This window comes from Anas platyrhynchos, chromosome 3 (genome assembly GCF_047663525.1).
Source record: "Anas platyrhynchos isolate ZD024472 breed Pekin duck chromosome 3, IASCAAS_PekinDuck_T2T, whole genome shotgun sequence".
Lineage (NCBI taxonomy): Eukaryota > Metazoa > Chordata > Aves > Anseriformes > Anatidae > Anas > Anas platyrhynchos.
The window spans coordinates 120,093,310-120,164,025 of NC_092589.1; the positions used below are offsets into that span (position 1 = coordinate 120,093,310).

Below are 70,716 nucleotides of genomic sequence, written 5' to 3' on the forward strand. Positions count from 1 at the left end.
ACTAAGAGCACTAAGAGTTCTATGTCTTCCTGTGCCCTTTGCTGCAGAGACTGGAGCAAGGAAGAAACAGACTGGCTTACAGTGAAGGTGGCTTTGATCTTTGCCTCATGAATGGCAGATACAGAAGTTGCCGGTGCGTAGGTGACTTCCATGATGTACTCCTTCATTTGTAGCAGTGTCGTATTGAGATCATCAAGACTGGAAATACTGGGAGTTTGGGGAAGTGTCTGATCCTTGTGGAAGACCCATTGCATAATGAAGGAAGTCTTGGGGAAGTCCCTGACAGAATAGATGTGAGGATCCAGCAGGCTCTGCAGCAGAGATTTGATGTAGGTGGTGTTTTCTGGAGAAGACTTCTGGCAAAAAGAAACAGTGTTCACCAGGAACTCCTGCAATGCTTTGTCTGACAGACATATGTTGATCCAGACACTGTGATTTTTTGTTCTCTTATTCAGGCCCTGTTTAAAATCTAGCAACATGAGCAGTTTCTTTTCATCCACCCTCCCGTCCCAGGTCTTCACTTGCTCCAGGAAAGCTCTGGCCTCTTCTACAGCACTGGCCAGTTCCTCTCCAAAGCTTATGCCAGAGCTGTGATTCGTTAGCGCTTCATAGACAGTCCTGAGGCTGCTGCTCATTTGATGGGAGGATTTAAAATCGCTGCTGTGGTTGGACAGGATTATGTCCCACACTGGGATCAGCTGAGAGCCCCGGTCGATCACACACCAGGTTGTGTTATTGGCCACAAGCCCGCATTTCCACTCGGGAAGGGAATCTGTCTCTGCTGGGCCCCCTGTTTTTGTCACATAGAGCTGAACTGCTCTGTGGGTGCTGCTTCTGTCTCTTCCCTGAAATGATGCCTGTGAGCTGGACTTTGAAGCATCCCCCTTCACTCCCCACCTTGTACCAAAGACGCTGAATCTAGCTCCGACATAGCTGTTCAGTGCGTCAGATGTTTGTTGCTTCATCTCATCCCATTGCTCTGCCCTGAAACCTTCGGCACATGCTTTCCACCAGAATATTCCCCCAAAGTGGAGGGGTCCCTGGTTCACGTGGGACCCAAACCTGCTGAAGAAGCTGGCGCACCTGCTCTTCAGTAGGTGGAGCCTTTCTGCCTCCTGGGTGATGCTCAGAAGCTGTTCGATGTCTTGCAGCTCTCGCAGGGCTGCATCTGAGAGGCGAAGCTGGTCCTTTTGGAAGTAGTAGGAGGCCAGAGGGATGTATTGGTACTTGGTGATGCAAATGTACGCCTGCTCCGAGCATGACCGACGGGAGTCCTCTGACTGTGAGGACTCGCTGGAATCTACACCTCTTTCAACAATGGGACCTGAGAACCTGTCACTGGCAGAAGCGCTGATGCTGAACCCCAGCTGCTCCATGCACTTGGTGAAAGTGGCTTCTGCTGCAGAGGAGGAGAACTCCTTCCTCTCAAGCAGCGACCCTTGCACTGGACCAGTGAACATGAAGCCATCAGGGACCCTGATGAGTTGCTCTCGCTTTGCCAGCACATCCTCCAGGCTCTTGGTTTGGTAAATCCCCTGCAGAGCCAGGCCTCCCGATGCCCGCCTCAGGACCTCCTCGTCAGAGACGTTCTCCCTCTTCCCCATGGACTTCTCCTGCTGCTCCAGTTGCTTCCGGATGCTCACCAGCTCATCCAGCAATGCCTTCTCTGGAGGTGCCCAGTACTCCTTGGGAATGTCCATGGCTTGCTGTGGGGCCTCCTCTTTCTGTCTTATCATTTCCTTGCTGTGGCTGCGGCTCTTCTGCATTTCTTCCAGCTCCCGCTGGATTGACTTGGCTTCTTCTTGTCTCTGCTTCATCACATCCAAGTGCTGTTTCTGCAGCTCATCAACAGCTGTTTCATTGCCTGTGATTCCCAGGAGCTTTTGGAGTGCCTTGGTCTCCCAGTTATGCCGTCCTTCACGTGCCAGTTTAAGGTAGTCTTCATATTGCAGATGTTTCAAAGCATTTATTGACTTAACACCCAGTATCTCTGACAGTTTGGGGAGCCAGTATTCTTCATCAAGTCCTTCCTTCTCTAATGCTTCTGCCAGCAATTTCTTAGCAATTCGTGCCTTATCCCCATCATCTGCTCTCTCCTCCTGTGACTCCATGGCTGTGGAAGGGGAAAAGAGACTTTTGTTACATCAGGTTAGAGGAGGCCACCACCCCTTAGAAGAGGCCTCACCATAGTTCCTGGCTCAGGGATTTCTTCTGCCTTGCTGCTGGAACCCAGCCTCGGGCACCCCCGAGACAGGCAGACACAGACAGACAGACACACACAACCACTGGCACTGCTGCACAAATAGCCATGGACAAGGCGCTGCCTTCAACAGCACCCATGTATAAGCTGTCAGGACTGGTCTCACCCGTCACTGGCTCCTCGTCCTTAGAGCACTCGCCCACACGAGGTAGAGAAAGGGATTGTCTGGAGAGAGGCAATCTCTGGCCTATCAAGTAGCAACTGTAGACTGGATGACCTTAATGAAGCCAACACTCTCGCCATCCACATACCCTTACACTTTTCTCATGCAAAACTACTAACTAAGGGAACAACGATGGTAAATTTTCTAGAGGGGAAGACATATGAGGAGCGGCTGAAGTCACTTGGATTGTTCAGCCTGGAGAAGAGGAGACTGAGGGGAGACCTCATGGTGGCCTCCAACTTCCTCACGAGGGGAGCGGAGGGGCAGGTGCTGCTCTCTGGTGACCAGCAATAGGACCCGAGGGAATGGCATGGAGCTGGGACAGGGGAGGGTCAGGCTGGATATCAGGAAAAGGTTCTTCACCAAGAGGGTGGTTGGGCACCAGAGGCCCAGGGGGAAAAGGGGCTCCCTGTGTGGCCCCTGCCCTGCCCAGCGCAAGTCAGCGGGGACCTACCTGCCCTCCCTGGTGCTCTGCAGCTTCTGCACCGCCTCAGCCCAGCTCCGGCAGCCTCTCAGCCCAGCTGCTGCACTGCCTCAGCCCAGCTCTTGCACTGCCAAAGTCCAGCTCTTACCCCACCCCTTACAGAGCCCCAAGCCTCTGCACTGGTTGAAGCTTCCTGGTTACACAGCAGGGAGAGGCTTTCTTCTTTCTTGGAAGTCAGGCCATTAGATGATACGGCACCTGAAAGTGAAATTTGGCAGCTGCTGGTTGTGCTCGGGCTGAGCCAGGCTGCTGGGGCATCTGCATCCCAAGCCCCAGCCAGGGGAGTATGGTGGTTTTACTTTGCTGGGCAGGTGAACTCCACCACAATGTGCTCTCACTCCCCCTCCTTTGAAGAAGATGTGGAGAAGAAAGTATGCTTAAAAGAAAACAAAAAACAAAAAACTCATGGACTGAGATAGTGAACTTAATTTAATTTAATTTAATCTAATTTAATTAAATTTAATTTAATCTAATTTAATTAATGGGGAAAGGAAGAGGAAAAAGAAAAGAAGGAAAAAACAAAACAAGCAGAAAAAAATAAACAGAAGTGAAGGCTCTGCGGAAGCACAGGGAGAGAGAAAAGAAATTCCTGTCTACTTCCCATCAATGAATGACGTTCAGCTAAATCCCAGGATGCAGGGCCTCAATGCATATAGCGGTTGTTTGGGAGGACAGAAGTGTTCATAATGAGAGCCCCCCTCTCTTTCCCCTCTTCTCCCTTTTTTATTTTTCCTTTTTTATTTCCTATTTTATTCGCCCCTCTTTTTTTTTATTACTGTGTGACATCATTTGGTATGGAATATAAGGAAGAATGGATGTGGTAATCGACATGCCAAGGGGAATAGGGCCGAGTTGGCAAAAGGAGAGGAATGGTATTGTGTGAAGGTATGCTGTGCTCATCGTAATGTCATTGTAATGCTCAAAAACACACCCACAGCTTGGGATGACCCTAGCCCAGGTGAAGACCCTTCCCCTGAGCACGCCAAGGTCAGTGAAGAAGGAGAGGGAGAGGTGCTCCAGGTGCCAGAGCAGAAGTCCCCTGCGGCCCGTGGTGAGGACCATGGTGCAGCAGGATGTCCCCTTGCAGCCCATGGAGCACCACGGTGGAGCAGGGTTCCACGCTGCAGCCCGTGGAGGGGACTATAGTGCCAGAGACTGACCACAACTCCCATTCCTCCATTACCCTGCGCTGCTTGGGGGAAAGAGGTGGAAGAGGATGGATGGGGGGAAGGTGCTTTTGGGTTCTCTCCTTTGTTTCTCACTTCCTTAGCTTGTTAGTAATTAGCAATAAATCTTACTATCTCCCTATGCCGAGTCTGTTTTGCCTGTCACAATAATTACTGTGTGATACCCTTGTCCTTATCTCAACCTTTGAGCCCTTTTCATCGTATTTTCTCCCTGCTCCCCTCTGAGGAGGGGGAGTGAGAGAGTGGCTGTGGTGGAGCTCGGCCGCCCACCCAAGTAAAACCACCACAGAAGTAGACTCAACAAACTCCCTGGGTAAAAGGGAGTTTGTAAGTTTAAAATTCTACTCTGTAGAATTTTATAAAAATCAACAGGGAAAGTCCAGAGTTGGGCCAGCTTTGTGGAAAAAATAAAATTGACAAAAACCACTTGGATTTGTGAAATGCTGTAAAAACCAATATCACGACCTATTGTGTGTATCTCGAGTATTGCACACTGGGTAAGAAATGTGAACACTTCATCAGACAGCTCTTTGACCTTGGCTCCCCTCAGATCCTCATAGACAAGCAGACGGCGTTTGGGCTGGATGTGCAGCATGAGGTGCATCAAAAACTGGTTGAAAGGCCATGGACTGGTTTAGTTGGAGACCAGTAACCAGAAGAGTATCAAAAACTCAGAATAGGGCAGACAGAGGTTCTCTGAAGAGTCATCCCACCAAGACCCCTTGATAAATTTGGAGGTGGGGCCTAATAAGGAGTCTGTATTCTTAGCAGATAGAATTTGGGGCAGCCAAATCATCCTTAGCTTATAAGATACCAGGACTTAATTTGACTAGTAATACCTTCAGAGTAACAGGGGTAGACAGGTCTGGAATGTTGGTGTCACTTTTTGAGTCTACTGAATTAAGCTGGGAGACTAAAAGGGTCACCTGGCAATTGTTACATGTACCTGAAGCAGGAACAAATTAATTCGTGGGAGATCGAATAGTCAAATTAGGATTGCAGTTGCAGTTGTAGTCATATTAGATTGCAGTTGAAGACCTGTGAAAAAAGAATAACAGTTTATTCACAGAGAATGATGAAAAAGAAATAAATCCCAATGGATGGGTGTGTGTTAGAACTAAACAGTTAGCTTGGTCCAATGTGAAACAAGGATTGCTGTGAAAGTAGCAAGGCAGAACTCTAACCTTTGATAGTACATATTGCTTGTTCAGCACTATGGCACCAGGCTGCAAGTCACCTGGATTGAAAAAATACTGCCATCAGCACAGCACGCCCTGGGCACGTAGCTGTGCGTTATCACAGTAGCCTGTCAAGGATTGCCAAATGCTCTGTGAGGCCAGGGCCACCAATTGTGCGCTGCCCTGACTTTGGGATTATGCACAGAATCACAGAATCATAGAATATCCTGATTTGGAAGGGACCTGCAAGGATCATCAAGTCCAACTCCTGGCACCACAGAGGTCTACCCAAAATTTTAGACCATGTGACTAAGCGCAGAGTCGAAATGCTTCTTAAATTCCAACAGGCTTGGTGCAGTGACAACTTCCCTGGGGAGCCTGTTCCAGTGTGTGACCACCCTCTCAGTAAGGAACCTCTTCCTGATGTTTAGCCTAAACCTCCCCTGCCTCAGCTTGACAAAATTCCCACAGGTGCTATCACTGGTGATTGCGGAGGACAGATTGGCACCTGCTCCTCCACTCCCCCTAGTGAGGAAGCTGTTCTATGATGAGGTCCCCCCTCAGCCTCCTCTTTCGAGGCTGAACACGCCCAGTGCCATCAGCCGCTCCTCATACGTCTTCCCCTCTAGGCCCTTGAACATCTTCGTTGCCCTCCCCTAGACACTCTCCAGCAGTTTAATGTCCTTGTACTGTGGTACATACAAACTAATTGTCAGTAGAAAACATAATACGGTGCGTATTAGCAGAACAATAACAGGGTGTAGCATCTTGTTGAAGATTCCCTTGGCAGCTGGCGACCATCCAAACAAAATGTCCCACCAACGGTGTCTCTCATCTCTCTTCACTCTTTCCATCACTCAAGGCATCATGGTGGATAGTAATCAGAGTCTTTTGTCCATTTTCTCGGACTTGTGTCATCAGCTGCTTCAGGTCCTCATGTACCAGCAGTTTCTTCACCAAGGTAAGGTTCATTCCAATAGGAGTAGGCAACAGTTCATGAAGCAGAATATAATTAGATGAAATAAGTTGATAAGAAGTGACAGGAGCTGAGTGTTTAAAATCACATCCTAGAATTTTGGTAAAATTGCAAACACAAACATTAGAGTGATTACTGGTATCTACCACTGTATCATCTATGACTATAGAATCACAATGAGTTCTCATACAAACACGACCTTTCCCAATATATACAAGTACAGTTTCAAGGGTTTCTTTAGGATGTATCTCAAAGTGGCAAATATTTTGCTCAGTGTCAAGACAAATGTCTTGAGATTCCAGCGTGTTACTTTCACAGATGAAACCTTTTTGTTCACGCACAATGCATGCATTTACATCAATTGTTTGCCACTTTCCTCCCTTTTGATGGGCCCATACTTTATGCTCTTTAGGATAAAGTGTAGTTCCATTATGATTGAGTCCTAATGCAATGATTGGATATACATTATATACGGTGGCATTACTTACAGTAAGTATAAAGGCAACAATTTAATCATTTTAATGGGTAAAGTTGACTAATTGCCACCAAGCTTGAAATTCTTTTTCAAATTCTGAAGCATTATCCCAAATCAATTTTTGAATTTCAGTGGGCAAAGTTCCTCCTTCTCCCTCTCTAATAATAGCTGCTGCTACAGATTGTATCCATAACTGCGCTTGGATACAGCTCAAGGCAAGGGAGGTATTGCCTTGGGCTTTTCCAAGGGCATTTATAATTAATTGATGATCATTTTCCTCAATTTGTTCCCAATGGGGCAAAACATCTGATAGAAGCCATTGATTTGCTCCTAAAGCCAATAAGGATGATTTTATTGGTGGTTCCAGTTTCCTTAGGTCATCTGTAGTAGCAGTTACTCTACTCATTAAAACCTCAGCATCAATGCTATTTAATATACCTAATCCTGTCCCTAATAACCTGTGCATCCTGTGGCCCTTTTTTAGGAACCAACTAGGGTCAAAGAGAATTTGTTTTTGTCCCACATTTTTAATTATGTAAGGACCTGTGTTGAAGATGGAAGGAGTTAGACCAATGGGAGGCTGAGTCAGTTCGTTTTCAAATATCTGCAGGGGCAGAGGCTTCATATCCTTTGACCATGAATTCAAATAGTAATTCTGTGCCTCTGTAACCTCAGAGACAGTACAAAATTATAGGTTTGGTGAAAGTAACACTGTCTTATTTTCAGTCAGCTGATTATAAGTGGATTGGTTAGTTATTCGGCAACCAATTTGTATTGTCTGTCCAGACGTGGCTTGAAGTTCAGCCATTCTTAGAGAATTGTTCCAACTCCATTCATCTTTTGAAAATATTTTGTTTCCATGTAGAACTAAAGTAGAGAGATTTGGGTCCTTTCTGTTTTGAGATGTTCCAGTGACTGTGCTATACTGTGACAATACATGGTTAAATGCCATGGTGAAACATCTCAGCTCCATGCACAGCCACAGTAGCTAAGTTTCCTTTAAGGTCTGTAATTGCATCAAGGTCAGGGTAAAGCATAGCATCATTAATCCAAACTGTTGATTCGTCATCTTCCAGCTGTCCCTATACAGTTTGCTCAGGGTTCCTGTGAACACAAAAGAAAATAAAATATGCTCGGTTGTATTCAACCGGCAGGGTTAGAAAGAGGGTGAAATAGCAATCTTTGATTTCCCATGCATAGAAATATATGGGAGTAGTTAGCACTATTGCTACTGTTAGAAACACAGAGGGCTTTCACTATCTCTGCCATGTTTGGAACTGCGGCAGTCAAAGGTGTAGTGTTAGCGTTCAGCTGTCTGTAATCCACTGTAAAATGCCATTGCCTGGTTGGTTTCTTTACCGGCCACACCAGTGAATTGTAAGGTGAATGGGTCCTTTTAATAATGTCTCTTTTTTCCAATTCTGTTACCACCCCGTCAATCCCCATTAATGATTTTAAGCAGGGGATAGGGGTATGGATGTTTGCAACAGACTCAGTCTCATGGTGCCTGAAACCCTTTGATGTGTCGCGAAACTCCACACAGTTCCATCAGGGAGTTTCCACATACGATCATGCAGTATGTCAAATCCTAAAATATTAGTGTATGCAGCACCAACTAATACTTCTACCCTGGTTAATTTTTGTTCCTCTGGCAACCAGAGTGAAATTTTTGCAGTGGGGCATTGTTTTTCCACACCGTTGATTCCCGTGAATTTAACCCTGTGTTGACCAGGTGTTATGCTCAGGGTTTGTGCCGTCTCATGTGTAATTACTGACATTTGGGTCCTGGTATCAATAAGAAAATTTGCCAATATTTTTGGGGGTTCTACAGGAATGGTGATGATAGGGTCAGAGTGTTCATTAGAGAGCCATTGAATTGCTAATACCTGCCAAGCAGGGTGGCTCATTGCCCTCCCCGGGGATAAGAGTTCTTTTGCCGACACCACAACTCGCCTCGTTCCCTATTAGGTTTCAACCTCTCTTTGAATTTGGGGTATCTGGGATTTTTAGTGTGGATTTGGCGGACTCGCCGAGAGTGGTCTTGGGATTTAATACTGGATGAATTAATCCAGCCCATTCGGTGTCCGTACTTATATATGTTTTGTACCAATTCACTCCAGGTGGGAATAGGGGAGTTAGGATTTTGCCTACAACCACTATCATCATCCCTACAAGCAGCTAGTATGTGATCTTGGGTGTTTGCTACAAACATCTTAAGACAATCAGGGAGTCCACGGATGAGAGGGGTTAACCGAATTGGATCAATAGGAGCTAAAATCGGGGATTTCGTTAATTCATCTCTTTCATATATTGCCTGAATACAGGCTGCTTTCTGTACTGCTACAGCCAGGTCAGCTCCTGGTGTGGTGGTTAAAAATACTCCAGGTCTCCAAAAGCCTCCTACCTCTTCCTCACTCAACATCATTCGATCTCCTCCTTTAAGAGAAACTCGACACACATACTCAACTTCCGATTCCCCTGACCGCCTTGAGAACTTTTGTATTTTAACCAACTCTGCTGGTGGCAACGGAATCGTTCGCACAGTAGTGCGGATTTCATCATTATCATCAACAGTAGTCTCAGTCTTAACCAAAGGTCTCAAGGAAATGGATTGGGGTTCAGAATCAGAAATCTCTTCTACACCATCATCACTGTCAGACCAGAAATCACTGTCCCAGCTTTCAGGTTCTGCACTATGCAGCACTCCACGAATCTGCTTGACCGGAGCACAAGGCTGTACTTTATTTAACAGATGACTAACCCTCTCCAGCAATTGTTTAAGATGATTATTCTCATGCACAAGTTTATCATTTTCACTCACAAGTTTATCATTTTCAGTCACAAGTTTGAAATTCTCAATGGAAAGTTTATTATTTTCATCCAAAAGTTGATCCACTCTGATTCCTAATGTTTTTCCCGTCTCCCTTTCAAAGGCCAATGATGACTTCAACACATCAATCTCTGATTTCAAAGCTGTATGTTCCGCATCAGAGATCAGTTTGGGAGCAGGAATTTCCTTAGCTCCTTGCTGAGCACGAGACAAACAAGCTCCTAACACAGCACAAATCGCACCTTTACCCTTTCTTTGACCAATCTTTCGTGAAGCCTGACACTGCTCAATGCGCTCTACCACTTTCTCCTCATCTTTCCAAAACTTTTGGGAAAACTCCTTCCCTGCCTGGGAAGGGGCACATTTGTATTTTTGCAGTAGTTTATCCATAGCAATCCTGCCGACTACGCCAATTTTACTGTCGCGTTAAAGGGGTGTAGCTGATTAACCGTTACGGGCCCGGTTGGATTCAGAGTACTGAACCAGTCGGACATTCACCAAAAACACATTAACCGCCTGGGGGTCCAGTCAGACATTCACCAAAAACGCATTAACGGTCTGGGGGTCCGTTCGGACATTCACCAAAAACGTAATAACCGCCTGGGTGTCCGCTCAGACATTCACCAAAAACGTATTAACCACCTGGGGGTCCATTCAGACATTCACCAAAAATGCATTAACCATCTGGGGGTCTGGTTAGATTCAGAACACTGAACTATCATGGATAACCACCATCACCCTAGTTGCATTAATGAGAGCTATCACAATGCAATCAAGTATGGTTTATTACAGCAACAGATAATCAGGTTCTTTTGGATTGCCGGTGATAGTGACTGTCTGCAAAAGCAAGCTAGTATGCATGAAATACACAGGTGTTATAGGTGTTACAGATGTTATAGATGTTACAGGTATTACAGGTGCGCAGCCTAGAAATAAACGCGTTAAAGATTATAAGCAAGTCTTCAGATCTCAGCCAAAGGCGTCCCAATGGGGGGGGAAGAGAGGCTCAGCCCGTCAACTGATCCCAGGAGTCAGGAGGTCCTAAGGATGTTGTATTTCCTCAGGATGGTATCTCCCCTGACGATGGTATCTTCCCTAACATCTCCTCTCTCTTGGGCCAATTTATATTATTTTCTATCTTTTAGGTGGAGCTTGAGTGGCTCTAGTCAAGCATATCTTAGTTATGATTGGTGTAAAGTTTTCCCGTCTCCGTTTAAAGTAATAGGCTCCGAGAAATTCAGGGCGCATGCTCAGTGAGGGGTGGTCGCACCTTGCAGGCGGGTAGCTTTTGGGATGGAGGCGTGTTTTGGTATTATAATGATATTATAACGAGCAAAAAGTACACTAGGGTACAGCATTTGTCAAAACATGACAGGACTTTGGCTTAGGGTGGCAAAAAGTGCAGCTTTGTGCACAAGAACAATCGAGGCCCCACCTGATTACAGAGCCTAGCCGTGGTGTCTCCACTCCACTCCACGCTCCGTGGTATTCCTTAGAGCTAGCACACCAAGTTTCCCCAGCGCGATAGCATCTAAGTTTGGGAGCCTAGGGAACACTCAGGTAATGCAGTTATGCCCTACCATGAAAGTCTCTTCAAAGCTGTACCTTTTCCTTAAAAATGTGAATGTTAGTTGTATTTTCCTAGTTACTTCAGGCATTTACACCACACTGCCTTTGCTCTTCATCTGGCACTTGGTCTTGATCTTGGCGGTATGACTGCTTGCTACCGGAATATTTTTCTAGTTTGCTCTAAGACAAAGCTGAAGTAAATATTTATGGCAAGAAAGGAAGAGGACTTTGACTTTATCACACAGCAAGGGAATCGCTGAGCAGCGGCATGAGAAGCACTCCTTAGTTCACCCAAAGTTACAGCAATTACATTTAGTTTTATTGACATGGTAAAAGTCATAATCATTACAACAAGATTTTGTGGTTATCCTCGTATTACATTCTTCTAAAAGGCAAAGCACTTGCAGTTTTTCCTTCATACCAACCTAGCCTACCATTTCTCCAGTTCAGCGAGTGCATTCTGCTTTGTAACTGTCTTCCAGGAAGCAGGGATTTCTCCTTTGCCATGAAATTTCCCATTGTAGCGATGTTCTAGCTGTGTCCTGAAAGAAGACACAAACCATTTCCAGTATGCTTGCATGGATGGATCAGGAGGAATGCTCCAAGTGGAATAGGGATGTCCTGCATCCCGGTATTTCTTGTAGGGGATCCATCTGTCTTCACCAAGCCTGAATAAGTAGTCACTTGAAACAAGGCTAGAACAAATACCAATTTTAAAGTTGTCTGTTTTATGCCATTTAAATAGTCTCCTTTCATACCATCTGTGTCCTCTTAAAAATTGTGGACGATGGAAGACAACCCGGTGGTCTCCGTCATGGTTTGGCATAGTGTTAGTGCAAACAGCCCCACAAAATGGACATTGCTCCTGGCACCCTGCAAACTGCTCAGCCACTATTGTGTGAGGCTGCCTTTCAAAGGAGCTCATACAAGCTTCTTCAAACTCTTTCCTGAGATCATCAATAACGTGAGACAGTGCTTCTGTCATGGCATAATTCAGGAACTCTGTGTCTGTTATCTCCTGATGTTCAATGCCCTTCAGGTCGCTCCTGGACAAGTCTTGCACATCTCTGAGTACTCTGCAGAATTCATCCAGCCAAAGAGAGATTTTATCCTTTCTGTCTTTTCTGTCTTTGACAACCGTGTTTGATGCAAAAATGGCAGACCGAATGTTTTCATAGTAATGAAAGAGGGAGTCTCTTAAAGACATCTCTAGCCTTCTATTCTTATCTAAACGGTATGTCTCAACTTTTGTCTTAATGTAATTATTTAAAAAGTCTCCTGGGGCATTAAGATAATACATGAATTTTTCAAATTTTTCTTCTTCTGCTAGGTATTTCAGCATGAAATATTCCAGAGTGGATCTATTGCCTCCGAAATCTGGAATTTTATCCTTTACGTCTCGAGCTATGTCAAGAGCTGTCTTCTCATAGATGGCATGTCGAAGAGGTGGGGCAATCTTGCTGCACAGGAAATCAGCAAATGTTGTGATACTAGAGGCTCCTTGGCAGGAAATCTGGAAACATTTGAAGAAGTCTTCTCTCTTGCTCTCCAGGTAGACGACGGGATCATTTGCTTTCCTGAATGCTGCATGCATGTCTTTAAACCTTTCTGCTGCCATTCTGCACAGGTACAGTGATAAATCCATTTTATATTCTTTATTAAAAATGTAATTTGCACTGTTAGGAACAGAGTTCATACCTTCCTCCACTTCATTCAGTATTTCATGAATAAAAGTTTGATTGTAATCCATTTTGTCCTTTTCCTTCTTCTCAATGTTTGCCTTCACACGCATTATGATGCTCTCTGTAATGCGGTGCATGTTGTTCAAATTGGCGTCGTTCAAAGTCTTAGAAAGGATGCGGAAGCCTATTTTCTTAGACACATGTTTCTCTATGTCAAGCGAAAAGATAGTATTTTGGTATAAATTCAATATTTGTTTAACTACATTAGACTCCTTAAAGTGATCTAGAAAGACAACTTCTATGTCCACATCGATGTCCACCTCCTCCTGAGGGGAAACAGCAGAGGACACTTCAGCAACCCACTGCATCCAGATAGAATTGAAGCAGTTTCTCAGTTCACTTTCACTCAATTTCTGGCCTTTTAGAGACAGATCCTGTCTCTAAAAGGCCAGAAATTGATCCTGTGTGGGCTTCTCACAGACAGCAGCTCTTCCAGAACTGCTCCAGATATGGGTCCGTACCACGGGGTCCATCCCTCAGGAGAAAACTGCTCCAACCTGGCTCCCCCACGGGCAGCAGCTCCTGCCAGATCACCTGCTCCTGCGTAGGTTCCTCTCCACGGGCTACAGGTCCGGCCCAGAATCTGCTCCAGTGGGGATCCTCCACAGGCGGCAGTCTCGTTCTGTGGAGGTCCACCTGCTCCACCGTGGTCTCCTCCATGGGCTGCAGCATGGAACCCTGCTCCACCGTGCTACTCCATGGGCTGCAGGCGGACATCCTGCTTCACCATGGGCCTCACCACAGGCCTCAGGGGAACTTCAGCTCCGACACCTGCAACACTTCCTCCCCCTCCTTCTTCACTGACCTTAGTGTCTGTAAGGGTGCTTATCACTTCTCTCTCCCAGCTTCTGTCTTTCACCCCTGATCCCCCCCAGCTGTTTTTCAGGTCGGCCTGGGTTGTCGCATTTCCTCAACAGAACATATGGTAACCCGGACTAATGCCCCAAGCCAAGATACTACGTGCCTGGGTCTTGCTACACCTCAGAACCTTTTTCCACCTGTCTGGTTGGAGCCCCATTGGGAAAGCAATGGGTAGCCACTTTTGTGGCCAATACGTGTCCTGAGCGGCAATCTGTGAGACCTGGAGTGACTCCTGGAATGGTTGGATATCCAGAGCTGGGGAGACACCAAGCCTCCTGTCCCAAGGATTGAGCTTCCTGGGCTCATTGTCGGTCACTTATTGCACATTTTTCATGTATGCATGGAAAATAACTTAGTTTCATGGCGGATGAATAGTGTGAAACCTGGCGTGGCTAGTGCTTGAGCGTTAACCACCCTGAATCACCTAAGGTTCTGGCTAAGGAAATTTAGCAATGCCACTAGGGCTGCGCTCTCTGGCTTGCTGCTTGACCTAAATTTAATAAGGCATGCTACGCTACAAAATAGAACTGCGATTGATTTTTGTTACTTGTCCATGGTCAAAGTTGCGAGGACTTTGAGGCTATGTGTTGTACGATCATTCCCAGTTGGTACCAGTGAAGGAATGAGAAGAATTAAGCAAGCAACTGAAGATGAATGATAGCAGGAACCCATTTGGAGACTGTATTGGGCGGGTGTGTGTGTGTGTGGATGGGGTGGCATGGCTACAAAACTACTGTGTAATTCTCCTATGAATTGCATTCTGTGTTCCATGTCTATTGCCCTGGCTGATATCAGTAATAGACTCTCTGTTTCAACAGCGTGTAGTACGGATTGTGGAATATCGATCTCTTCCAACAGTGGACCACGCGGTGGCATGTGTAAGTTGTTTGGTCTGTTGTGGAACAGCTTGTCCTGGCGTTGGGGGTGGCCTTGGTTACAAAAATGGTCACTCTACACTTTGTTTGTTCTCACTGCATCTGCCTGGACTGCATGTTGTAGCCCATGCTTGCTATCTTTTTTACGCAGTTTCATGGCATCTCTATTTTGACACCATGCTGTATCGAAACCATGTACCATGTGTAGGTGAGTACCAGCGTGTTCCACTCTCAGACCATGCGGTGGCATGTGTTAGGACTAAAAACCGTTGTGTTGGTCTGATTTGAAACAGGCATTGTTGGTATGTTAACAAGCTAACTCATTAATAAATTCTTTGTCATTCTATCGCTCAAGTGTGTGTGTGAGTGTATTTGACATCCCCAAACAGCTCACTTGCTTTATATACATATGTATATATAGCTGTTGTCTGATCATTGCTGGGCTGAACCAATCAGCTTCTGCCCCGGAATCTAACTAGAAGAGGGTAAGGGAAGAAAATTGTGGGGAACTTAAGATAGTTCCTTTAAAACAACTGTTCAAGAAGGGAGTGGAATAGTGAAACAATGGCGGTAGCCTATGCCTTTTGGAGGAAAAATGGGCCTGAATCTTGTATCGCAAACTTTAATTAGGGATGGTCTTTTGGAGCCTTGTATGTCACCTTATAACACTCCAGTTTTACCAGTATGAAAGCCAAACGACTTGTACTGATTGGTGCAAGACCTAAGAAAGGTTGATGAGATAGTATGCAAACGCCACCCTGTGGTTCCTAAGCCTTACACCCTGATGGGTCAAATTCCTTATGAGCACGAATGGTTCACTGTTACATATTTCAAGGATGCTTTTTGGGCTTGCCCATTGGATCCTGAAAGTCAGGATATTTTTGCATTTGAATGGGAAGACCCAGAAACAACTATATTTTGTTGTTTGTTGGACTGTTTTGCCTCAAGGATTCACTGAATCCCCCAGTTTGTTTGTCCAAATATTGGGAAAGATTTTAGAAACATTTCATATCCCAGAAGGGGTGACATCGTTACAATATGTAGATGATTTGTTGATATCTAGGGGTAGAAAAATCAAAGGTAAAAGAAGCCACAAATGAACTCTTGATTTTTTTAAGAGAACATGGGCTAAAAGTATCTAAGGTTAAATTACAATATGTAGAAAAAGAAGTCAGATAGAGGATAGATGGAGAATAAACGCTGAAAGGATTCAGGGAATTGTGTAACTTCCTCTACCTAGAACAAAGAAAGAATTAAGAAAAGTTTTAGGTTTAAATGGATATAGCAGATTTTGGATAGAGGCATATGTGCAGACAACAAAGAAGTTATATCTCAAATTACTGGAGGAAAACCTCAATGTATTGAACTGGACTGAAGAAGAAAAAGAAATAGAGGAACAGTTAAAACAACTGCAGCACCAGTCTTAGCTCTTCCTGCCCTAAAGAAATCATTTCATCCTTTCATAACTGCAAGTGAGGGTGCTGCTTTGGGGGTCTTAACCCAAGAATGGGACGAGACAAGAAAACCTGTAGCATATCTGTCTAAATTATTAGATGCTGCATACCGGGACTGGCGAGTGTATTCAGGCAGTGGCAACAACTGCCTTACTGGTGGAAGAGAGCAGGAAAGAATTAACCACTGGGGGGCAATGCAGTGTTGTTACCCCTCACCAAGTGAAGACCATCCTTACTCAGAAAGCAGGAAGGTGGCTGATAGACTCTAAAATACTGAAATATGAAGCTGTCCTGACTGAAAAGGATGATTTAACTGTAACTCCTGAATCTGTTTTGAATCCTGCCTCCTTCTTGTGAAAGGGAAGTGAAGACCCAATGGATATGGAACATAACTGCTTAGGTCTAAGAAATGAGCAAAGATCAGATTAGATTTACAAGATGTACCCTTGGATGAAGGGGAAATATTGTTCACAGATGGATCTTCTAGGATGATACAAGGAAGGCTATGCAATGGTTATGCCATTGTTAAAGGGATAGACGGAAAAACTCAGGAAGTGGGAAGACTGCCTATTAATTGGCCAGCTCAAACTTGTGAATTATATGCATTAAATCAAGCATTTAAGTTGCTACAAGGGAAACAGGGAACTATATATACAGATTGTTGATATACATATGGGGTGGTAAATACATTTGGAAATCATTTGGGAAGAAAGGGGTTCAGTAAACAGTAAGGGAAAAGAATTGGTCCATGAATAATCAATTAGACAGATTCTGGAAAATCTGAAAAAGAGATTGCTATGGTGCATGTGAGAGGACATCAAAGGGAAACTCTCTAGTCGAATGGGGAAACAGAATTGCAGATGAAAAGGCTGAAGAATTGTCCTTGCAATTAGGAGTAGAAATGAAGCTGTTTCTTGTACCTGAAATAAAGCATTCACCTGAAAAGCAAATATTCGATGAAAAAGAGATAGAAACCTTCAAAGAGTTAGGAGCAAAGAAGTCAGAAGGACAGTGGACTCTCCCTGATGGTAGAGAAATGGTAAATAAAAAAATAAAGGGGGAAATTTTATCTGTTCTACATCAAGGATGCCACTGGGGAGTCCAGGCAATGTGTGATGCTGTACTGAGAAAATAAGTGAGTGTAGGAATGTTTACCATAGCTAAGCAGGCGTGTAACAGTTGCATAACACACCAATGGGTGAATAAGAAGGCTGTGTGGAAACAGCCTCTGGGTGGATGGGAGCCAGGACTTTGACCTTTTCAGAGCTTCCAGGTAGCTTTTACTGAATAACGTAAAGTAGGCAGATTTAAGTTGCTAGCTTAACTGACCATTTGTCAGGATGGGTAGAAGCTTTTCCTTCAATATCAGTGACAGCTAATATTCAGCTGACAAAGGTAATTCCAGAACAAATAATCCCTAGATATGGGATTGTTGAAAATATAAACTCAGATCAAGGGAGTCATTTTCCTTCATACATGTATGTTTTACAAAGATTAATGAGAACTTCAGGAATAAAATGGTAGTTTCATCCCCATGGCATCCTTCCTCCTCTGGGAAAGTGGAACAAATGAATCAGACATTAAAGAAACACCTGTCAAAGCTGGTTTTAGAGACTAAACTTGTATAATTGTAAACTATAATTGTAAATCAACTTTTTATTTTCAGAGGTAACTACTGAATGTGACTTGTGATTGGGAGAAAGGACTGGCTTATACAGGATTGGAGTGTCCGCAAGGGGTTTTTATTCTTGTAGAAGCATGCATCTTATTCTTCATATTCATAATTATTTGGAAACCTAAGATTTATAAATAATGACAGGCAGAGGCCAACTGTTAGTTTTGATCCTGGTGAGTGTACACCTCAGAGAAGGCCTTGGTCAGTTGAGAGCTTGGAAAAGGGATGACCAGAGAAGGGGAGCGACAGAAGGAAGGGATGCTATCCAAAGAGACCTGGATAAGTTTGAGCAGTGTTCCCCCGTGAACCGAATGAGGTTCAACAAGTCCAAGTGCAGGGTGCTGCACCTGGGACAGGGCAATCCCAGACATGAGTACAGGCTGGGAGAAGAACTCATTGAGAGCAGCCCTGCGCAGAAAGATTTGGGGGTTTTGGTGGATGAGAAGCTCGACGTGAGCCGGCAGTGTGTACTTGCAACCCAGAAGGCCAACTGCATCCTGGGCTGCAGCAACAGAGGCCTGGCTGGCAGGTGAAGGGAGGTGATTGTCCCCCTCTATTCTGCCCTTGTGAGGCCCCCCTTGGAGTGCTGCGTCCAGGTCCTGGGCCCCCAGCACAAGAAAGATATGGGGCTATTAGAGTGGGTCCAGAGGAGGGCCACAGAGACGATCAGAGGGCTGGGGCACCTCTCCTAGGAAGAAAGGCTGAGAGAGCTGGGGATGTTCAGCCTGGTGAAGTGAATGCTCTGGGGGGACCTCATCACAGCCTTTCAATACTTCAAGAGTTCTTATAAATAGGGTGAAGAGGGACTTTTTACTTGGGTAGATAATGGTAGGACAATGGGGGATGGTTTTAAACTGAAAGAGGGAAGATTTAGATTGGATCTTAGGAAGAAATTCTTCACGCAGACGGTGGAGAAGCACAGGAACTGGTTGCCCAGAGAGGCTGTGGATGCCCCATCCCTGGAGGTGTTCAGGGTCAGTCTGGATGAGGCCCTGGCAAACCTGAACTAGTGGGTGGCATCCCTGCCTATGGCAGGGGGGTTGCAACTAGATGGTCTTCAAGCTCCCTTCCAACCCACACCATTCTATGATTCCATGATTCTAAGAGGCATTCTACAAGCAGCTGGCAGAAGTCATGCAATCGTCAGTGCTTGCTCTTGTAGGGGACTCCAACTTGCAGGAGCAGGCTGTCCCCATGGGCCATAAGAAGAGCTGTTGGGGAGGAAGACCGACATGGATGATCAGGGAACTTTTGCTAAGTCTTTGAGGGAAAAAGCGTTATCCTCCTGTGGAAGAAGGAACAGAGAACTCACGGAGAGTACAAGGAGTTTGCTAGCATATGCAGAGAGAAAATCTGAAAGGCTAAAGGCCAGCATGAACTCAATCTGGCAGCTGTGGTGAGAGACAATAAAAAACATTTTCACAACTATACTAACAGTAAGAGCAGGACCAAGGAGAGTCTCCATCTTTTACTGGAACATGACTACGGAGGATAAGGAAAAGGCTGAGATTCTCAATGCCTTCTTTACATCTGTCTTCAGCAGTCAGACCAGTTATCCTCAGGGGCTCAGGCTCCCGACCTGGAAGTCTGGGACGGGGAGCAGAATAACCCCTCCACAGTTCAGTTGGAAAGAGTAAGAGACCTGCTGCTCCACCTGGACTGTCACAAGTCCATGGGGCCAGATGGGATCCACCTGAGGGTGCTAAGGGAACTAGCAGATGTGATTGCTGAGCCAATTTCCATCATGTATCAGCAGGCCTAGTCAACTGGAGATGTTGCAGATGACTGGAGACTTGCAAATGTGACACCCATCGATAAGAAGGGAATGGGCACAAGTTGTACCAGGGGAGGTTCATGCTGGAAATGAGGAGACATTTCTGCTCAGAAAGAGCAGTCAGGCATTGGGATGGTTGCCCAGGGAGGTGGTGGAGTCCCCATCCCTGGGGGGTGGTGGACAAAGGGTAATGGCTTTAAACTAAGAGAGGAGATTTATCTTAGTAACAAGGAAGAAAATCTTTAATATGACAGCAGTGAGGCACTGGCACAGGTTTCCTAGAGATGCTGTGGATGCCCCATCCCTGGAGATGTTCAAGGCCAGGCTGGATGGGGCTTTGAGCAACCTTGATCTAGTGGGAGGTGGGCCTGCCCATAGCAGGGGGGTTGGAACTAGATGATCTTCAAAGTCCTTTCCAACCCATACCATTCTGATTTTATGATTCTAGAAGAATTGTGGCTCACCTTGAAATGAAGCACGCAGTGACCAGTCCAGTCCAACTCAGTTTATTAGCAAAGACTACAAAGCATTATAATGAATCACCACTCTTGACACCTCTTCAGGAGACTCTGGTCATTGGGTTTGCAGAAAGATTGCAGAAAAAGTGCACAGTAAACACCCCCTGCCACTGCACTGGTGCAGGCAGAGCCACTTCCATGTTCTCCAGACCCTTTTTGTTCAGTTGCCACCTGCCTGTCTTGACAGCACAAACGCTAAGCTCACGCACTGCTGACAGCTGCTGAGGAAGCTGCAAAGTTGTCTAATTCTCCATATTGGTTATAAAGGGCTTTTACCCAACACAGAAGTGCTTGGCAAAAGCAGTTGGGGTGGCTAGGAGATGCAGGGAACTTTGCCAGGCCCAGGCTCATGAGTAGGAATGGCTCATGGAAGTGGGGGCACATCTTAACCTAGGACTTATACCTAATAACCACAGAGTTAAAATCACTGTCTAAATCTGCATAGGCTGCTGCGTTAATTGCTTTAATGGCATCAGAAAGAGAACAGCACCTGAGTACTGACTTTATGAATGCAAACAAAATCCCCAGAAACAAAATAGCTGAGTTCCCCACAAATATTCACCTGCTCACAGACCCCGCTGGCCTTTCTGCAAGTGTGACAAGTATTGCTGCAGGGAAACTGTTCTTTTGCCAGTGTCATTTCTTTTCCCATAGCAGCTGATAAAACTGGTCCTTTCTAATGCTGCCTTTGCTCTTCATCTGGCACTTGGTCTTGATCTTGGCGGTATGACTGCGTGCTACTGGAATGTTTTTCTAGTTTGCTTTAAGACAAAGCTGAGGTAAATATTTATGGCAAGAAAGGGAGAGGACTTTGACTTTATCACACAGCAAGAGAATCGCTGAGCAGCGGCATGAGAAGTACTCCTTAGTTCACCCAAATTTACAGCAATTACATTTAGTTATATTGACATGGTTTAAGGTCACAATCTTTTCAACAAGATTTTGTGATTATCCTCGTATTATGATCCTCTAAAAGGCAAAGCACTTGCAGTTTTTCCTTCATACCAACTTAGCCTAATATTTCTCCAGTTCAGCGAGTGCATTCTGCTTTGTAACTGTCTTCCAGGAAGCAGGGATTTCTCCTCTGCCATGAAATTTCCCATTGTAGCGTTGTTCTAGCTGTGTCCTGAAATAAGACACAAACCATTTCCAGTATGCTTGCATGGATGGATCAGGAGGAATGCTCCAAGTGGAATAGGGATGTCCTGCATCCCGGTATTTCTTGTAGGGGATCCATGTGTCTTCACCAACCAGAAATAAACAGCCACTTGAAACAAGGCTAGAACAAATATCAATGACAAGGTTGTCTGTTTTATGTCTTTTAGATCCTATCATTTCATACCATATGCGTCCTCTTAAAAATTGTGGACGATGGAAGACAACCCGGTGGTCTCCATCATGGTTTGGCATAGTGTTAGTGCAAACAGCCCCACAAAATGGACACTGCTCCTGGCACCCTGCAAACTGCTCAGCCACTATTGTGTGAGGCTGCCTTTCAAAAGAGCTCATACAAGCTTCTTCAAACTCCTTCCTGAGATCATCAATAACGGGAGACAGTGCTTCTGTCATGGCATTATTCAGGAACTCTACGTCTGTTATCTCCTGATGTTCAATGCCCTTCAGGTCACTCCTGGGCAAGCTTAGCACATCTCCGAGTACTCTGCAGAATTCATCCAGCCAAAGAGAGATTTTATCCTTTCTGTCTTTTCTGTCTTTGACAACCGTGGTTGATGCAAAAACAGCTGACTGAATGTTTTCAGAGTAACGAGAGAGGGATTCTCTTAAAAACATCTCTAGCCTTCTGTTCTTATCTAAACAGTATGTCTCAACTTTTGTCTTAATGTAATTATTTAAAAAGTCTCCTGGGGCATTAAGATAATACATGAATTTTTCAAAATTCTCTTCTTCTGCTAGGTATTTCAGCATGTAATATTCCAGAGTGGATCTGTTGCCTCTGAAATCTGGAATTTTATCCTTCACGTCTCGAGCTATGTCAAGAGCTGTCTTCTCATAGATGGCGTGTCGAAGAGCTGGGGCAATCTTGCTGCACAGGAAATCAGCAAATGTTGTGATACAAGAGGCTCCTTGGCAGGAAATCTGGAAACATTTGAAGAAGTCTTCTCTCTTGCTCTCCAGGTAGATGACTGGATCATTTGCTTTCCTGAATGCTGCATGCATGTCTTTAAACCTTTCTGCTGCCATTCTGCACAGGTACAGTGATAATTCCATTTTGTATTCTTTATTAAAACTGTAATTTGCAGTGTTAGGAACAGACTTCATACCTTCCTCCACTTCATTTAGTATTTCATGAATAAAAGTTCGACTGTAATCCATTTTGTCCTTTTCCTTCTTCTCAATGTTTGCCTTCACACGCATTTTGATGCTCTCTGTAATGCGGTGCATGCTGTTGTCATCTGCATCGTCCAAACTTTTAGAAAGGCCAAAAAAATTTTTCTTCCTAGACACGTGTTTCTCTATGTCAAGACAAAAGACTGTCTTTTGGGAAAACTTTCTGATTCGTTTATCTACCTTAGGCTCCTTAAAGTGATCTAGAAGGACATTTTCTATATCCACGTCGATGTTCACCTCTTCCAGAGGGGGAGTATCAGAGGACACTTCAGCAACCCACTGCTTCCAGATAGAATTGAAGTGGTTTCTCAGTTCACTTTCACCTAATTTCTGGCCTTTTAGAGACAGGGCCAACTCTCTGCTCTTTCTCAGGAGCTCATTTTCATATGTGGACTTCCTCTCATCCAGTTTACTCTGGCTCTTCTTTACTTCTAGAAGTTTCTCACACTTCCTTCGCGTTTCAACAAGAAGGGACTCTCTCAGTTCTTTCAGCTTCAGTTCCGTGCTGCTTTTCCACTGGATCAGTATTTCATGGTCTCTGTCTTCACCGAAAAACATTTCCATGTTCTTGATGATGGCATCACTTCTCTCTTGCACCAGTTTCTCAAGGTGTTCCATGGTGACCTTGCCCAACTCCCCATTCCGCACCTTGTTTTCCAGTTTCATTTGCAAGTCTAAGATGTGACTTCTCAGCTGCCACGTCCACTGACTAAATGCAGTTTCCAGTTTCTTGTAGGCAGCAATCTCCACTGAATTCTTGAAGCTGAAAACAAAGTTTTCATTCAGCAGGGCATTCCACAGGTCACTAATACGAACTTTCAAGCTGGAGAGCCTCAAAACGCTGCTGTGCGATTCCTTCTTGGCAGCTTGGAGAATTTTGCTCTTTAATTCCTGGACGTTCTGGCTGTAGGTGGGGTTGGGCGGTGCCATCGGTGGGTTTCCTTCCCACAGGTGAGCAAAGTAATGAATGTGGGTGTTCACGTCAAAGCGGATGACGTCGCTGAAGCAGGTGATGTCACAGAATTCCTGCTGGGCCGCGGTCACGGTCATTTCATCCAGCTTTTCCTGCAGACGTCTTTGTCCTTCCATGTTCTGTTCCTTTGCAGTTATTTCACCCACGTTTTGGTGCACAAAGAGGCAGCCTGGGGAAATATTAACTTGTTTCATCCTCAGGAAAGCCTGCACAGCAATCTGAAGGACGTCTTGCATTTCCGAAGGATTTTCTCCAAAGATGTTGATCAGAGTCATGTTGCCGATGCCAATGACAAAGGTGGCCAGCTCATTGTCATGGTTAAGTGACTGCTTATTGGCAATCTCCATGGCACGAAGTCCTTCTGTGTCAACAACGAGCAGGTAATCAAAGTTCAAATCCTGTTGGAGCTTCTCGTCCACTTTAATGAGCTGCATAAACGCTCCCCGGGTGCACCTCCCTGCGCTGACGTTAAACTGGAGACCAAACATGGCATTCAGCAGGGTTGACTTCCCTGTGCTCTGGATGCCAAGCACGGAAAGCACAAATACTCGCTTGTCCCCTAGCTTCTCAATTAACCTGTCAAAGACGGCTCCAATCCACTGCAGTGGTACGTAAGAAGCATCACCATCCATCAGCTCAACGGGATACCCTAAAAGCATCAGATTGGCAGCAATTTCAGGTAGTTTGACATACCATTTTTCTTTGGAGTTTGTTGATTCCAGTGCCTCATAAATCTGCCCCACCTCTCTCAAAATATGCTCAAGGCCAATGGACGAATCATTGATTTCATCGGAAAGGTCATTCAATTTCTTCATCAGTTGAGTTTTCAGGTTGTTGTTTTCATTGTTTTTCTTTAATGCCAGGATTTGAGACCATAAGTGATGATACTTTCTCTTCAGCTCATCAAGGTGATCAGAGGAGATATCGTCCATGAAGATCTTCATCCACTGCAGAAAGAATTTTTTGGTATTGTCTGGCTGTGACTGGAGAAAGCCAAGGACTGTTTTCATCAGCTGATTGAGGGGAAACGCTTTGCCTAGTTGCTTTCTTCGTATTGATGACTTCTCCAATTCAATTTGGCTCCGATGATGCTCTATGCTCTTGTTCCTCTTTTCCTGCAAGCGAGTGAGTTCTTTGTCCTTTTTACACCACATGTACCACAGTTTTCCCTGAAGAGGCAGTAGCTGTGATTTGATCTCAGACAACTTCTCCTTCTTCAACAGATTCACCAGTGTGATTGCTGTTTCTTTGGCTGTCACACACGCTTCTGTATCTTCATCGACTAAGAAGCCGTGCTGGCGAGCTGTGCTCAGGCATGCATTGAGACGAACAAGCATGCTCGACCCTTCCACTAGGTCTTGGATGGTTTTTGTCAGCTCAGCCACTAATTCTGCTTCATTTCTGTTCTTGATCCCTATTCTTACGTTTTGGCTAGATCGGCCAGCTGCAATGCTCTCTTTCTCAGTGAAAAGGCAAACCAAAGGCCTCCGAGACTGCCACAGATCATGTAAAATTTTCCTGCCTTTCTTCTCGTTGCTCTGATCAGACTCAGAAACAAGAACCACGTTCACGGCAGAGATCTCCTTTAAAAACTGCAGCTGGGGTTCATGATCCCTCGCATCTCCATGCAGGTTACAGAAAGCAACAGGGCTGGTAAAACTGTCATCGTCGCTACCACGAGGAAGGTACCAGGAGATCTCCACAACACCTTTCATCAGGAAGCAGTCTTTGGTGCTGCCTTCGCAATGGCGGTGGAAAAAAGTGTCGTGTTTTTTCCTGCTCAGCAGGGCATTCAGGAGCTGAGACTTGGAAGAGGAAGGAGAGCTGCCGATGCGGAGGAAGGACACAATAGGCATCTCTGCCTGATAAATGAGTTTGTTTTTGTGACTGCTAATGCTCGTCTGCTCTCCTGATCTCACTGTCCCTTTCCAGCTCTTCTTGATTTGGCTGAGGGACCAGAGAGGGAACTCTATCTGTGAAGTGCCCGGGTTTGGTACCAGGAGGGGTAGTGCAAACTGGCAGAAAGCGAGCTTGGATGAAAGGTACTGTCTCATGAAATCATCAGCACAATGAAAAATTGCCATCTGGAGGTCCATGGGGTGCACATGACTCTCCCTGCTTGCAGATTCAGGGGCTCCTTTGTCCAAGTCACTGAGAAAGTCATCAAAGGAATCAAAGGGCTCATGCTCCTCCCCTGAGGTGTTTGGTGTGGGAACAACTCCCGGCTTACTCGCCTCCTTGCAAGTCAGGTACCTCACCCGATAATCCACGGTCAGGAGCCTTTGCAGGAAGTAAAATGGTAGCTCGCTGTCCTTGCTGGGCTGGCTGTTGTGTACAGATGTCTGGTGTATTATGTGGAAATCTTCTGTGCCCATTTTTCTTGGATAGTACCTTTCCAGCCTGAGGCGCTTAAGTAAGTTGAGGAACTCCGGGTTTGCAGTGGTTTGATTTGCTTTGGATTTGCTGCTGTCCGATTTGGGATTGCACTGACTGGGAGGCTGCATGCCTTGAAAAGCATCTTCCAGGTCTTTCATTATATCGTCTTTGTTCAGGTTGTCAGATGTGTCCTCCAGTTGCCCATCGATGAAGGATTGCAAATCTCTTTCCAGCATCTCCCAGTCTCTGAATGCATTGTGCTTTTCGAGGAGAGCTTTCATCTCTGTGGACCATGTGTTTTTCATCTTTTCTTTCATAAAAACTAAGCGTTCATGCTTCTGCTCAGGGGTCACCTTCTTGTTTTCGGATGTTATGGTGAGCCCCGTCAGCAGCAGGAAGGCCTGAGCTCTGCAAACATCCTGTTCCTTCAGGCTCTGATACTCGTTATGTGCCACGCGCATTTCCTGTATCATGAAATTAATTTCTGGACACCCAAGGAGGTACTGAAAAGTGCTGCTTTCTACTTGGTATCCCGTGCTGGTTGTAACTAAGAGCACTAAGAGTTCTATGTCTTCCTGTGCCCTTTGCTGCAGAGACTGGAGCAAGGAAGAAACAGACTGGCTTACAGTGAAGGTGGCTTTGATCTTTGCCTCATGAATGGCAGATGCAGAAGTTGCCGGTGCGTAGGTGACTTCCTGCATGTACTCCTTCATTTGTAGCAGTGTCGTATTGAGATCATCAAGACTGGAAATACTGGGAGTTTGGGGAAGTGTCTGATCCTTGTGGAAGACCCATTGCATAATGAAGGAAGCCCTAGGGAAGTCCTTGACAGAATAGATGTGAGGATCCAGCAGGCACTGCAGCAGAGATTTGATGTAGGTGGTGTTTTCTGGAGAAGACTTCTGGCAAAAAGAAACAGTGTTCACCAGGAACTCCTGCAATGCTTTGTCTGACAGGCATATGTTGATCCAGACACTGTGATTTTTTGTTCTGTTATTCAGACCCTGTTTAAAATCTAGCAACATGAGCAGTTTCTTTTCATCCACCATCCCCTCCCAGGTCTTCACTTGCTCCAGGAAAGCTCTGGACTCTTCTACAGCACTGGCCAGTTCCTCTCCAAAGATCACACTGGTGCTGTGATTCGTTAGTGCTTCGTAAACAGCCCTGAGGCCGCTGCCCATTTGATGGGAGGCTTTAAAATCGCTGCTGTGGTTGGACAGGATTATGTCCCACACTGGGATCAGCTGAAAGCCCCGGTCGATCACACACCAGGTTGTGTTATTGGCCACAAGCCCGCATTTCCACTCGGGAAGGGAATCTGTCTCTGCTGGGCCCCCTGTTTTGGTCACATAGAGCTGAACTGCTGTGTGGGTGCTGCTTCTGTCTCTTCCCTGAAATGATGCCTGTGAGCTGGAGTTTGAAGCATCCCCCTTCACTCCCCACTTGGTACCGAAGCCGCTGAAGCTAGCCCCAACGTAGCTGTTCAGTGCTTCAGATGTTTGTTGCTTCATCTCATCCCATTGCTCTGCCCTGAAACCTTCAGCAGATGCTTTCCACCAGAATATTCCCCCAAAGTGGAGGGGTCCCTGGTTCACGTGGGACCCAAACCTGCTGAAGAAGCTGGTGCACCTGCTCTTCAGTAGGTGGGACCTGTCTGCCTCCTGGGTGATGCTCAGAAGCTGTTCCATGTCTTGCAGCTCTCGCAGGGCTGCGTCTGAGAGGCGAAGCTGGTCCTTTTGGAAGTAGTAGGAGGCCAGAGGCATGTATTGGTACTTGGTGGTGCAAATGTACGCCTGCTCCGAGCGTGACCGACGGGAGTCCTCTGACTGTGAGGACTTGCCGTAATCCACACCTGTTTCAACACTGAACCCCCAGAACCCAGCTTTGACAGAAGCATTGATGCTGAACCCCAGCTGCTCCATGGACTTGGTGAAAGTGGCTTCTGCTGCAGAGGAGGAGAACTCCTTCCTCTCAAGCAGCGACCCTTGCACTGGACCAGTGAGCATGAAGCCATCAGGGACCCTGATGAGTTGCTCTCGCTTTGCCAGCACATCCTCCAGGCTCTTGGTTTGGTAAATTCCCTGCAGAGCCAGGCCTCCCGATGCCTGCCTCAGGACCTCCTCGTCAGAGACATTCTCCCTCTCCCCCATGGACTTCTCCTGCTGCTCCAGTTGCTTCCGGATGCTCACCAGCTCATCCAGCAATGCCTTCTCTGGAGGTGCCCAGTACTCCTTGGGAATGTCCATGGCTTGCTGTAGGGCCTCCTCTTTCTGTCTTATCATTTCCTTGCTGTGGCTGCGTCTCTTCTGCATTTCTTCCAGCTCCTGTAGGATTGACTTGGCTTCTTCTTGTCTCTGCTTCATCACATCCAAGCGCTGCTTCTGTACTTCATCAACAGCTCTTTTGTTGTCTGTGATTCCTAGGAGCCTTTGGAGTGCCTTGGTCTCCCAAGGGTACCGTACTTCGCACTCCAGTTTAAGGCAGTCTTCATATTGCAGATGTTTCAAAGCATTTATTGACTTAACACCCAATATCTCTGACAGTTTGGGGAGCCAGTATTCTTCATCAAGTCCTTCCTTCTCAAATGCTTCTGCCAACAATTGCTTAGCAATTCGTGCCTTTTCCCCAGCATCTGCTCTATCCTCCTGTGACTCCATGGCTGTGGAAGGGGAAAAGAGACTTTTGTTACATCAGGTTAGAGGAGGCCACCACCCCTTAGAAGAGGCCTCTCCATAGTTCCTGGCTCAGGGATTTCTTCTGCCTTGCTGCTGGAACCCAGCCTCGGGCACCCCCGAGACAGGCAGACACAGACAGACAGACACACGCAACCACTGGCACGGCTGCACAAATAGCCATGGACAAGGTGCTGCCTTCAACAGCACCCATGTATAAGCTGCTGTGATGGTTCCGCTCGAGTGGACAGCTGAGCTCCACCACAGCCAGTTTCTCACTCCCCCTCCTCAAAGAGGAAGGAGAGAAAATGCGATGAAAATGGCTCAAAGGTTGAGAAAAGGACAAGAAGGTCATGCAGTAATTATTTGTGAGGGGAAAACAGATACAGCATAGGGAGACAGAACTGTAGGGGTTGGAAGGGTCCTCGAAAGATCATCGGGTCCAACCCCCCTGCCAAAGCAGGTTCCTCAAAGCAGGCTGCCCAGATAGGCGTCCAGACAGGCCTTGAATATCTCCAGAGAAGGAGACTCCACAACCTCCCTAGGCAGCCTGTTCCAATGCTCCGTCACCGCCACTGTGAAGAAGTTCTTTCGCATGTCAGTGCGGAACTGCCTGGGCTCTAACTTGCAGCCATTACCCCTTGGCCTATCCCCACAAACCACTGAGAAGAGTTTGGCTACATCCTATTGTCCCCCACCCCTCAGATATATACACTGAGGAGATCCCCTCTCAGTCTTCTCTTCTCCAGGCTGAACAGACCCAGGTCTCTCAGATTTTCTTCATAGGGAAGATGCTCCAGGCCCCGTATCATCTTTGTGGCCCTCTGCTGGACTCTTTCCAGGAGATCCCTGTCTTTCTTGTACTGGGGAACCCAGAACCGGACACAGTACTCCAGGTGAGGCCTGACCAGGGCAGAGTAGAGGGGGAGGATCACCTCCCTTGACCTGCTGGCCACGGTCCCCTTAATGCACGCCAGGATCCCATTAGCCCTCTTGGCCACAAGGGCATAGTGCTGGCTCATGGTCAACCTGTCGTCCACCAGGACCCCCAGGTCCTTCTCCTCAGAGCTTCTCTCCAGCAGGTCATCCTGTAATGATACATGCGGTTGTTCCTTCCCAGGTGCAGGCCCCAAAACTTGCTCTTATTAAATCTCATTTGGCTTCTTCCTGCCCATCTCTCCAGCCAGTCCCGGTCTCACTGAATGGCAGCACAGCCTTCTGGTGTGTCAGCCACTCCTCCCAGCTTTGTGTCATCGGTGTACTTGCTGAGGGCAGACAATATTCCCTCATCAAGTTCGTCGATGAAGATGTTGAACAAGACTGGACCCAGCACCGGCCCCTGGGGAACACCGCTAGTCACAGGCCTCCAGCCAGACCCTGCTCCTCCTATCACCACCCTCTGAGCTTGGCCACTCAGCCAGTTCTCAACCCACCTTACTGTCCACTCCTCTATCCCACACTTTCTCAGCTTTGCTATCAGGATGTCATGGGAGACAGTACCAAGAGCCTTGCTAAAGTCAAGGTAGATGACATCCACCGCTCTCCCCCCATCTACCCAGCTGGTGATGCCATCATAGAAGGCAACGAGGTTGGTCGAGCACGACTTCCCCTCAATGAATCCATGCTGACTACTCCTCATAGCCTTCTTCTCTTCCAATTGCTTGGAGATGGCATCCAGAACAAGCTGCTCCAATACCTTTCCAGGGACAGAGGTGAGACTGACTGGCCTGTAGTTTCCCAAATCCTCCTTCCTGCCCTTCTTGAAGACCAGAATGACATTGGCTGTCCTCTAGTCTTCAGGCACCTCACCATTCTCCAGGACCTTTCAAAGATGATAGAGAGCGGTTCAGCGATCACAGCTGCCAGCTCCCTTAGCACACGTGGATGCATCCCATTGGGACCCATGGATTTGTGTGTGTTGAGACCACTCAGACACTCCTGAACCACTCCCATGTCCACCAGGGGGGAGCCCTCCATTTCCCAGACCCTTTGTCCTCTTGTCAGGGGCGAGCAGTCCCGGGGAAGTGTCCTTGGAGCAAAGACTGAAGCAAAGAAAGAATTCAGTATCTCTGCTTTCTCAGTGTCTCCTGTGACCAGGACACCTCCCTCATTCAGCAAGGGACCCACATTATCCCTAGTCTTCCTCTTGCTGCTTACATACTTGAAAAAAACCCTTCTTATTATCCTTTATCTCTTTCGCAAGCCTCATCTCTAGGTGGACTTTAGCCTTCCTCGTTGCGTCCCTGCAGGCCCTGAAAACACATTGTGTTGGGTCTGTCTGAGCTGGAGTCACCTTTTCCCTGCAGCAGCCCGCACAGTGCTGTGCTCTGCACTCGTAGCTGGAACAGCACTGATATCACTCCAGTGTTGTGTCTATTGCTGCGTAGTGCTGGCACAGCATCAGGACTCCTTCCAAGCCCCCAGGGGCCAGCAGGCTGGGGGTGGGCAAGTGATGGGGAAGGGACATTGCCGGGGCAGCTGACCTAAACCAACCAAAGGGATATTCCATAACACCTGATGTCACACTCAGCAATAAAAGGGGGGGCTCTCGTGGGGGAGGGGGCTGTTCCTCCTGAACAACCACTACGCGTTTTGAGGCCCTGCTTCCCAGGACGTGGCCGAACACCGCTCGTTGATGGGAAGTAGAGAATAATTTGTTTTTTCTCTCTCTCTGTGCTTCCGCGCGGACTGATTGTTTCTTTTGTTTCTGTTTTTCCTCCCCATTCCCTTTCCCTTTAATTAAACCTTTCTCATCTCAAACCTCGAGTTCTCTGTGTTGTATTTTCTCCCCCTTCCTCTTTGAGGAGAGGGGGAGTGAGAGAGTGGTTGTGGTGGAGCTCGGCTGCCCACCTGAGTAAAACCACCACAGTCCTTTTTGGCGCCCAACGTGGGGCTCGAGGGTTGAGATAACAATAGCATTGATTGAAGTATTTACAACTAACATATTGATAGTCATAATGCTTGGTTTTCTGGTAATACTTTTCTGTGTGGATATGTTGTATGTAGCCCACTCTCTGTTTTCTTTTTTCCTTTACATCCGATCGGAGAAAGTGTTGAAGTCTGTGCTTGTTTTTTTTATCATGTTGTGCTGTCACATACTGGCCTTCAGTTTTGTTTGGTATTCAGGCCCGGCATTGTTATCCTCCTGGTCTCATGGAGATTATCTTATTGAAAATATTAAGAATTACAGTGCCTTCATTTTTGCCCCTAGCAGTCAATCAGTGAATAATATCGGGTGTGGTGCCTTCTACTTTTCTCCCTGTGGGCTAATTACAGCAGCCTTTCAGTATCTTGGATACCCTTGGTCAGATATTATCCTCCTATTACTAGGTCTTGTGTTTGTCTTCTTCCCCAAGGTAAAGCAATTTATTAAGAATATTATCCAAGGACCTGTCCCCAGACAAAGTAGTTGTGGGTGGCAAGGTGTGGGGGGGTATTTGGGCAGGTACCTATCATGGTTTTCTCCTCCAATGGTTCTAAATTTCACCCCTGAACAAGTACAAAATCCAAGAAAACTGGTAGAATGTTTGAAAGATGTATGTCCTGACCCTGGCAATACTAGAGAACTCCACCAGCTTGCTGCACTCTGCTGGGGTCTGGCTTACGCCTATCAGATGTCAATTAATATTGCCCAGCACCCTCAATGGGATAGGGAGGTTCCTGAATTTGATGATGAGACAGCACACACTGTGACCACCCCAGAGGACTGACCATCTATGGTATCACTCGCCCCTGTAGTAAAGACAAAACAGTGGAAACGGAGATCAGGTCGTTTAGTAAGGGAAGAAGCTCCTCCTACGGATGAGGGAGAAGAGGAAAAGGCAAGCAGCTCTAAAGCAGCGTCATCACGGCAATATCACGAAGAAGAGACTGAAATCATAGATGAATCAGAAACTACTTGGTCTCTATCTTTGAGTGAGCTGTGAGAACTACGAAAAGACTTCAGTCGCCATCCAGGTGAGCACATCCTCAGTTGGCTGCTTTGATGCTGGGATAGTGGGGCCAATACCCAACAGCTAGAAGGCAATGAAGCCAAGCAGCTGGGATCCCTTTCTAGAGAAAGGCTCATTGATGGAGTAATTGGAAGAGAGGCACAAGTTATCAGCCTCTGGAGGCGAATCCTAACAGCTGTGAAAGAAAGGTATCCCCACAAAGAGGATATTGTATACCAAGTAAGCAAATGGACCACTATGGATAAGGGCCTCCAGCAGCTGCAGGAATTAGCTGTGCTGGAGATGCACTATAATGATTTAAACAACGCCCAGGTACCTAAAGACCCTGATGAAGTTCAATGCACAACGTCCATGTGGCGGAAGTTTGTACGGGCTGCACCCCCAACACATGCCAGCACACTGGCAGTAATGGGTTGGGAGGAGGGGATGGGGCCAACTGTGGACAACGTGTCCAATCAACTTCATAAATATGAAGAAAATCTCTCTGCCCCAGTACGGGGCTGCATTTCAGCTGTGGAGAGACTGTCCCAACGGCTAGATGAACACATAGCTTCGTCCTCACCTAGACGGAAAAATCTTTCGGCCATCAAGCACCAGCAGTCCCCGGCTCAAACAAGGGAGAATCCGGGACGCACACCGCGAGGTACCTTGTGGTTTTATTTACGTGACCACGGGGAAGATATGAGGAAGTGGGACGGTGAACCGACCTCGGCCCTAGCTGCTCGGGTATGTGAGCTACGGAAAGATACAGCAGCAACAAAGAGGGCCCCTAGGAGGATTGTTGCCCCAGTTTCTGTTGGACAGTCCCCCAGAGGCAGTAGAAGGGATAGTATTACTCCTGACCCTGACGAAAAGACTTCTGCTTCACATTTGGAAGAATTAATTGATAGATACTCAGACCAGGACTAGTGGGGCCCTGCCTCTGGCCAGGTAGAGGAGAGGGACAACCGGATTTACTGGATTGTGTGGATTCGATGGCCTGGCACACCAGAACCGCAAAAATATAAAGCTTCAGTGGACACAGGCGCACAGTGTACCTTAATGCCATCAGGCCACCAAGGGGCAGAACCCACCTCTATCTCTGGAGTGACGGGGGGATCCCAAGAGCTAACCATATTGGAAGCTGAAGTGAGTCTCACTGGGAATGAGTGGCAAAAGCACCCCATCATGACTGGCCCAGAAGCTCTGTGCATCCTCGGCATAGACTACCTCAGGAAAGGGTACTTCAAGGATCCAAAAGGGTACCTACCGGTGGGCTTTTGGCATAGCTGCCTTGAGCACAGAGACAATTAAGCAGCTGTCTACCCTGCCTGGTCTCTCACAAGACCCTTCTGCTGTAGGATTGCTGAGGATTGAAGAACAGCAAGTGCCAATTGCGACTACAACTGTGCACCGGCGGCAATATCGCACCAACCCAGACTCCCTGACTCCTATCCATGAGTTAGTTCACCATCTGGAGAGCCAAGGAGTGATCAGCAAGACTCATTCACCTTTTAACAGTCCTATATGGCCAGTGCGAAAGTCCAATGGCGAGTGGAGGCTAACAGTGGACTATCGGGGCCTGAATGAAGTCACACCACCACTAAGTGCAACAGTGCCAGACATGCTAGAACTCCAGTATGAACTAGAGTCAAAGGCAGCCAAGTGGTATGCTACAATCGATATTGCTAATGCATTTTTCTCTGTCCCTCTAGCAGCAGCATGCAGGCCACAATTTGCTTTCACTTGGAGGGGCATTCAGTATACTTGGAATCGACTGCCCCAGGGGTGGAAACACAGCCCTACCATTAGCCACGGACTGATCCAGATGACACTGCAACAGGGGAACGCTCCTGAACACCTGCAGTACATCGATGATATCATCGTATGGGGTAACACAGCAGAAGAAGTTTTTGGGAAAGGGAAGAAAATAATTCAAATTCTCCTGAAAGCTGGCTTTGCCATTAAACAGAATAAGGTCAAGGGACCTGCACAGGAAATCCAGTTCTTGGGGGTAAAATGGCAGGATGGACGTCGCCACATTCCAACGGATGTGATCAACAAAATAACAGTTATGTCTCCACCAACTAGCAAAAAAGAAACACAAGCTTTCCAAGGCCTCGAGGGATTCTGGAGAATGCATGTGCCCGGCTATAGTCAGCTTGTGAGTCCTCTATCTCGAGTGACTCAAAAGAGGAACACTTTCGAGTGGGGCCCCGAGCAACAACAGGCCTTTGAACAACTCAAACAAGAAATAGCTCGTGCAGTAGCCCTTGGGCCTGTCCGTACCGGACCAGCTGTGCAAAACATACTGTACACTGAAGCTGGGGAGCATGGGCTCACCTGGAGCCTCTGGCACAAGACCCCAGGAGAAACTCGAGGCCGACCTCTGGGCTTCTGGAGCCGGGGCTATCGAGGATCAGAAGCCGATTACACCCCAACTGAAAAGGAAATATTAACAGCATATGAGGGGATTCAAGCCGCTTCAGAAGTTGTTGGTACAGAAGCACAACTCCTCCTGGCCCCACGGCTACCTGTGTTACATTGGATGTTCAAAGAGAAAATCCCCACTACACATCATGCAACCGACACTATGTGGAGTAAATGGGTAGCGTTAATTACACAGCGGGCTTGAATGGGGAAAGCCAACCACCTGGGAATCCTGGAAGAGATTATGAACTGGCCGGAGGGCAGGGATTTTGGAGTACCGACAGAAGAAGTAACTTGTGCTGAAGAGGCACCACCATACAATGAGTTTCCAGAAGACAGAAAGCAGTACGCGTTGTTTACTGACGGATCCTGCCGTGTGGTAGGGAGCCATCGGGAGTGGAAAGCTGCTGTGTGGAGTCCCACACGACAAGTTGTGGAGGCCATGGAAGGGGAAGGTGAGTCGAGTCAGGATGCAGAAGTGAAAGCTCTACAACTGGCCCTAGAAATTGCTGAAAGAGAAAAATGGCCAGTAATGTATCTCTACACTGACGCATGGGTGGTGGCAAATGCTCTGTAGGGGTGACTGCTACAATGGAAACAGAACAACTGGCAGCGCAGAGGTAAACCTATCTGGGCTGCTACCCTGTGGAAAGATATTGCTGCCCGGGTAGAAAACCTGGCTGTAAAGGTACGTCATGTAGATGCTCACATGCCTAAGAATCGTGCTACTGAAGAACATCAGAACAACGAAGAAGTAGATTGAGCTTCAAAAATTGAAATACCTCAGGTGGACCTGGACTGGGGGGCGTAAGGGTGAGCTGTTTGTAGCTCGATGGGCCCATGAAACATCAGGACATCTGGGGAGGGATGCCACATACAGATGGGCTTGTGATCGAGGGGTGGACCTGACCATTGAGGCTATTACACAGGTTACCCATCAGTGTGAGACTTGTGCTGCAATCAAGCAAGCCATGAGGGTAAAGTCTCCCTGGAACAGGGGGAGATGGCTAGGGTTTCAATATGGTGAGGCCTGGCAAATTGACTATATCAGACCACTCCCAAAAACTCGCCAAGGCAAACGGTACATACTCACCATGGTAGAAGCAACTACTGGGTGGCTGGAAACATATCCAGTAAACCATGCCACGGCCTGAAACACTACCTTGGGCCTGGAAAGATAATTGTTGTGGCGACATGGTACACCAGAAAGAATTGAGTCCGACAATGGGAGTCACTTCTGAAACAATTTGATCACTTTCTGGGCCATGAGACATGGCATTGAATGGGTGTATCACATCCCTTATCACCCACAAGCCTCTGGGAAGGTTGAGAGGTACAATGGACTGTTAAAAACTATGCTGCGAGCATTGGGTGCTGGGACGTGGAAACACTGGGATATAAATCTACCAGAGGACACTTGGCTAGTTTACAAGAGGGGGTCTGACAGCCGTCCTGGTCCTGCTGAAACAAAACCCCTACACACTGTGGGAGAAGCTGAAGTCCCTGTAGTGCATGTGGGAAAGTGGATGGGGAAGGCAGTGTGGGTCGCCCCTGCCATGGGAAAAGGCAAACCCACTCATGGGATTGTCTTTGCCCAAGGACCAGGGTCTACCTGGTGGGTCATGCAAAAGAATGGGGATATCAAGTGTGTGCCTCAAGGAGATTTAACACTGGGAGAAAATTAATCTGTCATCCAAGTTATGTGTTGTAGGAGGACACTGCAGAACCAATGACAGGTCAACTTTGCAAGGAACTGGGCAAGTGCAACAGTGATGTGAGCTAAGCTGGTGCTGGTGTCAAGAAAACCAACTTCGCCTGCCCTCAGTGACCACTTTGACAGATGAAGCTGAAACCATCAACAGTTTTTATGAGCATTTTGGGAAAAGACCTACAGAATAAAGAGAAGTACAGACATAAAAATGCTTCAATGGACAGAAAACAATGGTGATGAGAACTTCTATATACTAAACTGCACCTGATTGTGACACAAATGTTATGGAATAAGGGGTGGAAGTTGTGTTGGGTCTGTCTGAGCTGGAGTCACCTTTCCCTGCAGCAGCCCGCACAGTGCTGTGCTCTGCACTCGTAGCTGGAACAGCACTGATATCACTCCAGTGTTGTGTCTATTGCTGCGTAGTGCTGGCACAGCATCAGGACTCCTTCCAAGCCCCCAAGAGCCAGCAGGCTGGGGGTGGGCAAGTGATGGGGAGGGGACATTGCTGAGGCAGCTGACCTAAACCAACCAAAGGGATATTCCATAACACCTGATGTCACACTCAGCAATAAAAGGGGGGGCTCTCGTGGGGGAGGGGGCTGTTCCTCCTGAACAACCACTACGCGTTTTGAGGCCCTGCTTCCCAGGACGTGGCCGAACACCGCTCGTTGATGGGAAGTAGAGAATAATTTGTTTTTTCTCTCTCTCTGTGCTTCCGCGCGGACTGATTGTTTCTTTTGTTTCTGTTTTTCCTCCCCATTCCCTTTCCCTTTAATTAAACCTTTCTCATCTCAAACCTCGAGTTCTCTGTGTTGTATTTTCTCCCCCTTCCTCTTTGAGGAGAGGGGGAGTGAGAGAGCGGTTGTGGTGGAGCTCGGCTGCCCACCTGAGTAAAACCGCCACACACATCTATACTCCTCCCAAGAGGACCGGCCCTTTTTCCACATTTCACAGACCTTCCTCTTCCTTTTATTCTTATTGATGAACTCCTTGCTCATCCACGCGGGCTTCCTGCCCCCCCTTCCCCGATTTCCTATTCCTCGGGATGCACTGACCCTGAGCATGGAAGAAGTGCTGCTTAAATGTAGCCCAGCTCTCACAAGCACCCTTGCCTTCTAGCAACCTATCCCATGAGATACTCCCAAGCAGGTCCCAGAAGAGGTCAAAGTTGGCTCTTCGGAAGTCCAGGGTAGCAATCCTGCTTTTAGCTTTACTTCCAACTTAGAGGTTGGACTTGATGATCTTGGAGGTCTCTTCCAACCTAGAAAATTCTGTGATTCTGTTGGGGACTGTTAGTTTTAGGTCAGAGGTTGGACTCGATGATCTTGGAGGTCTCTTCCAACCTAGAAAATTCTGTGATTCTGTTGGGGACTGTTAGTTTTAGGTCAGAGGTTGGACTCGATGATCTTGGAGGTCTCTTCCAACCTAGAAAATTCTGTGATTCTGTGATTCCTTTGCCTAGTTCTATCTGGAACTCCACCATCTCATGGTCACTGCATCCCAAGCTGCCCCCAACCTTCACATCGCTAACAAGGCCATCCCTGTTGCTAAGAACGAGGTCCAGGAGCACCCTCTGCCTCGTCGGCTCCTCCACCACCTGCATCAGAAAATTGTCCTCAACACATTGTAGGAACCCTTTGGACTGCTTGTGCCTGGCTGAGTCGCTTACCCAGCAGATGTCTGGGTAATTGAAGTCCCTCATGAGGACCAGCGCTTGTGATCGTGAGGCTACTAGCAGCTGCTCGTAGAAGGCCTCATCGACTTCCTCCTCCTGATCTGGAGACCTGTAGTAGACCCCCACCACCGTGTCTCCCATACCAGCCCACCCCTTAATTCTCACCCACAAGCTCTCCACTTGTCCTTCACCCTCCCCCAGCTGGAGCTGGGTACGCTCTAATTGCTCCCTCACATAAAGGGCAGCCCCACCCCCTCTCTTCCCCAGCCTGCCTTTCCTAAAGAGGACATAGCCCTCCATGACTGCGTTCCAGTCATGCGAGCTGTCCCACCACGTCTCAGTGATCGTACCGAGATCGTGGCCCCTCGACCGAACACAGATCTCGAGCTCATCCTGTTTGTTTCCCATGCTCCGTGCATTGGTGTACAGGCACTTTAGGGAAGCAGCAGGTGCAGTTACTCCTGGGGGGATGCAAGAAGAAGATACTGGACAGGGGATCGGGAATGCTACCTTCTCTGAGGAGCCCTCAGACAATCCTATGGGAGAACTCAGAAGTTTTTCCCTGTCTTCAACAGTGACAGCAGTGATGACTTCCCCCAGCCCTTCTCTGTCACCTTTAGCTCCCCTCCCTTCCCCCATCAAACCTAGTTTAAAGCCCTGGTAATCAGCCCAGAGAGCTTGCTCCCCAACAAACTTGCGCCCCACTTGGTGTCTGTCCATAGCCCACATACCCAACCTCTCAAAGGACGGCCCAAGATCAAAATACCCAAATCCCTGGTCCAGACACCACCCCGTCAGCCAGTCATTTCTCTGTAAAAGCCTTGCAGGCGCAAAGGTCAGTGAAGAACGAGGGGGAGAGGTGCTCCAGGCGCCGGAGCAGAAGTCCCCTGCGGCCTGTGGTGAGGACCATGGTGAAGCAGGATGTCCCCCTGCAGCCCATGGACTACCACGGTGGAGCAGGGTTCCACGCTGCAGCCCATGGAGGAGCCCACGCAGGAGCAGGTGACCTGGCAGGAGCTGCTGCCCGTGGGGGAGCTAGGTCGGAGCAGTTTTCTCCTGAGGGATGGACCCCGTGGTACGGACCCATATCTGGACCAACTCTGGAAGAGCTGCTGCCTGTGGGAAGCCCACGCCGGATCAGTTCGTCAAGGACTGCATCCCGTGGGTGGGACCCCACAGCACAGGGGACAAGAGTGACTGAGAAGGAGCGGCAGAGAAGAAGTGCTGTAGGCTGACCATAACCCCCATTCCCCCGTTCCCCCGCGCCGCTCGGGGGGAGGAGGTGGAAGAGGGTGGATGGGGGGGAAGGTGCTTTTGGTTTCTTTCCTTTGTTTCTCACTTCTCTAGTTTGTTAGTAATAAGCAATAAATCTTACTGTCTCCCTATGCTGTGTCTGTTTTCCCCTCACAAATAATTACTGTGTGATCTTCTTGTCCTTATGTCAACCTTTGAGCCCTTTTCATTGTATTTTCTCCCCATTCCTCTTTGAGGACGGGGAGTGAGAAAGGGGCTGTGGTGGAGCTGAGCTGCCCACTCGATCAGAAGCACTACAATGATCTATAATATGTCTTCCATCTCAAACCATTTTAGGATTCTTTAGCATTTGGAGCCTTGGTTTCTCATGGTCGGGAAGATGACCTGGCAATGCACAGACTATGCCTCTGGGGCTGTTTTCAGAGCATGATGCAGGGAGCAGCCAACGCCTGCCCAGGGCCATGGTGGAAGGGCCCTGGGGGAGCTGCCAGAGGAGCATGAAACCCACTGGGGTGGTGTTGGAGGATGTTGTGGTTTAACCAGGCAGGCAGCAAAGCACCACACAGCCATTTACTGGCTCCCCCCACCCCCACAGCAGGATGGGGGACGGAACTGAAGAAAAAAAAAGTTAAAGGGCAAAAAAAATCCAGATGCTCTTAGAAGCTTATCTAAGCGCACTTGTTGAGTGATCTCCCTGTCCTTATCTCAACCCATGAGCCCTTTTCATTGCATTTTCTCCCACTTTTCCTATGAGGACGGGAAGAGAGAGAGCAGTTATGGTAGAGCTCAAATGCTTAGAAGAACAGTACCACCACAGTCCCTTCCAATCCAAACCAGTTTAGGATACTACGAAGTGCTAAAAACCTGCGTGTTGAGAAGAAGACAGTTTAATAGGACAGAAAAGGAAGGGATAATGATGATGATGGTGATAATAATAAACCAACAAATATCCAAAGCAAGTGATACACAGTGCAATTGGTCACCAACCACTGACTGAAGCCTAACCCTCGCTTTAGCGGCGGCTGTCCCCCACCCGAGCCAGCTCCCCTAGATTTTATTGCTGAGCAGTACGCCCTCTGGGATGGGATATCCTTTGGTTCCTTGGGGTCAGCTGTCCTGCTTCTGTCCCCTCCTGGCTCATTGTGCACCCTGGGCTCCTCGCTGCCAGGGCAGTATGAGGAGCAGGAAAGTCCTTGGCTCTGTGCAAGCACTGCTCCGCAACAACTAACACATTGGTGCTGTCAGCATCCTTCTCATCCTAAATCAAACCCATAGCCTATAGCAGCTACAAGGAAAAAAAGTACTCCATCCTGACTGTGCCTCTGCCTGCTGTGGGTGATGCGGCAGCCCCCAAGACAGGGAGAGGACCCCTGTGCTGGGTTGGCCCCGGCCAACAAGGAGCACCCAGCAGCTGCTCCCCTGCTCCCCACCAAAAGGACTGGGAGAAAAGTGGAGACACAAAAGCAAGACAAGCTTGTGGGTCAAGGTAAGGAGAGTTTAGCAATCACTGCCCTATCTAGCCCCACCGCCAGGCTTCGCACCTCTGCGGGGCATTGGGCTGTCCCAGGGGGCCTCCTGCTTACCTGCCTGCTGCTGCCCCGGCCCCCAGATCCTCCCTGCCCTCCAGGGCAGCCCTTGCAGCACGTCCCCCCACATCCTGCAGCAGCCTGACTGGAGGGAGCTGCTCCTCCGTCCCCGACACCTGAGCAGAGCCCATTTCCCCTGTGTGAAAAGCCCTGCTGCCCTCCTGGCATCTCACAGCCCAGCAGGAGATGGGTGAAACAGCGAGCAGGAGGCCAAGGGGTCACCGCATGTGGCCCCTGCCGTGCCCAGCGCTTGTCAGCTGGGACCCACCTGCCCTCCCTGGTGCTCTGCAGCTCCAGTAGCGTCTCAGCTCAGCTCCCGCGCCATCTCAGCGCAGCTCCTGCACAGCCTCAGCCCACCCCTGACCCCACTCTTTATAGAGCCCCAAGCCTCTGCACTGGCCGCAGTTTATTGGTTACACGGCAGGGAGATATTTTTTGCTTTCCTGGAAGTCAGGCTGTTATCTTTCAGGCAGTGCCAGAAAGTGAAACTTGGCAGTTGCTGACTGTGCTGGAGCAGCCACATCCCCAAGCACTCCTCCAGGGAAGGGAAGGGGAAGTGGAAGAAGCAGGCAGCTTGTGGTGGTTTTACCGTGCTGGGCAGCTAAGCCCTACAACTGCTGTCTCACTTCCCCTCTTTTAGATGAGGAGGGGGAGAAGTAAAGCAAAGAACAACTCACGGGTTGAGATAAGGATAATTTAATTAAAGGGAAATAATAATAATAATTAAATAAAGATTATTATGAACTACACAATTTAACTAAAGGGAAATAAAAGGGGAAGGGGAAAAGGGAGAGGGAAAGGGAAAAAATAAAAAGAAGGGAGGAAAACAAAGAAATAAAATAAATGAAGGCTATATGGAAGTCCAGAGGAAAGAATTTACTCTCACCTTCCCACAAGTGAGTGATGATTGACTACGTCCTTGAAGCAGGGCCTCAATGCACGTAGCCAGTGTTCGAGAGGAGGACCGACGTTTTCCCAACGAGAACCCACCCCTCCCCTCTTCTTCCTGTTTCCACCTTTTATTGCTGAGTGTGACATCACATGGTATGGAATATCCCTTTGGTTGGTTTAGGTCAGCTGCCCTAGTGATGTTTCTCTCCTCACTTTTTGCCCACCCCCTAGGAGGGTTAGAGAAAGGCCCAATGCTGTGCCACTGCTGCTCAGCAGTAGACACAACAGTGGTGTGGTAACACTGCTGTTCCAGCTACAAGTACAGAGTACGGCACTGTATGGGCTGCTGCCGGGAAAGTTAACATTCCAGCCAGACTCAGTACACAGCTCTAAAGCAGAGCCATCACAGAAATGGGAAGGAGAAGAGAGAAATCATAGCAGAGTCAGAAACCACCTGAACCCACATCCCCAGGCACTCAGAATCACAGAATCACGGAATCACAGAATTTCTAGGTTGGAAGAGACCTCAAGATCATCAAGTCCAACCTCTGACCTAACACTAACAAGTCCTCCACTAAACCATATCGCTAAGCTCTACATCTAAACGTCTTTTAAAGACTTCCAGGGATGGAAGTGGTGACTCCACCACTTCCCTGGGCAGCCTGTTCCAATGTCTAACAACCCTTTCAGTAAAGAAGTTCTTCCTAACATCTAACATAAAACTCCCCTGGCGCAACTTTAGCCCATTCCCCCTCGTCCTATCACCAGGCACGTGGGAGAACAGACCAATGCCTAGCTCGCTACAGCCTCCTTTGAGGTACCTGTAGAGAGCGATAAGGTCACCCCTGAGCCTCCTTTTCTCCAGGCTGAATAAGTCCAGCTCCCTCAGCCGCTCCTCGTAGGACTTGTTCTCCAGGTCCCTCACCAGCTTCGTCGCCCTTCTCTGGACCCGCTCAAGCGCCTCGATGTCCTTCTTGTAGCGAGGGGCCCAAAACTGAACACAGTACTCGAGGTGTGGCCTCACCAGAGCCGAGTACAGGGGGACGATCACCTCCCTAGCCCTGCTGGTCACAGGAACAAATTAATTAGGGGGTGATTGAATAGTCAAATTAGGATTGCAGTTGAAGACCTGTGAAAAAAGAGTAACAGTCTCAATGAATTTATTTACAGAGAATGATGAAAAAGAAATAAATCCCAATGGACGGGTATGTGTTAGAACTGTTATAAATGGCTCAGTCTTCAAATTAGGATTATAATCAAAGTTTACAATTTATTAAAGGAATAGAGGTAAGCAAACAGCGCTGGGTGCACCGGGAGTCTCTGCTCCACCAGGACGCACAGCAGTTACATCAAGTAGATGATTTTTATGCTCCTAGACTAATACATATTCATTACTACTTCTAAAAAAAATGGGTTATTATAATTAGCTTCCGGGACCCAGTCCCTCCTACTGGAGCCTGCGCATCAGTCTCCGGTGGTCCCTCTGGGGGCCTCTAGGGGTCTTTCATGCTGAAGGCTCGTAGTCTTCCTCTCCAAGATTTTTTCTTGTCCTTCCCCTTTGTACTCCTTGGCAGCGTGTCAAGTTTACACAGCATCCCCTGCAGGTCTTGTCTCCTAGCCGTCCTTCAGCTTATTTTTTTTTCTTCTTCTTAATTTCTTGGCCACCTGGCCAGATATCAGAGACTTGCATAGTATACCATAACAGTCACTAGTTGTTATCAGTTGTTCTGAAACCCCCAGACATTAAAGACTTCACACAAACACAAATAGCTTTCTTATTGACACTTCACAAGTAATTAAAACATTCTTCAGCAGCCATTCCCAGGGACAGTCACACCTATAGTTAATCTCGAAGAAGACAAAAAAAAAGGCTGTAACTGTTAGAAATAGAAGTCCAGAATAACAAAAGCAAACAGGTTCATAGATTTGAGGAGTATTTTCTGAAGACTTGATAAATTGACTAGAATGAGGGGGAGACTGGGACACACTGCATCTGTGGTTCAAGAATTAAATTGCCAGTGCAGGACCCCGAGGCAGACAGGACTGTTCTTTATTGACAAAAATTGTTAAAACATTCCTCACAGAACTAAACAGTTAGGTTGGTCCAATGTGAAACAGGGATTGCTGTGAAAGTAGCAAGGCAGAACTCTAACCTTTGATAGTACATATTGCTTGTTCAGCATTATGGCACCAGGCTGCAAGTCACCTGTGTTAGGAATGTGAAGGGGAACTTCAGCTCCAGCACCTGGAACACTTCCTCCCCCTCCTACTTCACTGACCTTAGTGTCTGTAAGGGTGTTTATCACTTCTGTTTCTCTCCCAGCTGCTGTCTTTCACCCCTGATTACCCCCGGCTGTTTTTCAGGTCAGCCTGGGTCGTTGCACTCCCTCAACAGAACATATGGTAACCCGGGCTAATGCCCCAAGCCAAGATTCTACGTGCCTGGGTCTTGCTATACTGCAGAACCTTTTTCCACCTGTCTGGTTGGAGCCCCATTAGGAAAGCAATGGGTAGCCACTTTTGTGGCCAATACGTGTCCTGAGTGTCAATCTGTGAGCCCTGGAGTGACTCCTGGAATGGTTGGATATCCAGAGCTGGGGAGACACCAAGCCTCACGCCCCAAGGATTGAGCTTCCTGGGCTCGTTGTCGGTCACCTATTGCACATTTTTCATGTATGCATGGAAAATGACTTAGTTTCATGGCGGATGAACAGTATGAAACCTGGCGTGGCTAGTGCTTGAGCGTTAACCACCCTGAATCACCTAAGGTGCTGGCTAAGGAAATTTAGCAATGCCACTAGGGCTGCGCTATCTGGCTTGCTGCTTGACCTAAACTTAATAAGGCATACTATGTTACAAAATAGAACTGTGATTGATTTTTGTTACTTGTCCATGGTCACAGTTGCGAGGACTCTGGGGGTATGTGTTGTACGATCATTCCCAGTTGGTACCAGTAAAGGAATGAGAAGAATTAAGCAAACAACTGAAGATGAATGATAGCAGGAAAGCTGTGTGCGGGGGTGGCATGGCTACAAAACTACTGTGTAATTCTCCTATGAATTGCATTCTGTGTTCCATGTCTATTGCCCCGGCTGATATCAGTAACAGACTCTCTGTTTCAACAGCGTCTAGTACGGATTGTGGACTGTCTCTTCCAACAGTGGACCACACGGTGGTATGTGTAAGTTGTTTGGTCTGTTGTGGAAAAGCTTGTCCTGGCATTGGGGGTGGACTTGGTTCCAAATTGATCACTCTACACTTTGTTAGTTCTCACTGCTTCTGCCTGTACTGCATTTTGTAGCCCATGCTTGCTATCTTTTATGCAAATATTTTTAACATTTTTATGCAGTTTCATGGCATCTCTATTTTGACACCATGCTGTATCGAAACCATGTACCATGTGTAGGTGAGTACCAGCGTGTTCCACTCTCAGACCATGCGGTGGCATGTGTTAGGACTAAAAACCGTTGTGTTGGTCTGATTTGAAAAAGGCATTGTTGGTATGTTAACAAGCAAACTCATTAATAATTTCTTTGTTGTTCTATCGCTCGTGTGTGTGTGTGAGTGTATTTGACATCCCCAAACAGCTCACTTGCTTTATATACATATGTATATATAGCTGTTGTCTGATCATTGCTGGGCTGAACCAATCAGCTTCTGCCCCGGAATCTAACTAGAAGAGGGTAAGGGAAAAAAATTGTGGGGGGCTTAATATAGCTCCTTTAAAACAACTGTTCAAGAAGGGAGTGGAATAGTGAAACAATGGCGGTAGCCTATGTCTTTTGAAGGAAAAATGGGCCTGAATCTTGTACTGCAAGCTTTAATTAGGGATGGTCTTTTGGAGCCTTGTATGTCACCTTATAACACTCCAGTTTTACCAGTATGAAAGCCAGACGATTTGTACTGATTGGTGCAAGACCTCAGAAAGGTTGATGAGATAGTATGCAAACGCCACCCTGTGGTTCCTAACCCTTACACCCTGATGGGTCAAATTCCTTATGAGCACGAATGGTTCACTGTTACATATTTCAAGGATGCTTTTGGGCTTGCCCACTGGATCCTGAAAGTCAGGATATTTTTGCATTTGAATGGGAAGACCCAGAAACAGGCCGTGAACAACAATACTTTGTTGTTTGTTGCACTGTTTTGCCTCAAGGATTCACTGAATCCCCCAGTTTGTTTGGCCAAATATTGGAAAAGATTTTAGAAACATTTCAGATCCCAGAAGGGGTGACATTGTTACAATATGTAGATGATTTGTTGATATTTAGGGGTAGAAAAATCAAAGGTAAAAGAAATCACAAATGAACTCTTGAGTTTTTTTAAGAGAACATGGGCTAAAAGTATTTAAGGTTAAATTAACATATGTAGAAAAAGAAGTCAGATAGAGGGTAGATGGAGAATAAACGCTGAAAGGATTCAGGGAATTGTGCAACTTCCTCTACCTAGAACAAAGAAAGAAGAAAAGTTTTAGGTTTAAATGGATATAGCAGATTTTGGATAGAGGCATATGTGCAGACAACAAAGAAGTTATATCTCAAATTATTGGAGGAAAACCTCAATGTATTGAATTGGAGAAAAGAAGAAAAAGAAATAGAGGAACAGTTAAAACAAGATCTGATTACAGCACCGGTCTTAGCTCTTCCTGCCCTAAAGAAATCATTTCATGTTTTCATAACTGCAAGTGAGGGTGCTGCTTTGGGGGTCTTAACCCAAGAATGGGACGAGACAAGAAAACCTGTAGCATATCTGTCTAAATTATTAGATGCTGTATACCGGGACTGGCGAGTGTATTCAGGCAGTGGCAACAACTGCCTTACTGGTGGAAGAGAGCGGGAAAGAATTAACCACTGGGGGGCAATGCAGTGTTGTTACCCCTCACCAAGTGAAGACCATCCTTACTCAGAAAGCAGGAAGGTGGCTGATAGACTCTAAAATACTGAAATATGAAGCTGTCCTGACTGAAAAGGATGATTTAACTGTAACTCCTGAATCTGTTTTGAATCCTGCCTCCTTCATGTCAAAGGGAAGTGAAGATCCAATGGATGTGGAACATAACTGCTTAGGTCTAAGAAATGAGCAAAGATCAGATTAGATTTACAAGATGTACCCTTGGATGAAGGGGAAATATTGTTCACAGACGGATCTTCTAGGATGATACAAGGAAGGCTATGCAATGGTTATGCCATTGTTAAAGGAATAGATGGGAAAGCTGAGGAAGTGGGAAGACTGCCTATTAATCGGCCAGCTCAAACTTGTGAATTATATGCATTAAATCAAGCATTTCATAGAATCATAGAATATCCTGAGTTGGAAGGGACCCTTAAGGATCATCAAGTCCAACTCTTGACACCGCACAGGTCTACCCAAGTTCAGACCATGTGACTAAGTGCACAGTCCAATCTCTTCTTAAATTCAGACAGGCTCGGTGCAGTGACCACTTCCCTGGGGAGCCTGTTCCAGTGTGCAACCACTCTCTCTGTGAAGAACCCCCTCCTGATGTCCAGCCTAAACTTCCCCTGCCTCAGCTTAACTCCGTTCCCGCGGGTCCTGTCGCTGGTGTTAATGGAGAAAAGGTCTCCTGCCTCTCGACACCCCCTTACGAGGAAGTTGTAGACTGCGATGAGGTCTCCCCTCAGCCTCCTCTTCTCCAGGCTGAACAGGCCCAGTGCCCTCAGCCGTTCCTTGTACGTCTTCCCCTCCAGGCCTTTCACCATCTTCGTAGCCCTCCTCTGGACACTCTCCAACAGTTTCATGTCCTTTTTATACTGTGGTGCCCAGAACTGCACACAGTACTCGAGGTGAGGCCGCACCAGCGCAGAGTAGAGCGGGACAATCACCTCCCTCGACCTACTAGCGATGCCGTGCTTGATGCACCCCAGGACACGGTTGGCCCTCCTGGCTGCCAGGGCACACTGCTGGCTCATATTCAACTTGTTGTCTACCACGACCCCCAGATCCCTCTCTTCTAGGCTGCTCTCCAGCGTCTCATCGCCCAGTCTGTACGTGCAGCCAGGGTTTCCCCGTCCCAGGTGCAGGACCCGGCACTTGCTCTTATTGAACTTCATGCGGTTGGCAATCGCCCAGCTCTCCAACCTATCCAGATCCCTCTGCAAGGCCTTTCCACCCTCATTCGAGTCCACAACTCCTCCAAGTTTGGTGTCATCAGCAAACTTGCTCAAAATGCCTTCTATTCCTACAACCAGATCGTTTATAAAAATATTGAAAAGTACCGGCCCTAAAATGGAGCCTTGAGGGACCCCACTGGTGACCGCCCGCCAGCCTGACGCAGCCCCATTCACCATAACCCTTTGGGCCCTGCCCGTTAGCCAATTGCTCACCCATCGTATGATGTTTTTATTTAGCTGTATGCTGGACATTTAAGTTGTTACAAGGGAAACAGGGAACTATATAGACAGATTCTTGATATACATATGGAGTGATAAATACATTTGGAAATAATTTGGGAAGAAAGGGGTTCAGTAAACAGTAAGGGAAAAGAATTGGTCCATGAAGAATCAATTAGACAGATTCTGGAAAATCTGAAAAAGAGATTGCTATGGTGCATGTGAGAGGACATCAAAAGGAAACTCCCTAGTCGAATGGGGAAACAGAATTGCAGATGAAAAGGCTGAAGAATTGTCCTTGCAATTAGGAGTAGAAATGAAGCTGTTTCTTGTACCTGAAATAAAGCCTTCACCTGAAAAGCAAATATTCGATGAAAAAGAGATAGAAACCTTCAAGGAGTTAGGAGCAAAGAAGTCAGGACAGTGGACTCTCCCTGATGGTAGAGAAACGGTAAATAAACAAATAATGGGGGAAATTTTATCTGTTTTACATCAAGGAGGCCACTGGGGAGTCCAGGCAATGTGTGATGCTGTACTGAGAAAATATGTGAGTGTAGGAATGTTTACCATAGCTAAGCAGGTGTGTAACAGTTTCATAACACACCAACGGGTGAATAAGAAGGCTGTGTGGAAACAGCCTCTGGGTGGATGGGAGCCAGGACTTTGACCTATTCAGAGCTGCCAGGTAGTTTTTACTGAATAACGTAAAGTAGGCAGATTTAAGTTGCTAGCTTAACTGACCATTTGTCAGGATGGGTAGAAGCTTTTCCTTCAATATCAGTGACAGCTAATATTCAGTTGACAAAGGTAATTCCAGAACAAATAATCCCTAGATTTGGGATTGTTGAAAATATCAACTCAGATCAAGGGAGTCATTTTCCTTCATACATGTATGTTTTAGAAAGATTAATGAGAACTTCAGGAATAAAATGTTAGTTTCATACCCCATGGCATCCTTCCTCCTCTGGGAAAGTGGAACAAATGAATCAGACATTAAAGACACACCTGTCAAAACTGGTTTTAGAGACTAAACTTGTATAATTGCAAACTATAATTGTAAATCAACTTTTTATTTTCAGAGGTAACTACTGAATGTGACTTGCGACTGGGAGAAAGGACTGGCTTATACAGGATTGGAGTGCCCACAAGGGGTTTTTATTCTTGTAGAAGCATGCATCTTATTCTTCATATTCATAATTATTTGGAAACCTAAGATTTATAAATAATGACAGGCAGAGGCCAACTGTTAGTTGTGATCCTGGTGAGTGTACACCTCAGGGAAGGCCTTGGTCAGTTGACAGCTTGGAAAAGGGATGACCAGAGAAGGGGAGCGACAGAAGGAAGGGATCATAGAATCATAGAATCATAGAATATCCTGAGTTGGAAGGGACCCTTAAGGATCATCAAGTCCAACTCTTGACACCGCACAGGTCTACCCAAGTTCAGACCATGTGACTAAGTGCACAGTCCAATCTCTTCTTAAATTCAGTCAGGCTCGGTGCAGTGACCACTTCCCTGGGGAGCCTGTTCCAGTGTGCAACCACTCTCTCTGTGAAGAACCCCCTCCTGATGTCAAGATGCTATCCAAAGAGACCTGGATAAGTTTGAGCAGTGTTCCCCCGTGAACCGAATGAGGTTCAACAAGTCCAAGTGCAGGGTGCTGCACCTGGGACGGGGCAATCCCGGACATGAGTACGGGCTGGCAGAAGAACTCATTGAGAGCAGCCCTGCGCAGAAGGATTTGAGGGTTTTGGTGGATGAGAAGCTCAACATGATCTGTCAGTTTGTACTTGCAACCCAGAAGGCCAACTGCATCCTGGGCTGCACCAGCAGAGGCATGGGTAGCTGGTGGAGGGAGGTGATTGTCCCCCTCTATTCTGCCCTTGAGAGGCCCCCCTTGGAGTGCTGCGTCCAGGTCCTGGGCCCCCAGCACAAGAAAGATATGGGGCTGTTAGAGTGGGTCCAAAGGAGGGACACAGAGATGATCAGAGGGCTGGAGCACCTCTCCTAGGAAGAAAGGCTGAGAGAGCTGGGGATGTTCAGCCTGGTGAAGTGAATGCTCTGGGGGGACTTCATCACAGCCTTTCAATACTTCAAGAGTTCTTATAAATAGGGTGAAGAGGGACTTTTTACTTGGGTAGATAATGATAGGACAATGGGGGATGGTTTTAAACTGAAAGAGGGAAGATATAGATTGGATGTTAGGAAGAAATTCTTAACACAGAGGGTGGAGAAGCACTGGCACTGGTTGCCCAGAGAGGCTGTGGATGCCCCATCCCTGGAGGTGTTCAGGGTCAGTCTGGATGAGGCCCTGGCATTCCTGATCTAGTGGGTGGCATCCCTGCCTATGGCAGGGGGGTTGCAACTAGATGGTCTTTAAGCTCCCTTCCAACCCACGCCATTCTATGATTCCATGATTCTAAGAGGCATTCTACAAGTAGCTGGCAGAAGTCATGCAATCGTCAGTGCTTGCTCTTGTAGGGGACTTCAACTTGCAGGAGCAGGCTGTCCCCATGGGCCTTAAGAAGAGCTGTTGGGGAGGAAGACTGACATGGATGAACAGGGAACTTTTGCTAAGTCTTTGAGGGAAAAAGCGTTAGCCTTCTGTTGAAGAAGGAGCAGAGAACTCAGGGAGAGTACAAGGAGTTTGCTAGCATATGCAGAGAGAAAATCTGAAAGGCTAAAGGCCAGCATGAACTCAATCTGGCAGCTGTGGTGAAAGACAATAAAAAACATTTTCACAACTATATTAACAGAAAGAGAAGGACCAAGGAGAGTCTCCATCTTTTACTGGAACATGACTACGGAGGATAAGGAAAAGGCTGAGATTCTCAATGCCTTCTTTACATCTGTCTTCAGCAGTCAGACCAGTTATCCTCAGGTCTCAGCCTCAGGGTCTCAGGCTCCCAACCTGGAAATCTGGAACGGGGAGCAGAATAACCCCCCCACAGATCAGGTGGAAACAGTAAGAGACCTGCTGCTCTACCTGGACTGTCACAAGTCCATGGGGCCAGATGGGATCCACCCGAGGGTGCTGAGGGAGCTAGCAGATGTGATTGCTGAGCCACTTTCAATCATCTATCAGCGTTCCTGGTCAACTGGAAATGTTGCAGATGACTGGAGACTTGCAAATGTGACACCCATCGATAAGAAGGCTGGAAATGAGGAGACATTTCTGCTCAGCAAGAGCAGTCAGGCATTGGGATGGGTTTCCCAGGGAGGCAGTGGCATCACCGTCCCTGGGGGTGTTCAAGGAGAGGTTGGACGTGGTGCTTGGGGACACGGTTTGGTGGGTGACATTGGTGATGGGGTGATGGTTGGACCAGATGATCTTGGAGGGCTTTTCCAACCTTCATGATTCTAGGATTCTACAGGAAAGCTGGGGTGGGACTTGTCCTGGAACGTTGAACGATACAATGGCCTGTTAAAGACTACCTTGAAAGCAATGGGCGCTGGGACGTTCAAAAACTGGGATACGCATTTGGCAAAGGCCACCTGGTTAGTCAATACTAGGGGATCTACCAACCGAGCTGGACCTGCCCAATCAAACCTGTTACGTACTGTAGATGGGGATAAAGTTCCTGTAGTGCATGTAAAAAATATGCTGGGTAAAACAGTCTGGGCTACTCCTGCCTCAGGAAAAGGCAAACCTATTCGTGGAATTGTTTTCGCTCAGGGACCTGGATACACTTGGTGGGTGATGCAAAAGAACGGAGAGGTCCGGTGTGTACCTCAAGGAGATTTAATACTGGGTGAGAATAGCCCATGAACTGAATTGTACCATGTTAATTAGTATATTATACTGTATGTTATCACTACCATGATTACTATAGGTGACTAATTAGAATGTATGGAAAAGAGTGTAACCTGAGCATGACATAAATGGTATGGAATAAGGGGTGGATAGATGTCCTGGTTTCAGTTAGCACAGAATTAATTTTCTTCCTAGTAGCTGGTGGAATGCTGTGTTTTGGCTTAGGATGAGAAGAGTGCTGATAACACCCCGATGCTTTAATTGTTGCAGAGCAGTGCTTATACTAAGCCAAGGACATCCCAGCCTTTTGCTCTGTCCTGCCAACGGGCAGGCTGGGGGTGCAGTAAGAGCTGGGAGGGGACAGACCCAGGACAGGTGACCCAAACTAGCCAAAGGGGTATTCCATACCATCTGACGTCATGCTAAACAATATATAGGGGTGGCTAGCCGGGGGGAGGGGGCCGGACTGCTCGGGGTTAGGCTGGGCATCGGTCAGCGAGTGGTGAGCAATTGCATTGTGCATCACTTGTTTGTACATATTATTATTATTTCCCTATTATCACCATTGTATTATTATTGTTATTATTGTTATTATTATTTTGTTATTATTATTTTCCTGTCTTATTAAACTGTCTTTATCTCAACTCACGGGCTTCACTTTCCATTTCTCTCCCCCGTCCCAGAGAGGGAGGGGGGAGGGTGAGTGAACGGCTGCGTGGTGTTTAGCTGCCGGCCGGGTTAAACCACGAGAGACTCTTTATCAGGACGTGTAACAATAGGACAAGGGGGAATGGCTTTAAAATAAAAGAGGGGAGATTTAGATTAGAAACAAGGAAGAATATCTTTAATATGACAGCAATGAGGCACTGGCACAGGTTTCCTAGAGATGCTGTGGATGCCCCATCCCTGGAGGTGTTCAAGGCCAGGCTGGATGGGGCTTTGAGCAACCTGGACTAGAGGGAGGTGGCCCTGCCCATAGCAAGGGGATTGGAACTAGATGATCTTCAAAGTCCTTTCCAACACAAACCATTCTGATTTTATGATTCTAGGAGAATTGTGGCTCACCTTGAAATGAAGCATGCAGTGACCAGTCCAGTCCTACTCAAACAGTTTACTAGCAAAGACTACAAAGCATTATAATGAATCACCACTCTTGACAGCTCTTCAGGAGACACTGGTCAATGGGTTAGCAGCAGGATTGCCGGAAAAGTGCACAGTAAACACCCCCTCCCACTGCACTAGTGCAGGCAGAGCCACTTCCATGTTCTCCAGACCCTTTTTGTTCAGTTGCCACCTGCCCGTCTTGACAGCACAGACGCTAAGCTCACGCACTGCTGACAGCTGCTGAGGAAGCTGCAAAGCTGTCTAATTCTCCATATTGGTTATAAAGGGCTTTTACCCAACACAGAAGTGCTTGGCAAAAGCAGTTGGGGTGGTTAGGAGCTGCAGGGAAGTTTGCCAGTCCCAAGCTCATGAGTAGGAATGGCTCATGGAAGTGGGGGCACATCTTAACCTAGGACTTATACCTAATAACCACACAGTTAAAAGTCACTGTCTAAATCTGCATAGGCTGCTGCGTTAATTGCTTTAATGGCATCAGAAAAAGAACAGAACCTGAGTACTGAGTTTATGAATTCAAACAATAACCCCAAAAAACAAAATAGCCAAGTTCACCACAAATGTTCACCTGCTCACAGACCCCGCTGTACTTTCTGCAAGTGTGACAAGTATTGCTGCAGGGAAACTGTTCTTTTGCCAGAGTCATTTCTTTTCCCATAGCAGTTGATAAAACTGGTACTTGCTAATGCTGCCTTTGCTCTTCATCTGGCACTTGGTCTTGATCTTGGCGGTATGACTGCTTCCTGCAGGAATATTTTTCTAGTTTGCTTTAAGACAAAGCTGAGGTAAATATTTATGGCAAGAAAGGGAGAGGACTTTGACTTTATCACACTGCAAGGGAGTAGCTGAGCAGCGGCATGAGAAGCAGTCCTTAGTTCACCCAACGTTGCAGTAATTACATTTAGTTTTATTGACATGGTTAAATCATAATCATTACAACAAGATTTTGTGGTTATCCTCGTATTATGTTCTTCTAAAATGCAAAGCACTTGCAGTTTTTCCTTCATACCAATTTAGCCTAACATTTCTCCAGTTCAGCGAGTGCATTCTGCTTTGTAACTGTGTGCCATGAAGCAGGGATTTCTCCTCTGCCATGAAATTTCCCATTGTAGCATTGTTCTAGCTGTGTCCTGAACGAAGACACAAACCATTTCCAGTATGCTTGCATGGATGGATCAGGAGGAATGCTCCAAGTGGAATAGGGATGTCCTGCATCCCGGTATTTCTTGTAGGGGATCCATGTGTCTTCACCAACCACAAATGTGCAGTCACTTGAAACAAGGCTAGAACAAATATCAGTGATTAGGTTGTCTGTTTTATGACATTTAGATCCTCTGATTTCATACCATATTAATCCTCTCAAAACTTGCGGACGATGGAAGACAACCCGGTGGTCTCCGTCATGGTTTGGCATAGTGTTAGTGCAAACAGCCCCACAAAATGGACACTGCTCCTGGCACCCTGCAAACTGCTCAGCCACTATTGTGTGAGGCTGCCTTTCAAAGGAGCTCATACGAGCTTCTTCAAACTCTTTCCTGAGATCATACATAATGGGAGACAGTGCTTCTGTCATGGCATTATTCAGGAACTCTACGTCTGTTATCTCCTGATGTTCAATGCCCTTCAGGTCGCTCCTGGGCAAGCTTAGCACATCTCCAAGTGCTCTGCAGAATTCATCCAGCCAAAGAGAGATTTGATCCTTTCTGTCTTTTCTGTCTTTGACAACCCTGGTTGATGCAAAAACAGCTGACTTTATGCTTTCATAGTAACAGGAGAGGGATTCTCTTAAAAACATCTCTAGCCTTCTGTTCTTATCTAAACAGTACGTCTCAACTTTTGTCTTAATGTAATTATTTAAAAAGTCTCCTGGGGCATTAAGATAATACATGAAATTTTCAAATTTTTCTTCTTCTGCTAGGTATTTCAGCATGTAATATTCCAGAGTGGATCTATTGCCTCCAAAATCTGGTATTTTATCCTTCACGTCTCGAGCTATGTCAAGAGCTGTCTTCTCATAGATGGCGTGTTGAAGAGCTGGGGCAATCTTGCTGCACAGGAAATCAGTAAATGTTGTGATACAAGAGTCTCCTTGGCAGGAAATCTGGAAACATTTAAAGAAGTCTTCTCTCTTGCTCTCCAGGTAGACGACTGGATCATTTGCTTTCCTGAATGCTGTGTGCATGTCTTTAAACAATTCTGCTGCCATTCTGCACAGGTACAGTGATAAATCTATTCTGTAATCTTTATTAAAATTGTAATTTGCAGTGTTAGGAACAGAGTTCATACCTTTCCCCACTTCTTTTAGTATTTCATGAATAAAAGTTCGACTGTAATCCATTTTGTCCTTTTCCTTCTTCTCAATGTTTGCCTTCACACGCATTATGATGCTCTCTGTAATGTGGTGCATGTTGTTCACATCGGCATCGTCCAAACTCTTAGAAAAGATGCGGAAGCCTTTTTTCTTAGACACATGTTTCTCTATGTCAAGAGAAAATATGTTATTTTGGTATAAATTCAATATTTGTTTTACTACATTAGGCTCCTTAAAGTGATCTAGAAGGACATTTTCTATGTCCACATCGATGTCCACCTCTTCCTGAGGGGGAGCAGCAGAGGACACTTCAGTAACCCACTGCTTCCAGATAGAATTGAAGCGGTTTCTCAATTCACTTTCACTTAATTTCTGGCCTTTTAGAGACAGGGCCAACTCTCTGCTCTTTCTCAGGAGCTCGTTTTCATATTCAGACTTCCTCTCATCCAGTTTACTCTGGCTCTTCTTTAGTTCTGTAAGTTTCTCACACTTCCTTCGCGTTTCAACAAGAAGGGACTCTCTCAGTTCTTTCAGCTTCAGTTCTGTGCTGCTTTTCCACTGGATCAGTATTTCACGGTCTCTGTCTTCACTGAAGAATATTTCCATGTTCTTGGTGATGGCATCACTTCTCTTTTGCACCAGTTTTTCAAGGTGTTTTGTGCTGACCTTGCCCAACTTCCCATTCCGCACCTTGTTTTCCAGTTTCATTTGCAAGTCTAAGATGTGACTTCTCAGCTGCCAGGTCCACTGACTAAATGCAGTTTCCAGTTTCTTGTAGGCAGCAATCTCCACTGAATTCTTGAAGCTGAAAACAAAGTTTTCATTCAGCAGGGCATTCCACAGGTCACTAATATGAACTTTCAAGCTGGAGAGCCTCAAAACGCTGCTGTGCGATTCCTTCTTGGCAGCTTGGAGAATTTTGCTCTTTAATTCCTGGACGTTCTGGCTGTAGGTGGGGTTGGGCGGTGCCATCGGTGGGTTTCCTTCCCACAGGTGAGCAAAGTAATGAATGTGGGTGTTCACGTCAAAGCAGATGACATCGCTGAAGCAGGTGATGTCACAGAATTCCTGCTGGGCCGCAATCACGGTCATTTCATCCAGCTTTTCCTGCAGACGTCTTTGTCCTTCCATGTTCTGTTCCTTTGCAGTTATTTCACCCACGTGATGCACAAAGAGGAAGCGTAGGGAAATATTAACTTGCTTCATCCTCAGGAAAGCATGCAATGCAATCTGAAGGATGTCTTGCATTTCCGAAAGATTTTCTCCAAAGATGTTGATCAGAGTCATGTTGCTGATGCCAGTGACAAAGGTGGCCAGCTCATTGTCGTGGTTAAGTGACTGCTTATTGGCCATCTCTATGGCACGAAGTCCTTCTGTGTCAATAACGAGCATGTAATCAAAGTTCAAATCCTGTTGGAGCTTCTCGTCCACTTGAATGAGCTGCATAAACGCTCCCCGGGTGCACCTTCCTGCGCTGACGTTAAACTGTAGACCAAACATGGCATTCAGCAGGGTTGACTTCCCTGTGCTCTGGATGCCAAGCACGGAAAGCACAAAAACTCGCTTGTCCCCTAGCTTCTCAATTAACCTGTCAAAGACGGCTCCAATCCATTGCAGTGGTACATAAGAAGCATCACCATCCATCAGCTCAATGGGATACCCTAAAACCATCAGATCAGCAGCAATTTCAGGTAGTTTGACATACCATTTTTCTTTGGAGTTTGTTGATTCCAGTGCCTCATAAATCTGCCCCACCTCTCTCAAAATATGCTCAAGGCCAATGGATGAATCATTGATTTCATCAGAAAGGGCATCTAATTTCTTCATCAATTGAGTTTTCAGGTTGTTATTTTCATTGTTTTTCTTTAATGCCAGGATTTGAGACCATAACTGATGATACTCTCTGTTCAGATCATTAAGGTGATCAGAGGAGATGTCCTCCATGAAGATCTTCATCCACTGCAGAAAGAATTTCTTGGTATTGTCTGGCTGTGACTGGAAAAAGTAAAGGACTGTTTTCATCAGCTGATTGAGGGGAAACGCTTTCCTTAGTTGCTCTTGTCGTATTGCAGACTTCTCCAATTCAATTTGGCTCCGATGATGCTCTATGCTCTTGTTCCCCTTTTCCTGCAAGCGAGTGAGTTCTTTGTCCTTTTTACACCACAGGTACCACAGTTTTCCCTGAAGAGGCAGTAGCTGTGATTTGATCTCAGACAACTTCTCCTTCTTCAACAGATTCACCAGCTTGATTGCCGTTCTTTTGGCTGTCACACACGCTTCTGCATCTTCATCGACTAAGAAGCTGCGCTGGCGAGCTGTGCTCAGGCATGCATTGAGGCTAACAAGCATGCTCGACCCTTCCACTAGGTCTCGGATGGTTTTTGTCAGCTCAGCCACTAATTCTGCTTCATTTCTGTTCTTGATCCCTATTCTTACGTTTTGGCCAGATCGGCCAGCTGCAATGCTCTCTTTCTCAGTGAAAAGGCAAACCAAAGGCCTCTGAGACTGCCACAGATCATGTAAAATTTTCCTGCCTTTCTCATTGCTCTGATCCAACTCAGAAACAAGAACCACGTTCACGGCAGAGATCTCCTGTAAAAACTGCAGCTGGGGTTCATAATCTCTCGCATCTCCGTGCAGGTTACAGAAAGCAACAGGGCCGTTAAAGCTGTCGTCGTCGCTACCACGGGGAAGGTACCAGGAGATCTCCACAACACCTTTCATCAGGAAGCAGTCTTTGGTGCTGCCTTCGCAATGGCGGTGGAAAAAAGTGTCGTGTTTCCTCCTGCTCAGCAGGGCATTCAGGAGCTGAGACTTGGAAGAGGAAGGAGAGCTGCCGATGCGGAGGAAGGACACGATGGGCATCTCTGCCTGATAAATGAGTTTGTTTTTGTGACTGCTAATCCTCGTCTCCTCTCCCGATCTCACCATCCCTTTCCAGCTCTTCTTGATTTGGCTGAGGGACCAGAGAGGGAACTCTATCTGTGAAGTGCCCGGGTTTGGTACCAGGAGGGGTAGTGCAAACTGGCAGAAAGCGAGCTTGGATGAAAGGTACTGTCTCATGAAATCATCAGCACAATGAAAAATTGCCATCTGGAGGTCCATGGGGTGCACATGACTCTCCCTGCTTGCAGATTCAGGGGCTCCTTTGTCCAAGTCACTGAGAAAGTCATCAAAGGAATCAGAGGGCTCGTGCTCCTCTGCTGAGGTGTTTGGTGTGGGAACAACTCCTGGCTTACTCGTCTCCTTGCAAGTCAGGTACCTCACCCGATAATCCACGGTCAGGAGCCTTTGCAGGAAGTAAAATGGTAGCTCGCTGTCCTTGCTGGGCTGGCTGTTGTGTACAGATGTCTGGTGTATTATGTGGAAATCTTCTGTGCCCATTTTTCTTGGATAGTACCTTTCCAGCCCGAGGCGCTTAAGTAAGTTGAGGAGCTCTGGGCTTGCAGTGGCTTGACTTGCTTTGGATTTGCTGCTGTCTGATTTGGGTTTGCACTGACTGGGAGGCTGCATGCCTTGAAAAGCATCTTCCAGGTGTCTGGTTATTCTGTCTTTGTTCAGGTTGCCAGATGTGTCCTCCAGTTGCCCATCGATGAAGGATTGCAAATCTCTTTCCAGCATCTCCCAGTCTTTGAATGCATTGTGCTTTTCAAGGAGAGCTTTCATCTCTGTGGACCATGTGTTTTTCATCTTTTCTTTCATGAAAACTAATTGGTCATGCTTCTGCTCAGGGGTGACCTTCTTGTTTTCGGATGTTATGGTGAGCCCCGTCAGCAGCAGGAAGGCCTGAGCTCTGCAAACATCCTGTTCCTTCAGGCTCTGATAGTCGTTATGTGCAATGCGCATTTCCTGTATCATGAAATTAATTTCTCGACACCCAAGGAGGCACTGAAAAGTGCTGCTTTCTACTTGGTATCCCGTGCTGGTTGTAACTAAGAGCACTAAGAGTTCTATGTCTTCCTGTGCCCTTTGCTGCAGAGACTGGAGCAAGGAAGAAACAGACTGGCTTATAGTGAAGGTGGCGTTGATCTTTGCGTCATGAATGGCAGATACAGAAGTTGCCGGTGCGTAGGTGACTTCCATGATGTACTCCTTCATTTGCAGCAGTGTCGTACTGAGATCATCAAGACTGGAAATACTGGGAGTTTGGGGAAGTGTTTGATCCTTGTGGAAGACCCATTGCATAATGAAGGAAGCCCTGGGGAAGTCCTTGACAGAGTAGATGTGAGGATCCAGCAGGCGCTGCAGCAGAGATTTGATGTAGGTGGTGTTTTCCGGAGAAGACTTCTGGCAAAAAGAAACAGTGTTCACCAGGAACTCCTGCAATGCTTTGTCTGACAGACATATGTTGATCCAGACACTGTGATTCTTTGTTCTGTTATTCAGACCCTGTTGAAAATCTAGCAACATGAGCAGTTTCTTTTCATCCACTGTCCCCTCCCAGGTCTTCACTTGCTCCAGGAAAGCTCTGGCCTCTTCTACGACACTGGCCAGTTCCTCTCCAAAGATCACACTGGTGCTGTGGTCCATTAGCGCTTCATAGACAATCCTGAGGCTGCTGCCCATTTGATGGGAGGCTTCAAAATCGCTGCTGTGGTTGGACAGGATTATGTCCCACACTGGGATCAGCTGAAAGCCCCGGTCGATCACACACCAGGTTGTGTTATTGGCCACAAGCCCGCATTTCCACTCGGGAAGGGAATCCGTCTCTGCTGGGCCCCCTGTTTTGGTCACATAGAGCTGAGGAGCAGCTGAAGTCACTTGGATTGTTCAGCCTGGAGAAGAGGAGACTGGGGGAAGACCTCATAGTGGCCTCCAACTTCCTCACGAGGGGAGCGGAGGGGCAGCTGCTGCTCTCTGGTGACCAGCAATAGGACCCGAGGGAACGGCATGGAGCTGGGACAGGGGAGGGTCAGGCTGGATATCAGGAAAAGGTTCTTCACCGAGAGGGTGGTTGGGCACCAGAGGCCCAGGGGGAAAAGGGGGCTCCCTGTGTGGCCCCTGCCCTGCCCAGCGCAAGTCAGCGGGGACCTACCTGCCCTCCCTGGTGCTCTGCAGCTTCTGCACCGCCTCAGCCCAGCTCCGGCAGCCTCTCAGCCCAGCTGCTGCACTGCCTCAGCCCAGCTCTTGCACTGCCAAAGTCCAGCTCTTACCCCACCCCTTACAGAGCCCCAAGCCTCTGCACTGGTTGAAGCTTCCTGTTTACACAGCAGGGAGAGGCTTTCTTCTTTCTTGGAAGTCAGGCCATTAGATGATACAGCACCTGAAAGTGAAATTTGGCAGCTGCTGGTTGTGCTGGGGCTGAGCCAGGCTGCTGGGGCATCTGCATCCCAAGCCCCAGCCGGGGGGGTATGGTGGTTTTACTTTGCTGGGCATCTGAACTCCACCACAATGTGCTCTCACTCCCCCTCCTTTGAAGAAGATGGGGAGAAGAAAGTATGTTTAAAAGAAAACAAAACCCAAAAAACTCATGGGCTGACATAGTGAATTTAATTTAATCTAATTTAGTCTAATTTAACCTAATTTAATTTAATCTAATTTAATTAATGGGGAAAGGAAGAGGAAAAAGAAAAGAAGGAAAAAACAAAACGAGCAGAAAAAATAAACACAAGTGAAGGCTGCACGGAAGCACGGAGAGAGAAAAAAGAAATTCCTGTCCACTTCCCATCAATGAATGACGTTCAGCTAAATCCCAGGATGCAGGGCCTCAATGCATATAGTGATTGTTTGAGAGGACAGAAGTGTTCATAATGAGAGCCCCCCTCTCCTTCCCCTCTTCTCCCTTTCTTATTTTTCCTTTTTTATTTCCTATTTTATTCTCCCCCCTTTTTTTTATTACTGTGTGACTTTATATGTTATGAAATACAAGGAAGTATGGATGTGGTAATTGACATGCCAAGGGGAATAGGGCCGAGTTGGCCAAAGGAGAGGAATGGTATTGTGTGAAGGTATGCTTTGCTCATTGTAATGTCATTGTAATGCTCAAAAACACACCCACAGCTTGGGATGACCCTAGCCCAGGTGAAGACCCTTCCCCTGAACACGCCAAGGTCAGTGAAGCAGGAGAGGGAGAGGTGCTCCAGGCGCTGGAGCAGAAGTCCCCTGCAGCCTGTGGTGAGGACCATGGTGAAGCAGGATGTCCCCTTGCAGCCCATGGAGTACCACGGTGGAGCAGGGTTCCACGCTGCAGCCCGTGGAGGGGACTATAGTGCCATAGACTGACCACAACTCCCATTCCTCCATTCCCCTGCGCTGCTTGGGGGAAAGAGGTGGAAGAGGGTGGATGGGGGGAAGGTGTTTTTGAGTTCTCTCCTTTGTTTCTCACTTCTCTAGCTTGTTAGTAATTAGCAATAAATCTTACTATCTCCCTATGCCGAGTCTGTTTTGCCCATCACAATAAGTACTGTGTGATATCCTTGTCCTTATCTCAACCTTTGAGCCCTTTTCATTGTATTTTCTCCCTGCTCCCCTTTGAGGAGGGGGAGTGAGAGAGTGGCTGTGGTGGAGCTCGGCCGCCCACCCAAGTAAAACCACCACAGAAGTAGACTCAACAAACTCCCTGGGTAAATGGAGTTTATAAGTTTAAAATTCTACTGTGTAGAATTTTATAAAAATCAACAGGGCAAGTCCAGAGTCGGGCCAGCTTTGTGGAAAACCAACTTGGCACTCAGATTTGTGCAATGCTGTAAAAACCAATATCACGACCTATTGTGTGTATCTGGAGTATTGCACACTGCATAAGAAATGCAAACACTTTATCAGACAGCACTTTGACCCTGGCTCCCCTCAGATCCTCATAGACAAGCAGACGGCGTTTGGGCTGGATGGGCAGCATGAGGTGGATCAAAAACTGGCTGCAAGGCCACGGGCTGGTTTAGTTGGAGGCCAGTAACCAGCAGAGTATCAAAAACTCAGAATAGGGCAGTCAGAGGTTCTCTGAAGAGTCGTTCCACCAAGACCCCCTGATAAATTTGGAGGTGGCGCCTAATAAGGAGTCTGTATTCTTAGCAGATAGAATTTGGGGCAGCCAAATCATCCTTAGCTTATAAGATACCAGGTCTTAATTTGACTAGTAATAGCTTAAGAGTAACAGGGGTAGACAGGTCTGGAATGTTGGTGTCACTTTTTGAGTCTACTGAATTAAACTGGGAGACTAAAAGGGTCACCTGGCAATTGTTACATGTACCTGAAGCAGGAACAAATTAATTAGGGGGAGATTGAATAGTCAAATTAGGATTGCAGTTGAAGACCAGTGAAAAAAAGAATAACATTCTCAATTAATTTATTTACAGAGAATGATGAAAAAGAAATAAATCCCAATGGATGGGTATGTGTTAGAACTTAACAGTTAGCTTGGTCCAATGTGAAACAGGGATTGTTATGAAAGTAGCAGGGCAGAACTCTAACCTTTGATAGTACATATCATATCAGGCTGCAAGTCATCTGGATTGAAAAAATACTGCCATCAGCACAGCATGCCCTGGGCACGTGGCTGTGCGTTATCGCAGTAGCCTGTCAAGGATTGCCAAGTGCTCTGTGAGGCCAGGGCCACCAATTGTGCGCTGCCCTGACTTTGGGATTATGCACAGAATCAGAGAATCATAGAATATCCTGAGTTGGAAGGGACCCGTAAAGGTAAGGATCATCGAGTCCAACTCCTGGCACCACAGAGATCTACCCAAAATTTTAGACTATGTGACTAAGCGCACAGTCCAAATGCTTCTTAAATTCCTACAGGCTTGGTGCAGTGACAACTTCCCTGGGGAGCCTGTTCCAGTGTGCGACCACCCTCTCAGTAAGAAACCTCTTCCTGATGTTTAGCCTAAATTTAGCCCAAGTTCCTCAGCTTGACAAAATTCCCACAGGTGCTATCACTGGTGATTAAGGAGAACAGATTGGCGCCTGCTCCTCCACTCCCCCTAGTGAGGAAGCTGTTCTACGATGAGGTCCCCCCTCAGCCTCCTCTTGCAAGGCTGAACAGGCCAAGTGCCCTCAGCTGCTCCTCATACATATTCCCCTCTAGGCTCTTCACCGTCTCCGTTGCCCTCCTCTGGACACTCTCCAACAGTTTAATGTCCTTCTTGCACTGTGGTGCCCAGAACTGCACACAGTACTCGAGGTGAGGCCACACCAGTGCAGAGTAGAGCAGGACAATCACTTCCCTCGACCAACTAGCGATGTCATGCTTGATGCACCCCAGGGTACAGTTGGCCCTCCTGGCTGCCAGGGCACACTGCTGGCTCATATTCAACTCTTCTTCCCACATACAAACTTTACTATTTCATATTGTTAATGAGCCCTGTTTCAACCATAAATCCATGGAACTTCAGGAAAAGAGCTGACGCACTCAACCTTCTGTCTTTTAGACAAACATTACCACCTTTTCCACAAAAATTTACATTTTAACAGGACCGAATTTCAAGCTGAATGCCAGTTTTTCTCATGCACTTTGCTAGTGTGAGAAACACGCCGTAGCCAATAACTTTGGCTCAGGTGAGGATCTCAGTGAAGTAGTAATTTATTTGCGATTGCAATGGTGGGCACCCCACAAGCAGGAGAGAGCGCATCTACTAGTTCCAAAACACAGTTTATATACTTTTTGATGACAGGACCCTCCCCTGTTTCCCCACTGAGTGGGTAATCCAGGTTCACAATCTATCTGATGCTTCACAAACAATGCATGGCCTTCAGTAGCCGGCTTGTTAAATTTCAATTTCCTTTTGCCATTTTTACTGTTTGAAGTGGTAATGTTTCTTCACTTATCTGACTTGACTTAACACCGTGATTTTCACCTCATTGTCCTAAGGAGTCTGGTTGTCTGCATTTTACAAGGTCACCTGCTTAAGCTTTCTTATCACTGTAAGCATATCTCAGTACCACATTCCTTCCTTCTAAACAATGTAGCTCTGCAAAAACAACATTTCTATTTCTACATTAGTAAAGCCATACAAAACAAGGAATCACTCCTGTGTATCCGTCAATATAGGGGTTTAAAAGGTATTGACGCCTAAATAAATTTGCTCTCCCCCTTCGTACCAAATTCCCAGGGCTCAAGCCCGAACCACCAAAGAAATGACTCTCTCAGTTCTGCTTTGATAATCAGTCAGCCCCTTCCCTCCCCCCAGTACTTGGGAAACTGACCAAATACTACAGCAAATACACCAACACTTCTCAACTGTTAGTTACTTAGATAATGCTCCTGCCTTTTTTCTTGTCACACTCAAAGCATTTAAGAGCAAAAAAATAGGATCACAAGATACACCGCCAGGCCCATATATTAGGCACCACCAATCAAAACTTGAATAAAACAGCCCTTCTTTTCAGTCTGTCACACACTTTGTTCATCTCCGCCCTCTCCCCTCGCAGAGAATAGGGAACCGCGGATCGGAACGCTGCACTCGCTTTGCAGCGACGCTGCGTCTCACTCACACAGCACAATCACGCAATCACACAGAGAGGCCTTGTTATATACGGAGTGGTAATTCGTGTCGAGAAAATGGTTGATATTAATAAAGAAGGGGGAGATTTGGGAATGTGGCCATGGGGGTTGGAAAGCCCCATGGTTGAGATTACATTAGACTCAAAAGGACAAGGCCATCAGGAATATAAAAGAGTTTAGAGGGAACAAAGAAGGGTGATTCAGGAGACTCCATGCAGTCTCCGGTTTCTTGTTCTCCAGCTGGTCTCTTGTCCTCCAGCCATTTAGTCATGCAAGTTTCTGGGTTTTTGCTGTTGTTGTTACATTCAAAGTTGTTTGACCAATGAAAAGTTGTTTTGAAAAGAACTGCTGTGGAGAGAAGGTTGTAAGAGGGGAGCCTGCCCTCAAGAAAGAGGAAGAAAAAGAAAAAAAAAGAAAAAAAAAAAAAAAGAAAGGCAACATGATGAAGTTACATCATCAATAAAGAAGCAGGAAAAAGAAGTGAGAGGGAACAGGCTGGCAGAATGGAGACCAGGACGGGAGCAGGCACATTGATTGCCTCATGAAGATGGGTTGGGCCAGACTCAGCAAACTGCTCAGAGATGCTTGTACAGAAAGTCGCTGGAAATAGGCGCAGTGGAGCTGGAGAGAAGCTCGAGCTGAGAGAAGCCGACCCGTGCACACAACTGCCTCTCGCTGGTAAACAGCTGCGCATTATGGGGAATCATCCATCCCTGGAGGTCTTTAAAAGGTCTGGCTGCTCTTGACTTTCTGGCTGCTCTTGGCTTGGACTGGCGCACGCTTCGTTGGGTTAGAAACTGGCTGGATTGCCGGGCCCAAAGAGTCGTGGTGAATGGAGTCAAGTCCAGTTGGAGGCCAGTCACTAGTGGCGTCCCCCAGGGCTCGGTGCTGGGGCCGATCCTCTTTAATATCTTCATCAATGATCTGGACGAGGGCATCGAGTGCACCCTCAGTAAGTTCGCAGATGACACCAAGTTAGGTATGTGTGTCGATCTGCTTGAGGGTAGGAAAGCTCTGCAGGAGGATCTGGTTAGGCTGCACCGATGGGCTGAGGTCAACTGCATGAAGTTCAACAAAGCCAAGTGCCGGGTCCTGCACCTGGGGCGCAATAACTCCAAGCAGAGCTACAGGCTGGGAGATGAGTGGTTGGAGAGCTGCCAGGCAGAGAAGGACCTGGGAGTGATGGTGGACAGTCGGCTGAATATGAGCCAGCAGTGTGCTCAGGTGGCCAAGAAGGCCAACGGCATCCTGGCTTGTATCAGAAACAGTGTGGCCAGCAGGACTAGGGAGGTGATCACCCCCCTGTACTCGGCTCTGGTGAGGCCGCACCTCGAGTACTGTGTTCAGTTTTGGGCCCCTCTCTGCAAGAAGGACATCGAGGTGATTGAGCAGGTGCAGAGAAGGGCGACGAAGCTGGTGAGGGGCCTGGAGAACAAGTCCTACGAGGAGCGGCTGAGGGAGCTGGGCTTGTTCAGCCTGGAGAAGAGGAGGCTCAGGGACGACCTTATCGCTCTCTATAGGTACCTCAAGGGAGGCTGTAGTGAGGTGGGGGTTGGTTTGTTCTCCCACGTGCCTGCTGACAGGACGAGGGGGAATGGGCTTAAGTTGCGCCAGGGGAGTTTTAGGTTAGATGTTAGGAAGAACTTCTTTACTGAAAGAGTTGTGAGGCATTGGAACAGGCCGCCCAGGGAAGTGGTGGAGTCACCATCCCTGGAAGACTTCAAAAGACACTTAGATGTAGAGCTTAGGGATATGGTTTAGTGGGGACTGTTAGCATTAGGTCAGAGGTTGGACTTGATCTTGAGGTCTCTTCCAACCTAGAAATTCTGTGATTCTGTGATTCGTGAAAAGACATTTAGATGTAGAGCTTAGGGATATGGTTTAGTGGGGACTGTTAGCATTAGGTCAGAGGTTGGACTCGATGATCTTGAGGTCTCTCCCAACCTAGAAATTCTGTGATTCTGTAATTCTGAGTGCCTGGGGATGTGGCATCACTACTGATGAGATTCTGACATCACTACTGATTGCGGTAGCAGCTGTTTACAAAAGGGTAGATATATCGTGGCGGGTTCGATACCTAGGTGTCTTAGGGCGAGTTTTCGGCCTTTCATGATGAGGTTACCAAGGCACTCGACTGCTGGAGAGAATGCGCGTGACAGTTTTCCTAGGACTATCCACTGTATTGGTTGAACTTTTTGAGGGGGGCCCTGGGCTAGTGCCCCTACTCCCCCCCTTTCCGTGAAGTATACATACAGATCAAGTGGTTCATTCGGGTTCCACCTGGCGAGCGTGCTTGATGATACTTTTTGCTCGATAAAATCGAGAGAGTTCATTGCTTCTGTTGTCAGAGTCTTGCTTCTGTTGTCAGAGTCTTTTGCTCCCATGGTTTTTTTCCTTTTAAAAGATCGTACAGGGGAGCCATGGTTTCGGGAGGAATCAGGACAATATTGCAGAGCCATTGTAAGGATCCCACTAATTGTTGCATATCATGGAGCGTTTTGATGTCCCGAAGGGTTTTTATCTGGGGGGGAAGGGGGGGGTTATGTAAGAACTTGTGATCCTCACTCCCAAAAAACTTACACATGGTCCTTTTCTAATTTTCGCGCTCGCGATTTCAAACCCGTTTGTTTTTAGAGTTTCTGGGACTATTGACACTAGCTGGTCCACTTGACTTCCTGACGGTGCAGCAATCAGGATATCGTCCATGTATTGGATGATAGTCGCGGTCGGGTCACTGCGCCGAACTGGCGCCAGCGCCCGATCCACCGTGATCTGGCAGATAGTAGGCGAGATGATCATTCCTTGAGGCAGCACTTTCCACTGGAAGCATATGTTGGGGCGTTGGCTGTTTGGAAACATGACAGAGAAAGCAAACCACTCCTTGTCTTCTTCATGTAGAGGTATCGAGAAAAAACAGTCCTTAATATCAAGGACGGCACAAGGTTGCCCTTCCGGTACCATAGAGTTCATAGGCAACAACGTTTGGACAGGACCCATTGGTTGAATTATCTTGTTTACTTCACGCAGGTCATGGAGGAGGCGAAATCCTTCACTGGTTCGCTTGGGTATTACAAAAACTGGAGTGTTCCATGGGCTAGTAGAAGGCTCTATATGACCTCGTTGTAGTTCACGGTCGACTAGCTCGAGAAGAGCACCCATTCGAGGCCTCGACAGGGGTCATTGCTCGACCCACACTGGGTCGGACGATTTCCACATCAGTCTAATTGGTGGAAGTGGGTATGCGGCAGTGGCCCTTATGGTAAATTTGTCACCCTGGCTTTTAATAGGGCTAAAGCGTCCCTTCCCAACAGGGGAGGGACTCCTGACATGACATATGGGAAGAGAGTAATGGTTTTCTCCAGTCCCTTTTTAGTGTGGAGTGTGATTACAACCAATTGAGCACTCTTCCAGGAGTTTTCCTGGGTTTCGGCACCACTTGTTGCCTTCAGGGGCAGTGGCGACCTGGTTCAGGAACGGCACGGCAACCAACCCCAGTCCGCTCGGTCCATCGGCTCACGGACACCAATGTGGTGGATGGCAAATGGCGTTTATTGCCGAGTTACACGGTGTTATATAGCCGAGGCCCACAACGTCACTTCCGCTTGCTTACGCCACAGACCACGTGCTACTGTCCATCAAGGGAGGGGACAGTAGAGCACAACATCTTCCGGCCGCCAGACCCTAACTACCCACACTACAGGAAAAATGGGTGGGAGATGGAATGTTCCTGATTTCCATCAGGCTGGGGATGGATGGGAGCCCTGGTTGAGCGTTGTGCTGCCTGGGGGTAGTTCTGTGGGTAACCCGAGGGCCTGGCCCTGGCTCACCCCTCGCTGAGTGCTTTAGGGGCTGCCTTGGAAGCAGCGTAGTGTGCTGGTCTGCCTCGGCACCTGGAGCTGCCCTGTGCTGGCACGGAGCTGCCAGAGCAAATCTGATCGTGAGTCAGCTCTGGGCTCCCACCTCACCTTTATTTTAGTATGGGCGGGAGGTGGGCATCTCCTGTTGACTGCTGCCTGTAATACCCGGTCCTTTCTGTGCCTGTTCTCTTTTTCTCTCCATTTCTAGGGGCACGCGATGCTAGTGGAGCTCTACCCTCAGTAATGGGACAAGGGACTGCTGAAGGAGTATTCATCAACGAGTATTCTGTGCCTGGCAATGCCATTTCAATGCACTAATAAAAAGATACAAACAATCCTTCTTGGGAAGGATTTTTGGTGGCCTTTGTAAATACCTTTTAGCTACACTGCTGGTAATTTTCAGCTAATAAACGCACTCTAAGACGTATTCCAGGTGGAGGAAAATAAAAGTTAATGTGGCTCTTAGTGTCTCCGAGGTCCTTGTAACCAGTCTGATTTCTACTGTAATTCTTCAGGAAGCAAGATTTATTATTTTCTTTTTCCCTGGAAAAGAAAAAAAAGAAGGATTCCCAAGTGCTGTACAAAGAATGAAGCTCAGAGGCGAGGAGATCCACAAAGTGCTGAATGTCGGCAGGCTGAGATGTGGGGTAACGTGCCGTTGTAGGGAGTAACAACTTCAGAAGCAGGTTTAAACTCAAGTGGCTGACCTGGTTCAAAGGGGGAAGATTGCACGATGTCTGAACAGCATGGAAAGAGCAAATTGCCTCAGAATTGAGTCTCGCTGATGTTTGCCACAATAAACCAGGAGAGAAAAGAAAGTTTGGCTGGTGGTTTTTTGTCCCCCTCTCCCTTGCTTCACTGTGGCACATTAATTCCACATTTTTAGTGTTATCCTGTCCCTGTTTCTGAATTTTAAAAACACTTGGGCAGAAACAAGCTGGTGACAAACATCGGTTCTGCAGATTCGTTGTTCTCCCAGGATTTTGGGAACATGATGTGAGGAATGTTTTAACAATTCCAATTCGTGTCCATAAATTCGTGTCCATAAAGAATAATTCTGTTTGAATCCTGTCTGCCTGGGCCCTGCACTGGCAATTTAGTTCTTGAACCACAGATGCAGTGTGCCCCAGTCTCCCCCTCATTCCAGTCAATTTATCAAGTCTTCAGAAAACACTCCTTAAATTTATGAACCTGTTTGCTTTTGTTATTCCTGACTTCTAGTTCTAACAGTTATAGCCTTTTTTCCTGTCTTCTTCGAGATTAACTTAACACTGCTATAGATGTGTCTGTGAATGGCTGGGGAAGAATGTTTTAATTACTCGTGAAGCGTCAAATAAGAAAGCTGTTTGTGTTTGATGTCTGGGAGTTTCAGAACAACTGATAACAACTAGTGACTGTTATGGGATACTATGTGGATCCTTGGTATCTGGCCACGGGGGGCCAAGAGATTAAGAGGAAGGAAAAAGAAGCTGAAGGACGGTTGGGAGACAAGACCTGCGGAGAGTGTACAGAGAGTGTTCCATAAACTCGAAATAGTGCCAAGTAAGTACAAAGGGTGAGAGGAAGACTACGAGCCTTCAGCATGAAAGACCCCTAGAGACCCCCAGAGGAGACTGATGCGCATGCTCCAGTAGGAGGAACTGGACCCCGGAAGCTAATTATAATAATCTATTTTTTTTAGAAGTAGTAATGAATATGTATTAGTATAGGTGCATAAAAATCAGCTGCTTGATGTAACTGGCGTGCGTCCTGGTGGAGCGGAGACTCCCGGTGCACCCAGCGCTGTTTGCTTACCTCTATTCCTTTATATTCTTTTAATAAATCCTATTTTTTTATTTAATCCTAATTTGAATCCTGAGCCATTTATAACAATGAGATTGTTGTTCCTGCCCTTTTGGTTAATGTTCTGAGTTTTTTTCCTCCTTCACCTTTTCATGTTTTTATTACAATGAGGGTGGCTTGGGCTATGCCAGGCACTACAGAAATCTTCCAAAACACCCTGCAAAAATCTTCGGC

General features: G+C 47.0%; 3 protein-coding genes and 1 pseudogene across 3 annotated transcripts; all 4 read right to left on the reverse strand.

The window, feature by feature from the left end:
• The window catches only part of LOC140002290 (interferon-induced very large GTPase 1-like), an 8,155-nt pseudogene extending 6,044 nt beyond the window's left edge, over positions 1 to 2,111 (reverse strand).
• An 8,507-nt stretch (positions 2,112 to 10,618) lies between these two features.
• LOC140002050 (interferon-induced very large GTPase 1-like) lies at positions 10,619 to 13,172 on the reverse strand. Its single transcript, XM_072035142.1, has one exon. It carries the CDS (start codon positions 13,170 to 13,172, stop codon positions 11,553 to 11,555), a length of 1,620 nt encoding a protein of 539 aa, XP_071891243.1. The 3' UTR covers positions 10,619 to 11,552.
• Positions 13,173 to 19,993: 6,821 nt separating this feature from the next.
• On the reverse strand, positions 19,994 to 41,376 carry LOC110354782 (interferon-induced very large GTPase 1-like). Its single transcript, XM_072036651.1, has 2 exons — positions 41,251 to 41,376; positions 19,994 to 28,378 (listed from the first exon to the last, which is right to left on the reverse strand). The coding sequence occupies exon 2, from the start codon at positions 28,374 to 28,376 to the stop codon at positions 21,036 to 21,038; it is 7,341 nt and encodes a 2,446-aa protein (XP_071892752.1). The 5' UTR covers positions 28,377 to 28,378; positions 41,251 to 41,376; the 3' UTR covers positions 19,994 to 21,035.
• An 11,540-nt stretch (positions 41,377 to 52,916) lies between these two features.
• Positions 52,917 to 68,002, reverse strand: LOC140002051 (interferon-induced very large GTPase 1-like). Its single transcript, XM_072035143.1, has 2 exons — positions 67,450 to 68,002; positions 52,917 to 60,164 (listed from the first exon to the last, which is right to left on the reverse strand). The coding sequence occupies exons 1-2, from the start codon at positions 68,000 to 68,002 to the stop codon at positions 54,112 to 54,114; spliced, it is 6,606 nt and encodes a 2,201-aa protein (XP_071891244.1). The 3' UTR covers positions 52,917 to 54,111.
• Between the last annotated feature and the right edge of the window lie 2,714 nt (positions 68,003 to 70,716).

Coding starts and splice junctions, on each gene's coding strand:
- LOC140002050 (XM_072035142.1), bottom strand. CDS start 13,172: ATGCAGTGGGTTGCTGAAGTGTCCTCTGCTGTTTCCCCTCAGGAGGAG.
- LOC110354782 (XM_072036651.1), bottom strand. CDS start 28,376: ATGGAGTCACAGGAGGATAGAGCAGATGCTGGGGAAAAGGCACGAATT.
- LOC140002051 (XM_072035143.1), bottom strand. CDS start 68,002: ATGGGTGCTCTTCTCGAGCTAGTCGACCGTGAACTACAACGAGGTCAT. Junction 60,165..67,449: donor AAACGGGTTTGAAATCGCGA/GCGCGAAAATTA, acceptor GAACAATCCAAG/TGACTTCAGCTGCTCCTCAG.